Source organism: Pelecanus crispus, chromosome 3 (genome assembly GCF_030463565.1).
Source record: "Pelecanus crispus isolate bPelCri1 chromosome 3, bPelCri1.pri, whole genome shotgun sequence".
In the NCBI taxonomy this organism is placed as follows: Eukaryota; Metazoa; Chordata; class Aves; order Pelecaniformes; family Pelecanidae; genus Pelecanus; species Pelecanus crispus.
Genome location: NC_134645.1, coordinates 94,783,458 through 94,838,928, shown reverse-complemented (window position 1 = coordinate 94,838,928; position 55,471 = coordinate 94,783,458). Strand labels below are relative to the sequence as shown.

The window sequence follows — 55,471 nt, the reverse complement described above, 5'->3', positions numbered from 1 at the left end:
CAGAGCTAGATCACATTAAGATTATCAGTTTATCTGATCTGGCTTACCAAAAGAAAGACAGAGCAAACAACCAATTTAACACAATACAAGGAAGATACAGATTTACAAGTTAGCTGCCCACATTCCGTGGCAAATACAAAGAAGCTACACTTTAATCAAAGTGGGATAAGTGACCTTGAATTTACAGCAGGGTAAGCGTATTCACACCAGCCATTACCTTGGAGTAGCAGGTGTGCTGTAAATCTGCTAGCTTGCTTTGTAGTTATTTGCTCCTTTAGCCATCCCAAAGTTACCCAGTCAGCCAGCATTTTGGCTTGGTTAAGGGTAGTGGCATTTGTCCAAGAAGGAAGGGTAGACCACCATCCCTCTTCCCCATGCCACACTACATAAATACATAGAGTTACGCAAATGCAAAAAGCATCAGTAGAAAGGCTGGAAGAATCACAAGACACAGCAGACAGGAAACTTAATGGTCACATGCATTACAGTTCAGCAGAGATACTCTTTCACAATCCTATATTCTGCCATGAAATCCACGGTGGTGGTGATTACGGATGAACTACCTTCCAGCTGAATCAATTCCAGCATCAGGAACTATTTCTGAATACAACAGGCTATATCCAACCATTTTTTTCCTAGGACTAGCTTTTTGGATTTAGACAGTTTTTAGTATAGAGACAAGAGACAAACTTGAGACATGGAAGATGTGACCTGTTTACATAATATAAACAGACAAATGGATAAATCAAGATGCAAAAACTATTAAGCATGTCACACACTTTACACCTACAGCTCCATGTACTTTTTTCCTGCAACAATGGTGTCCCTTGCCAGATGCAAGTTTGTCACTAACTATGAATATGTTTTTGAACAGAGCTGGGAGGAATGCATTTAGCTCTTGCAGTGATGAGCAAAGAACGTGGGAGTTCAGGATATGGTTTCTAGTTCCACCCCTGTCTTATACTCGTTGCATGCTGAGCAGCTCAAAACATCTCTCTTAGTAATCACATTATTTGGAAGGAGAATAACTCTCTTCGTATTTTCTTCACAAAAGGAGCAATAAGAAGTCCATTAATGTATCACGTAGGATGAAAAGCTGTCTAAAAGACTTCTACTTATTTTAGCAGTTTTGACTAAAAAATCAGCAGACTCACTTTGTCAATTAGGTTGAAGAGACAAGAATATTTTCAGAATAGAGTTTCAGAAGCCCATCTCTGACATTCACATTAAAATGGTGGCCTGACTACTAGCCATACTTTGTCTGCAAGTGTCTAAACAAATAGAGTACTGATGGGTATCAAGCAGTAGCAGCATTTTCAATATTTTATGTTTGTTGTATTTAGTACTTTTAAACCGAATTCTCTCTCCCAATAAAGTGACTTTCCTGTAGTTAGCATGACTACCCATACACACAGCATTTCTAAATGGAACTACACATTGTTGTTTTCTCTCTACCATAATATTATCTTACCGTTTTTGGTATCAGTCAGCACCACAGCTTTAATGCAGGTCACGGACAACAAGCAGCAGGCCTACTTTTACTGCTTGCTTGAAACAATGTATTGTTTCATATTTACACATTCTTAAAATGTTTTCTTCACTTAGCCATACTAAAAGTACCACTCCAAAATTTAAGTTTACATTGAAAAAGGTTATTGATGACTTAACCAAAAAATACCGCCCCCCCAATCCCTTTCATTCCCACAGGAAATCATATTTTCTCCTGAATTAGTGTTAACAGATATTTATATTAGAGGACTCCATATTTCAGAAACCAGTTATTTAATGCTCAATATTCTTTTCAGCAGATGAAGAGGTAGGTATATTTCCACACAAGAAAAAAAAAAACTGTAACAGATGCTCAGTTAAATCAAGTAATGTCTGAAAAGTCAAACACTGTTCTGACAGCACATAAACATAATGTGTCTGAAGATACTCTCCAAGGAGGACAAGAAAAGTTGCGCATTCTGATTAGATAATATGTCATAATTTGAAATTTAATAATTTTCTAGAAAGAAAACACAAGTATCCAAACGCTACTTCCTTCCCCTCCCTCCCCCAAAGAAATGTGGGTGCCAACAAAACTGCCTGTATCAATGGTATTATTAACTTTTGGACTGCTAAACATGGAATCAGCTGCAATTCTTCCTTACATTCACCAACACCAGCAGTCTACAAGTTTACACAGAGACCATATGCATGGTAATTACATAATTACAACAGAAATTCAACTTTAGTGTTGTTGTTAAAACAATCTTCATAAATAATGAAAATATCTGTGTTCTAGCTCTTCAGTAACCTAAGGTTAATTGGTACAGATAGTGGTTTTTTCTTCCTTTTATAAACCAAACTGGAGGTTCCTCACTGCCAACAATGGTTAAGGCCTGGATCAAGTTACTCTCCTTTTGCTTTTCCCTTTTTCTGCTTGTTTCCGTTTTCCACCACTGCATTATTTTCTGGTTTGCTTACTCCATTTGCAACAGCACCATTTGCTATTTTGCCATTCTTTACAGGTTCCTTGGGCAGCTTATATGTCCGATAGTAGAAGTTACCAAAGAGGAAAATGAAGGTGACAGCATAGAAAATTACACCCCAGTGCATCCATTTAGGGAAAGGACAATCAATATAAATAGACAAGGCTGTGTGGCCAATAGTCACATGGAACTGCACCTGAAAGACAGAAAATACAGAATCAAAAAGGTTTGGATATATTCTGTAGGTCTGACTGCACCAGTGTATAATCAATGCATTAAGTTATGAAAACTGCTAAATTGGGAGGCAGTAGGGAAGCTGTATTTGGCTGTCACACCACGCACACGCACATATGCTTGACCTGGGACATAAAATTTATTGCAGTACCTGGCACCAGTTTTCAGAAATAGGAAAATAAGAAGACATTAAGAGATCTGGATTTTCTCTACCTTTTGAACAGGTTTTTGCAATTCAGTTGAAACAACAGGAAAGTAGTATTAGACTTTACTCACACAACTCTTATCTATGCTGTGTATTTTTTGAGAAATGAAATAAATACTTCCGTCTCCAGGAAGTATTCTAACTTGAGCTATGAGTATCAGACAGCTAAGAACTTTTGGAAGGAGCAGCATCTGTTCCAAAGCTCTGCAAATGCAAATCCACTCAGAGGCAATACCTTCTGAGATAAAGGGAGATTTTTTACTTACCAATTGCAATATGGTCAAGTATCGTTTCCACCACAGGTATTTCTGAAATTTAGGGCCACACGCAGCTAATCCATAATACATGTACATAATGACATGAATAAACGCATTCATCTGAGCTCCAAAAAAAGCTGTTCAGGAACAGAAGGGAAGATCGTCATGTAATTTTGAAAAAAGAAAGAAGTCTTTTCTAGTATTTTTCATGTGATAGTACAAATTATAAAGCACAGGACATGTCAGGCTTCCATCTTTGAAATATTCAATAGTATAGTATAGATCTGACTGCCGACATGTGCTGACAAAAATAGCAGTTCATGCAAGTAGTATGTCTCATTTTTCATGGAACTACTTATGGAAAGGCTTTTCATAAGACTTTTGTTGAACAGACATAAATCATGTGGATTCCACATTAGTTATTGTAGTTAAGTGCAATTGTTTTGCAAAAAGAATTATTAAAAGTGGTATTTGACAATGTAAAGGAATTTAAAGGTTCGGAATTTAAATCTTTTGAACTATATTTAAATACACAAGGTTCACTTGCAAGAAACTCATGTGGAAGTCTGATTAAAGAGGCCAAAAAAAACATACAAAGCAAAACTTCACTTGTGGTTGTAAGACATTTAAGGGCATTGCCACATGAGTTTGTCTAAATGGCTCATCTTTAGCTTCCTTATTTATGAAGTAAAATATCCAGCATTCTTAAATAGATAAGTGTATAGTATAACTTTTTCCAGAATGATCCACGCTGAAAGCGAAGACTACAGTTCGTATTTGCATTAAGATCTCTTTGCTCTGTCAAGATTAGCAGCCATTTAACAGAAACAAATTATATCTTAAGGTATTCTTACACTGCCAGAGGGACTCAAAAGGCTCTAATGTAGAAGATTAGGGCAGTATACACAATAGCTGCTGACATGAAACAGCTCAGATGACCATGTGGTCTAGACCCAGCTGGTTATAATAGGGTCTAGTTTATAATAGATCTGTCTATGTAAGCGATGTGCTATCAATTAGAAAACAGAAAACATATGTCTATCCACTCTTATGCAGTAGCACTACATAAATGCAGAAGAGCAACTGTTGCTTTTCCTTTTGCAGGGGCTAGAAACTAAGAGGCAGTGCAAGAACACCAAAACTTGAAATAAATTTGGAAACAGTTGCAACTGTTGTATTGAAAACTGCAGATATTTAGCAATAAAAGTCTAAAAAGGCAACAAGGGAGAGGGCATTTTGAGATATCCAGGGGATTTCTAAGTAAGACTACAAGTACGCATCCAGTCTCCAATAAACTTATTTTATGGGTGCAGTAGCCAATAAAGATCATGAAATGTCTGGTTGAGTACCTGCATCCTGCAGATTATTTGGGAGAAATTAAAGGATAGTCACAAATACTAATTTTAAATATTTCTTCTTTTCAATATAAGTAACCACTCAGTACAAGATATCTATAGTAAATGAGAGCATAAAACCCCCGTGCATTAAGTATGGGTGTGGTTTGACAAAAAACCCCAAAATCTCAGTTTGGTCTGGTGTTTACTGTAAGTTATTCTCACTGTCTTAAGCCTACAAAGCATATTACAAACAAAACAGGGTATTTTCCCTGAAGCTTCAGCTCTGTAGAGCTTATAATTCGAGGGAGACAAGGCAAAACAACAGGAACAAGGGTACAATGCAGGCAAGGGAAGATGTGGCATGTACAATGGAATAAAATTCTTTGATGGGGGCTTTAGAAAGAAAGCAAGGGAAAAAAAAGGCTGATAATGAATTATAGACTTGTGTCATTATGAATAAGTTTTAAAAGTTAATTGACAGATTTATTGGCTCACCTTCAAGGGAATGTTTCAGAATTTTATACATGCCTCTTTATAAAAAAGAAAGCAAACCCCAAACTCAGATATAATGCCAAATTAACATCTCCATTAACTTCATTACATTTGCACACAGATTGTGGCCCACAATTAGATTTTGCAGTTCTCTGTATCTGCAAAAATTAAAGTTAGGCAAGACATATTCATCTTTCTATTTCATACAGAACAAGAATAATTTTGAAGACAGAACTTCAGGCTTGCAATTGATGCCCACGAGGAAAAAAAAAGTTTTGCAATTCATTAGATTATTGCCCTGTTATCTTTTCCTCCCCCACGTTTCCCATGCACAAAAACTGTACACATTAAAGCTACTGCACTGCTTCAGTGCTATTTAAAGTCTTCTATATTATAATGTTAAGTCTATGAAAACTTTTTTTCATTGATTCCAAACAATAATAATTCTCCCTTGTGTCCAGTCAAAAGGGTATGGGAGGAAGGGAACTCACCTTGTCCACCTGCAACCCACTTAATACCAATCCACCACAAGGTGAACATGGTGAAATGGTGATAGACATGAAGGAAACTAATTTGGTTAAATTTCTTCCTCAGGATGAAGAATACTGTATCCAAATATTCAATTCCTTTAGAGACATAATACCACCATAAAGCAGCAGCTATCTGCAATGAAAAAAAGACAACACAGAAATTTTAGTGATTCCAAGTTGAATGGAATAAAGTTCTCTCTACTGATCCGCTGCAAGAGGAGGATACCTCTTCCTTCCCCAAATCCTGGTAAATGTTGAGGTGGAGTCATCAAATATCTAACGGTATGAGAACAACAACAAAAACAATACTCCATTCATCTATTCTGGACATGGAAGTATTGTTCTGAGTCTACTGCTCACAAATCACAACCATAAAAAAGAGCTAACATAATTAAAAGCTTTGCCATCTCTAAACAGTTTCCCAGTTAAACATAGGACAGTTTGTGTCCTCATTCTCTATCCTAAGCTTTGCGGGAGAGGACTACCACAGGGCTTCCTGCACTAATGAGGCAACACTTTGATGCAGTCAGAACAACGAGGCAGAAACATTATGATAAAATGAAGCTGCGAAGGTTGAAGCCTTATATAAAATTCTTTTGGTACCACAGGCAGATGGGTGGGAAGATACCAAATCATTCTTACAAGCTAGGTGCAGTACAGATTTCACATCCCTTAGGGTAATATTCTCCTTAGCTTCTTCTGGCCTGCTCAGTACCCCTGCCTCTGGAAACCAGCATTCCTCCAGTGGCTCTGTGCCATTCAGGGAACAGAAGAAACAAGACCACAGGAGCAACACCAGCTGCAGAGATATAACCCAGCTACCCAACAGGGCAGTGCTACACACGCAAAATTCTTTTTCTAATCCACCCGTTACAGTGGATCTTGCCCAAGATGCAACATGAATATGGCTTCCTGCTGAAACTAGGATATTGTTGTACCAGGTAAAGCCCAGAAGCTCTGCATAGCAATTTGCTAATACTATGATACAGGGGTATGGTGGAGGGGGATGACTGCTTTCCAGATCCCAAAGCATAGCAACAAGTCTAGTTCCTGACATCGTAAGTCATCTAGCTCATTATGCAAGGGTGGGACCAGAACATATCCCAGATGGTGACTCACACAGAGAATGGGGAAAAAAAAAAGTTGGAAATGGCACCACCAGCAAGGAGAGCAGGCAATGACACAACACACCTATTTGTAAGAAGTTCACCTGGTCTTTCAGGACTCTTCTGACAGCAATCAGGCTTTCTTACCTTAACATGGTGTGAAATAACCCCACCACCCCCTCAGTCCCCAGGGGAGACAGAAGAGAAAAAGTTAAGACAGCAGTAACTTCTCTTCCCAAATACATACATACTGTTACGTAAGTGAGAGAAAGGGGAATCAGGAGAATGAGCAGTACAGAACAATGCTACAGACCTGCACCTCTCCAAACTAGTGGGAAAGGAACACATCTCGCCTCAGAACAAGCTTGTCACAGCCATAATTGGTCTGGTGAACGTTTTAGGAGAGATTACAGCAGAAGCAAAAAAGCAGCACAGGAGCAGAAGAGTGCTGCAGATCTGCATTGCAGACTCTGCAGTTTCCCAAAGGGACTGCACAACTTACTGTTGCCAAACGGCAGGCTTCTACGTATCCATTAATGAATACACTTCTCACTCTCTGGATGTGATTTAGCCTACTTCAGGTCTCAGGAAGAGGAGCCAGATTTTGTCAATTTTGTATAAAAAGATTCTAATATCTGTCAAAGTTGGAGAGAGGTTTAATGAGAGAAAAGTGACTCCTACAGATCTTGGAGTTCCCAGGCACACAGGCAAGCTGCAAGAACCATCAATATATGTATCATATATATATATATAAAATGTATGTTGCTCGATATTCAGTACGGTTCTGCCTCTGGGACAGGTGGTCAGGTGTTTAGTAACATCCACATCAAGGCGTTGTCTCACACCCATAGATTAGCATAACAGTCCAGCACCTTTTACAGATGTTTGCTAAAGCTGCATCTCTTAAATAAATTAAGATTAGCATCTTTTAATCTCATGAGTTAACAACAAACACTTTGGACTGTATCCATAAAACAACAAGCCAGCACTACAATAGTGAAGCTCTTTAGAGGTCCTTCCTCCCAAGAAACTTTTAAAGAATCAATAGATCAGTTACAAGCAAACTGCTGTAAAATCTCTTATAAAGCCAATGTGCATTTTCTTAAAGAAACAGTGGAACACTAAGCCAAATAGCCAATAAGCAAATAGCCAATTTACTGTATGACACAGAGCGAAATGTAAGTGGAGAAAAATCCAACAAACCCCCTTATGTTTTATGCCCAAGATGCCACAGGTTCACTATACGCTCCTGGACAAGTCATTTAACACGCCTCATTCCTCTTCTTTTGAATTCCACCTGCCTTGCACAGAAAGCAATTACAGCCCATGGATCAAAATCAGCTGAACTTTTGATCAAAATGCTTCCCATCACTTAAGAACAAAAATAGCCTCCATTTCTTTGCAGGATTATACCTGCTGGTTTTTGTGTTCCTATAGATTTTTTTGCCTGACAGCTCTCTTCCTATCACCAAATTTTACTAGCATTTATTCTCAAAGCTGATAGGTTTTGCATAATGATGATCTATTTCAGTGCTCTCAATGACTTACGCAGATGTTTTTATCATTAGCTTATAGATGCAGGAAAAAAATGAAACAGATGTTAAGTCATTTGCCCAAGGCCATGCATGCAATCAGTGACAGAGGGCAGAAATAAAGTAAAACAATACACCAATATGTAAGCTGTGTCAGGAGCAGATGGATACTATTAAACTTCTGCAAAGCATCAGGAGTTAGGACCTAACCTGTAGCCTTTCTTTGGACACAACATGAAAGAAATATTTAGCTTAAAAGGAAATATGCATTAAAAAGGCATATTCCTGAAATGAATAATACTAGTCACAACCATACCTTTTCTGGCAATTTTCATATGCTCCAGTCTAAGTCTGTTAAAACAACAGATGGCACAGAAAGATTACATTACAGCCAAGGATTAAGGGGGTCAACAAGAGGTCCAATCCCATGACCTCTGCCTGCTGCAGGGTTTTGGAATGGAGGGTTGTTTTAACATGGGACGCTGTTCCTGCACCCTCCTTCCTCATTTCAGGTTGGAGACAGTTACCCATTAAGGGTTTTGAAGGGACAAGTACTTCTTATAAGGTAACAGTAATGTAAAAAATCAAAGTGGCTTTTAAAGAGAACTCTTTTCCCTGCTTCAGTTATAGAATTCTGTTTACAGGACCATTAAGTCTATTTTGTTAAGTCAAGTTCCCTTTTCACAGAAGTTTAAAGTAAATTATTATATTTATTTCATAAGAGGAAACCACTCAAGCTCTAGACATAAATACAAACAATGCAGATTACAGTTACAATACAAAAGACAACCATAGCTTAGCTTTATGATTATGATCAGCACACTTTAAACTAGGAGCTAACTAATTCACACAGCCCCAGATTCCTAATTCTCAGCTCTCCAGAAAGGCTAATAAAATCACATGGACCTGTTTGGAGCAGGTCCAGAGGAGGGCCACAAAAATGATCTGAGGGCTGGAGCACCTCTCCTACAAGGACAGGCTGAGAGAGTTGGGGTTGCTCAGCCTGGGGAAGAGAAGGCTGCGGGGAGACCTTATTGCAGCCTTTCAGTACTTAAAGGGGGCCTACAGGAAGGATGGGGACAATCTTTTTAGCAAGGCCTGTTGTGACAGGACAAGGAGTAATGGTTTTAAACTAAAGGAGGACAGATTTAGACTAGGCATAAGGAAGAAATTTTTTACAGTGAGGGTGGTCAAGCACTGGAACAGGTTGCCCAGAGAGGTAGCGGAGGCCCCATCCTTGGAAACATTCAAGGTCAGGTTGGATGGGGCTCTGAGCAACCTGATCTAAGTAAAGCTGTCCCTGCTCGCTGCAGGGGGGTTGGGCTAGATGATCTTCCAACAGGTCCCTTCCAACCCAAAGCACTCTATGATTCTATGAAAACAGATGAACCTTGACCTGGGAAACAAGGACACACAAATGTAAGCAGAAGGGGAAAGTGACTACTCACTGACACTAACATGCCTTAAGTTATACAGTATTAGGAAATTGTTCACTCCAAATACTGGAGCTTCAAAGGAGTACTACAAAGCATGAATTTAACACCTCGGCCCTTTGCATTTATTATTTTGACTCCTAAGCTATAACTAAAAAAAGTTCTTCCAAGATGCAGCTGCATCATTCAAAATCCCTTCTTGGGGATTTCTTCCCCATCTTCTTTCTTCTCTACTATGAATATTTTTTTTTATATATAACCAATTACAAAATACACCCAACTTCCTGCCAGCAGTCAGTAAGATGGCTATCTACTACACCCAGAAGATAAGTCCTTTAGAAAGGAGTTTATTTCTGCAACTGTGAAATCTAATTTCCTTCCCCTGCAACTGTGGAATCTAATTTCCTTCCCCTGCAACTGTGGAATCTAATTTCCATCCCTGCTTGCTCCAGTCATCCATTGCCTCTTGCAGAACAACAGCCAAGGGAACCTGGATGAGATTAACAGGTGTAGGTAGGTTCAAAACACTAAGTAGGAGGACCAACTTCTTCATACTATGTGTAAACTAACTACCAAATTAATTGTCAGTGAAAGCCAGAAGCTTGATAAAGTTGAAGCAAGCGTACAGACAAATTCATGGAAGGCTACCCCCTTAAAAACTGGCAAAACAAAGAGGCTATGTCTGACTTAAGAGGGCTGTGAGCTGCAGATCACTGGTGTTGCTAGACTATACAGAGGAAGTGACACCACATGCCCTTACACTGTTGCCTTGAAATCACCATTGGCTTACTGTCTTGATGTGGGTTGGAGAGGAGAAGACAGACATTCTCTGGCACCCAGGATAGCCAAACTTTTTTTTTTTTTTTTTTTTTGGAACCGTTTACCAGCTCTCTGTACTCCCTTGAGGAACAAAGGATAGTTTCTTGACCCCTCATTTTGAGCATGAGCTTTGGTCAAAAGGGGCCACTACATGGCAACATCATAGTGGCACATTCCCCAAAAGACAGAAACAGAGGTCATACCAGGGCTTCTAAGTTTCTACTTAGACCACCGCATGCAATTAGTTTCACATTTCTCAGTATTTGTTCCAGCTTTCTAAGCCCCACAATAAAGTCATATAAGAAGCTGTTGCTTTCCAGAGCATGTTCCAATAATGCTTTCCGTGCTCAGTGCTGTTTCCATTTGAGTCACTCACAGTCTCCTTTATCTGACTAATACAGGACTCATTTACTCATTCTTTTATGAATACAGTTATTGCATGTGTAATTAATTCTACTGTTGCAGCGCAGCATTCCTCTTCAGAGAAAACCTGGTGCCAAGAGATACTAGACATTTAGTATCGAGATCTATTAAAGGGGTGTGAGAGATGTAATACAAGGTTTATCAATTCTAAACTCAAAACTGCAAAAAGAAGCCGACATTTACTTACATTTTAAAATTGCTTTTGCAGGTTTATATTAAAGAAAAATGATGGTGAAAGGAATCTCGAAGAGGTTTTGGTTTTTTTGTCCTACAGCATCAAAAACCAACAACGTACCTTCTAAATGCAGAGCATGATACACTGTAAAGCAGGCCAGAAATATATCCTAGACTCTTTAGTTAGACAAAGTATACTTTTGGAAAGTGTAGTTTTCTACTTGTGGCTTATTTACCTAAATTGAGAATTCATTCAGAAGACCTACTGGATAATGATCAAGATAAGGGTCTTGACTGATAACACACTATACAGTTGCTGCAACAACTTGGGAGAACTCAATTTTCCCTGCTTCCTCAACTGTCTCAGTTGCAAACTGAACATGTTACAACTTAAAACTTTAGAAATAAAGTTTATGCAAATCCGTAAGTTTGCAAAAAAACCTTAAAAAGTCAGGAAATCCAAAGAGTAGATATTGCTAAAGCAAGCTTTCTTTTCTGGACACATCATATGCAATAAATACATTGTGCAGGTCATTTTGCCTTTATTTCATTGTATAATAATGCTTGCTTTGTCATAATGACCAAAACAGAAGATAATTCTTTTCAGCAGGTCTGACCCCTGCACAGCCTCCCACAAACAAATGCGCCTAAAAGTGAGGCTATGAAACAGAATTTTGCATACTAAAAGTAATTATCTCTTGTACTTAGCTATTGTAAAAATTCCTTCAATATATGCCATACCAGTCCTCAATGTCATCCAGCTGAGTACAAGGGCATTCTATTTTGCTTATCTATTGAAAAAACTGTCAAGCATTTGTTATACTTGGCTAGATTTTGTTTTTAAACAAAATTATTAACAGAAGTATTCTAGTGACTGAAATCGTGAGTGCAGAGTATTGGCAAAGATGAAAGACAGGCGACTACCATAAGGCCAACAAAAACACACAGAGTTGTTCTGCAGTATCACCCATTATACATAAGGTGTAAGACTCAAACCTATCCTTCTCACTACCACCTCTGCCATGTGTGTGAGCTTTTGAGTAATACTACCCATGAACAGTCACCTTGTAGACAGACATTTTTCAAAATGTGTTATAGTCTAAATACATTTAATATTTATAACACACTTTCATTACATTTTCAGGAACATGTTCTAATCTGTAGATGAAACTTGCAAGAACAGCTGAGAGATTCTCAAGTGTCAGCTCTGCCAGAAGAAAAGTACATGAGCTAATCAACAGTGTTACAGAAATTAACAAGCATCTTCACTTTGATTTTAATTTGAATGCCTTCCAAAAAATACACATTTGAAATCTAAGCTTCCGCAATGAAATGTACTGATAATACATTTGCCAGAAGCCAGCAAGACTTCATGAAGCCAAACATGGGTAAAGGAGACAAAAAGTTGCCTCACCAGTATGAGTGAAGTGCAACCACAGTACATGCTGACAAATCTTACTTCCTTTGATCTAGCTAGAACACTACACCTTTCCTGTGGTTACCCTGGTATCATAAACTTCAGCAAGGTCCAGGAACCAAAGTATGTCTACAAAGTTTATCCTGGATTGTACAACTGCAGATGAAGCCAAGGATGGTATCTTTAAGACTACCCTTATTTGTAGCAGTCAGATGAAAGTTAATGCAAATACTCTGATGCACTTTGATTAAACCTGCTATGTGCAATGCAGTCAAATCTGAAGCAATCTGTGTGAATATGACAGGACACAGTCATGGCTGACAGCAGATCATTGGAAACACTATTTTCAGACAAGACTTAAACCATCATGTAGTGCTGTATATTACACACATTCATATACAAATACAAAAAAGAAATACTCACCCTAACTTCATAAACATTATCTGAATAATCCACAGTCTGGCAGACATAGCTGTACCCTCGAGCTCTTGATGACAAAAACAGCTGAAAATATTAAAGTCATACATGAGGGGAAAGATGCTACATAAAACATGTTCGTAACAATTATCAGCAAATTTCTTGCTACTTCAAACTTACCTGAACAGAAATATTTAAAATATCCTTATCAGTCCTGAGAATACTATTGAAGAAAGCCAATATTTAGTTCTAACAATCTGTTGTTACACAGTACCTATTTTTTCTTGTAAATTAAAAAGAAAGTACTCATTTTTCCCTGCAGGTATCTGCCCAGACAATTAGAGCCCTGTACAGATTAGTAAGAATTCCAGTATGACCTTAAATTATTCAAACATGAGCATTCCCTCTGACAGCTCTAGCTTCAGAAACAGAAAATACCTAATTGCTTTCACTATGAATGACAGAAACGCTAGTCCCGTGATGGATTAGAGAGCACTCTCTCCAATAGACAGGGATTAGATAATTTGGATCTACTATTCCTAAACCAGTATACCAATCAAAATCCAGGAAAAACCTGAAGAGCCAATGCTGAGCACCCATAAAGCACAGTGAGAGAAACTGGATGAAGCAAAGTTCCCCATTTCGTGTCAACAGAAATGGCCTAAAGCACATGAAGTGCTCCTGTAGGTCTGCTCCAAATAAAGCATGTTGCAATAACCTGAACAGGAGAAGATAAACTTGAACTTTGAGCAAGTTCCCATTGGAAAGAACACTTGCCTAGAGCTGTACAAGGTTCAAGCAATACTTCTAATCTTGACATTCTTAAATGTTATGATCCAAGATTGTTTAAAGCCAGGTAATCCTACCCTGTTAAGGATCAAAAAAGACAGCAGTGGAGCAGATACAACCTGTAAATTGTGAGCTGTAAAAGTAAAGAAGGGTGACACAAAAAGCTCTCCAAAATAAACATGGGTAGGCTCTGACTGTTCTTACCACTAACCTGACTTCCATCTTATTTAGACTGAACTCAAGTTTACTTCAGTATCTCAACTTGCGCACAGCACTAGGGGTGCAGACAGATGCAGACACAAGTGTTATTCAGATAAAACCATACAAACATACAAAACCTTGTGAAACTCTGGACTTACTTGCTGCACATGTCTGTTAAGGAAGGAAGTGAAAGAACTGCCCACAGAAATGATCCTAAGAAAGACGTTGAACTCCTTCTGCATCATATCCAAGTCCATTTACAAACTGCTGTAACACCACTATTCTGCAGTGTGGTCCCACACAGGCATGAGCACATTTGATAATATCGGAGAAGAGCAGTGAACAATGTAGTTCACTGTTACAGAAACTAACCAATCTCTACTGTGACCTACTGGGTAATTTGACCAAGGTTCACTTGGCAAAAGGCAGTAAATTGACTTCACCAGACTGCCTCAAAGTAGAAGAAGAAATTCAAGATTTTGTGGCAAAATAGGGGCTACGCGTCTGCAACTTCTGCATGTTCTAAGCAAAATTTGCTCCTGATTTGAATCTGAACTTGAGTCCAACGTATAGGAGTCTTGGACTAGACAGCCTAGCAGTACTTTATGGACTGACAAGTTTAATATAAGTTACCACAGATGAACAATACAGCTTGTCATCAGGATGATTATTTAAATAACATTTAAGGGCATTTCACATTCAAATTCTGTTCTGAGCAATACTTAGAAACTTTACAGTCATTCACAAATACAAACTATGTATCATTAACCCATCACTATTACATTACTCATGCAAATTACAACAGTGGCACACTGGTATTGTAAACCTCACGTGGATTGAAGCAGAAGTTCCCTGGTTAAATGGAACAACTGAAACTTAAACACTTTCCTGCTGTCAGTCTCTAAGATCAAGAAAAGACACTTCCTTTTGAATGTTGTATCCATAGCCTTAACTTCCATTGAAAAACAACCTACCATTTGAAATAGCAGGAAACTAGAACCTCCGTCTGTGTCTAAAATTATGAGCCTTCAGCCTATCAGCAGCAAACATGTATTTGCAGTCCCATACATTTTTATGTTAATTTGGTGATTTGGAAATGCTGTGCAAACACATGTGTTACCCTATAAGCAACATAGGTTTAAAAATTAATTGACTACAAGTCTGGTATAATTCAAACGAATTTAAGAGAGTAAGTGAAAAAGACAGACATGGCAAAAACACTGCAGAATTCATTTCAGAGGAGTTTCAGTTTTAACCTGCCAAGATGATTGGATTTCATTCATTCCCACAACCATCCTTGGGTGTCAGCATTAAATTCTGTTGTACCTGTACTATTTTATTACTTAGTTGAATAGTGCAAGGAAACAATTTAGACAAAATGACAACTGAGGTGTGATGGCTAAAATTTTACTGAGCCATGTCTTAAAAAAAGACTGAAATCAGTTAGTGATTTTGTTATAGAAGCTCTGGGGAAGGGTCAATATGCAGATCATCATTAAGATGTGCCATGCTTTCCTGGCAAAAGTACAGAACAGACCAGCCAGAAAGAGAGTTCTGCAATGCTGTAATTTTAACTGCTCTGTTCATTTCCTTACTTCTGGAAACAGATTTTGTAAATCTATGATCCGAGGTCTTCCAGGAAGAAGACTCTCAATCCATATGAGCAAAGTCACAGCAGCAAAACTACTCCTTAGCTATATTCTGGACAGCTATCCTTGAATAATGATTATCAAACTGTTAAAGTAAACCCACTTAGCTGCTGCTAAAGAGCATTGTACAGAAAACCTAACAAAGAAGAAATGCGGCAACACTGAAATTTATTAAAATTAACACACTGAGAACATTGCAAACCTAATATTAGAAGGCTGTATTCTCTTATTTAAAGATACAGTTCACTTCATTTTTATTCTTATTCTAAAAGATAACTTACAGACAAGATACTTTTCCTTGCTACAGACAATGGACATCTGAATTTCTAAAAGTGATAAACACACTGAAGGCACGAACAAACAGCTCAATTTCTAACAAGATACATTCCGACACCCCTTCAGATTCTTAAAAAGAAAAAAAAAAAAAGTGTTAAATCTCTACGGATTTTAGTTAATCTGTCCAGTATTTGCACTAACATAAATCTAAGAAGAGCTTGGAATAGCTAGTACACAAATTCTCTCTATAAACTCATTTAGTGCATTTATTCTCAAACAGAACGTACCTAGCTACAGAAATACTCACATCAAAGGCAAACTCAGCTTAAAGAGTCTGTGCAAAACATTCACCCTCAATAGACATCATGAATATGTAAGATTATTTTCATTTTGCAATCTGTAGACACCCTCAGACTTAAATAGGAATTCCCTCCTGCAAGAGGGCATACACACCTCTTTGAAAATGAAGAAGTTGAGTAGAACCATTCCAAAGTTGTAAACAACCAACAGGAAACGTAACTGGAAGGGCTCTCTTGTCTTCATCCATTTGGGGCCCAGCCAGACAGTGAGGAGATAAATAGTGCTTATAGTCAGTGTTGGAAATGGAGACTGCATCAAGGGCCAATCATCAACACGTTTGTCTGGGGGGGTTGAAGCAAACAGAAGGAGTCAACAAGGTCTGAACAAAATACATGTCATCATCATTTTAAGCATCGCATTTCTTAAGTATTATTCTCTCCTGGAATAGCTGCATCAGACAGTAGAAACACAATACACTCATTCTTTCTAGGAAGGTTAAAGAAAACAGTTTTTAAAAAAACCCACTATATCACATTACCTCACACAGAGATTCATTATGTCATGCAAGTTCTATTGTCTAGTTCTACAATCCAAAACAATAAAGCAAACAGAATCACATGAGCCCAAACCCAACCCACTAATGCCCCAAAACCCAATTTTGCTTATGATGAACAGTGACTGCAGCAGCAACATAACCAAATACTCAACACCACTGCAAATGAAAGAGACACAAATTTGGCAAAATACTGATAAAAATAATAGTTTTTATTAGTTTAAAATTAGGCACTAAGAAGCCTCCAATTAATTTTATACAGGTTATACAATGCTAATCAAGTACCTTTGCTATTTAATGTAGGTCAGTCTCATATGTTTCAGACAATACTAAGAATGTTACTGGAAAACAACTAAATAAAAGAGTTTAAAGGGATGGTTCCAGTTAGAGTAATCTGTGCTACCATATAGGAGACAAAAGTTTTATTTACAGTCTCCTTCGGTCACTCATGGGATCCAGAGTTACACATACTCTAGGGCCCAGAATATGCTATATTAAGTTCTGGATCTTTATCAAAAAAAGCACTCTTAGCCCAATGAACCAGTGACATCTAGGATTAGAAGATGGCTCTGCTACAGTGGAGAGAAGGGAGAAACTACAGTGACACCTCCTCCTTACTCAGTGTGTCCCTCCGCACCCCATATGAAGGCTAATCTCTAGTTATAGCAAGAGATAAAAAACGGTCCATAACTATCCATATTATATATCCATATATATATCCGTAACATATCCATATCTACAACTATTCCATAACTATCAATACTTCAGATACTGCACAGCTCTACAATACTAATTGGATTATTTTCCAGATGCTTAGGCTGGATGGAGTTCTGATGGAAATCACACCACAGGGGTCCTTGGGAAGCTCAGCCACCTAAAACACCTGCCTTCAGTCATTTGTGGGTAAACTCCCAAACAGCAACACGGCTGCCCACAGGCTTACCTAGAGGACAAGTTTCTTTTGGAGAAGTGCTTTTCTTCATGGTAACCCAAAGACAGTGAAAGAAACCTATACCATAAATTAATTCCTGATCCCAGGCATACTAACAGGTAAGTTAGGACACCTTCTTATCTACAAAATGAGGACCTCTGATGCAATGAGGAAAGTACAGAACAGCATTGCCATTATTCCTCCTCCACTTCCTTCTCGTTTCCTTGGTTGCCCTTAAGATCATAAATTAGAATCTCGTTTTAAGAACAGATTTCATAAGACTCCCTGTTTCTAATAAACAACACATATTGTGATCTACAGAACAACAGTGTGCACGTCACTGACTCTTCTTGCTTCCAGTTGATTTAACAATACTTGATCTGCACATTGCAAGATGCTAGGAGACCTAAAAAGAAGTGGAAAAGAAGAAAGAGAAACCAGCCTAGCTGCTTCCATTATGGCTGTTAATACCAGAACAGAGAAGTCATCCTAATGCATGGAAACCTCCAGCAAGGCTGATGCTTCCAGAATGATGGGAGTCAGCCTTGTGAGCCTGGGAGCAGCCAGCAACAGACGCCAAGGGCAAGATAAGGCAAGGAGTACAGGGAGGAATGGCAAAAAAATCAGACGGATTGGCTGTAGAAACACAGGCAGTGAAACAGAACTGAAGAAAAGTGAGAGAAAACAGTTAGTTACCTCTTACTTTTCAGCAAGTCCCTGGAACAGACACTTCTATTACAATATAATGTACTCTCTGCAAAATGTGAGAGTGATTGCTTTATGGTACTGTATAGTGTCTTGGGATGTAAAGGAACAACCCCATTTCCCAGACCTCACAGAATGCTACCTGTTGAAGCTGAAATCACACTGCTGTGTTGCAATTATTACACTGCTATCTCCCTTACACTTTACTTCCTGCTTGCTTTCAGCAATTGCTCTACCAATCTGAATTTAAAAATAAAAGATAACACCATTTAAAAGACAAGAGGAATGGAGAACCTCATCATCCACCTGATATGAAGTAATGGGCAAAGACTCACCTCCACCAAGCAAGAACAAAGGCGTCACTTCTTAATTAAGAGACAAATCTGGGAATAGCCAATGTGTGACATGCTTTAATCAAATCAGCATCTCACTTCAGACACCGTAGTGTGCACAAAGTTAAGAGCAGGTGCGGCAAGAGACCTGGTTGCTTTCCCAGCCTTCCTGCACTAAGCAATATAAAGAAGGAAGGACATATTAGAGAATCTGTCTTCTATTTTCTAACCCAGTGTTTCATGGCATGCTGAACGCTAAAGTGACAATACAAAAAATGTGAAAAAGGAAGATTTGAATTTTACCCAGGAGCTGAACGTTACCACCCACTGCTGAAAATAGGAAACCATCTATTCCAGATTTCTTTTTGTGGCAGGAGACAAAGGTTTCTAGAGGGAAGAATGAGGGTTCAATAGAAGGTGAAAGGAAAGACAAAGGGACAACTTTTATGAAAGCCCAGCTGCAAGTGAGCTTTGCCTCAGGCTTCATCAGCACTGTAAACAATTCTTTCACCTACTTTCCACAAATACTACAAATTGAAGAACTTAACTGGAGAAAACCAAGAGACATATTTAATTAACTCTGACAACAACATAAGAGCACCTGGGCAGCTGCCATTACACTTCCATACCTGTATCGTGGTTTCAGCCTGTTACTTTCCGCCTGCACAGGGATTCTGTGAGCCACCACATCTCAGAGATAAATCTTAAAGTATTTGCAAGAAAGCATTGATACAGACAGCTAACACGCTGCCCAGGGAACCTATCTGATTGGAATTTTGGGGGCCTGAGCTCTCCTAGTACAAGTAATTACACTTTAAAGGCAAAATGCCTGTATGAGAGGGAATACAGTAGGCAATTCAATTCTGGAGTACAACCTGGCCAAAACAGAAGCATATCAATAGTCAAAAAGTTTATTCTAATTCCTACTGTGCTAACTAAGAACACCACCTTGCATTTATTTTGAGGGCATTTAGGAGACTCTGCATATGATTATTTTTTACTAATACTGTGGCATCAGAAAACATGCTACTATTCATCCCAGACCTTGCTAGATTTAGAAACTTGTTCATCACAAGATCTCACGTGGATAATGCAAAGTAACTTGTTCAGTTTTAAATCAGCTCCATGCACCATTCTTGTCGCACAGAAGGTATTACAAAACCAAATTCATTTCAGTTTACCAGGCAAGCCTGCTTGTACACGTTCTACAGAGAAAACAGTTACATGCAGACCCTTGTTTCAAACTTCTTTTCAGATACCCTCTTTCAAAGCAAGATAAATTCACTTTAAGTCATCTGCTTAAGTGACAAATCTCCCAAGCTACTCCAACACCATCCTCCCTCCCACCCTCCACCCTGTTTTAGCAAAACCAGCATAATTTAGTGTCCTACTTACTAGCTGGTGCTGATGACCACAATGATTTCTGCAAATTATGGAAAACTGTGATAGGTTAAGGGGACATATGACTGTATTAAATCCTGCAGTACTTCACACACAATAGGTACATTATTACCTGAAAGATGAAATAAGCTTGAAATAAAAAAGCCAGCTCCCCGAATTAAAAAATCCCTCCAACTGCTTTGAAGCAAAATGACCAATGCCTTTACCTGATTAGAATTGACAGAGACTGACTGAATCTTTCAGGGGATTAATGCGTTTGTCTTTCAAATCCTAAGACCCAGATTCTAATTTGACCACAAATAAAATGTCTGTTGTGATGGCACAGCCTGTAGGACAGTGCTTTTTTTGTAAGGTGGGAGAAGTTTTAGAACAAACATTTAAAGTTGCACTTAATTGTAAAAATTAATTCAGAGTAGAATAAGGCATCTGCTAGCATGTTCCTGACACAAAATTACTGTTATGTAAGGAAAGAGCATGAAATGTTTATATATACAAGGTTTTCCTGTGGTTTTGTGTATATACATTTTCAAGTTTCACATTGCAAAGACAAGACAAGAAATAGAAGAACATATATATTTTTTATGTGTGTGTATGTATATAGATATAAAAAAAATAATTGAAATTGCCCTGAGGCACCTACCCTTGCAGGATTTAATTCTTTATATGGGGCAATTAACAGGAAATACAAACATAAACCCCTCTGATTTCTTCCTCCAAAGCAAGAACAAGAGCAGGACCAGCGAAAAGGACTGAATATCCTAGCCGGTAATGTTCAAAGACAACATAATTAACCTATATTGAAATATGGAAGGCAAATGAAGATGAATTTCAGTAAGTAAGGCTGCACTGATGGTGATCTAGAGTTAAAAATCACAAGAAACTTCTGTGAAACTTACTGTAGATGTTTTAATACGCAAATGCTTCTGCTAAATGTGGTTCAGCATTTCCTTTCCAATAGAGAGGATTTTAGATGGTTAAATTTCCTGCATATTACTGAGCCTATGCTCGCGTTTTTTGCTTATTTTTAAAATTTGTACTTCTTGAGGAAAGAAAACAAATGCATAGCACAGTCATTCCTACATTCATCAGGAGAAATCCTGAAACAGTACAACGGTGACTATCTCTGCCTTTAATATTAGTTTTAGAGAAAATATTACATAAGTAAAATACATGACTTTTGAAATTCCCTGCATTCATATTAGATTCAAAATCAATACTTAGTAAGTCTTTATTTTTACTTTAACAACATATGCATTCCTTAGCTGTAAGATTGCTACTCACTAATTTATCTGGAGAGCCTTTCAAAGTTATTAATAGCTATTGATACTATTCTGGGCGCAAAGACACTTACAGTGCCAATCCAGCACATCCATCTGTCCAATCACATTTCTAAAGACACCGCAGAAATGATGGTGACTGTTTGAAAGTGGTTCTTAACAGTGAGAGCTCTATACAGATCACGCCGTTTATTTTAACAAGAAGTCCTCTCAAAGCCCAATCTCAAGTTTAAGAAAGATTTCCTTAAACAAGTGAAACTTTAATTCTGCAATATAAGGAAAGCAAACCAGTATTATCTAATTGGAGTATTGGTCTATGAACTACACTGTTTTAGTTATCTAAGAATTTCACACATCTTGTTAGCTCCACTAGCACTATAATTTAAGGATATTACAAAATCAAAAACATGTCATATAAAAAAACATGTGAGAAACATAACTTCAGACACCTTAAAATGTTTACAAAGCTTTTACATTAAAATCCTTTGCAGTATTTTAGCGCCTCCCTCTCCCCTGTTTCTTTCTGGTTACAGGTTAATATTCTATACAACATACTTCTCTTTCTGCATTTGTATTAGAAATACTGTCTCAGTCCTGTAAATATTTACAAATGAATATAAGTTTCACCGTGGCTATACAACCACTGCAGACTGGCTCAGTTGAAAGTAAACTTGAATAAGCATCTACATGATTAGACCCTAGGCTGTTGAACTAAATTCAGCAATGCATCAGAATCACTTCAAAGTACATTTACTGTTACGAGTTTGTAGAGATTCCAAGAAAAAAGCTCAGTCTGACTGTACTCAGAATGTACAAATGTACAAATGGAACAACAACAGCTGAAGTTATAAACTTAACCTTTAAAATGTACACAACTAACTACATGGGCTGCACAACTTGAGACTGAAGACTGTTAGAGAAGTACCATTGCAGAGTCAAAACTGAGAGGCCATATATCTTTGGATTGGATACCTACAGAAGTTAAAATTTTCTATTCACTTACTTATTACAATTTGAATAGAGCAGTTTATATGGCCCCAAATGAATGATTCTTTTAAAGGTCTCCAGTGCTTGAATTAACTTGTCTTTTATATTGATTGCACATATTGCACTCTAATCCTCTATTATCTCAGTTTATCGAGTTTCTTTATGATAAATCCTATGATAAAGGATTGAAGCTAGTGCACGAACTAAAATAACATGCCTATTGCCTCACTTGGGTTTCAATCAGAAAAAAGTCTATGTTCTCCTAGGAGGGACTGTGCAGACAGATTGCTGCAGGAAAGCAAAAGGACTGGGACACAAGGAACATCCAGTTTATGCTTCTTTCTCACCTTTATCTCACCTATCATACTTGGCAATCTTCTGCAGACTTCTGCAGTCTTCTGGCACTAGTATTTCTAAGGAGTCTGACAGGGTCGCAGATAACTGTACCTAACTCGGGGACATTGCAGTCTAGTATAATCTACAAAAACAGAGGCCATGAAACCTCCCTTAATGCACATTTTAGCTAAGAGATCTTCCTTAGACGAATTTCCTCCTGTTTGACAGAGAACATTAACTATACCAATCAAGTAGATATATGCTGCTTTTCCTCACAGAAGAATTCTGTATTATCACAATAACGTCATGCCATCAGTGGTGGTTATGACTGGCAAGAAAACAAAGAGGTGAGTATGTTACTGCTAAAACTAAGGATGAGATGCCCATGATGCTATGTGGATAAAGGTTCCCAAAACCTGGCACAAAAAAGCACAACAGCTGGCCTGATTTAAGTAATTATTTTAAATACAGAACAGTACAGAGAAAACATGTTTACTTTGATCTTCAAGAATGAACAGAAATATCTGAGTTTTTTGTCTATCCTCAAGCTTTAACCAGCCAAGAACAAACTAATTTGTTTGGGCCAAGAACAAGACATCAAAATTTTATGGCAAAGCATTGTTGTTTTAACAAGCTATGAAACATGAAGCTAAGATGCAAGAACAAAAATATTCAGTCTCAAGCACAATGAATAATGAAAGCATATACTCTGAAAAACGAAACAACAAAACCCACAGATTCTAAGAGTTTGCAGACAACAAAACCCAACAAATCCTGTTGCACAGAAATGAAAGATGCCTGCCCCAAAACCAAAAGGACTACAGACAAGGCTAACACCTCCTGCCTATAACCAGCTGTGGCTTTGTTTTAAATTTCAGGGCTTTGTAATTGACTGTTTAGAATTCTTTAAAGCTATATACAGCAACATAAAATCAAAATACCACACAGCTAAGAACATCTCCTGCAGCTAACTGAGCACCTGGGTAATATGCATGTGTTTCACGAACTCCCATTAAAAGTAACAGGAATGCCTAATCCCAATTTGTTGTTAAAAGGTCAGATGTATTTTAACTAATATTCCCGTTATTCTAAGTAGCATTCTAGTCTTCTTGGGACGCCCATCATTCAGTCGCTAATACCATATTGTCACTGTGCCTGTACACAGCAATTACAGGATACACTTCTTTCAAGACAAGGATAATAATAAAATTATTGTGAAATTCAGGAGCCATATCAATTCACCATCAAGTCTCAGGATTTTCAAGTCTAAGAGATTGCCTTGTTCAAATTATTTTTGATGTACCTCCTCCATTGATTATGATTATTTGTGAGGACAGTGCAAACACTCTGCTTCAAGGAATAAAAATATAATCCTCATTGAAGCTTACACAAGATTTGCAAGAGAGTAAGCCCTTGAGGCACGCAGCATTCTTCCATTTGTCAAATCTTACTTTTCCAAACATCACAAAAGCAAGATGCGTTTCCAGTGCAGTGATACCTGCATGCCTTTTCTTAAATGTTATAAGTTACGGAGTAAACAGATGAAAAAAAAAACCCAAACAAAACAACCCACCCACGGGATGCAATTTTATGAACTACTTGCAGAACCCTATGATCCAGCCCATGTCTCTGTATCTCTAAAGGAATAGAAGTGCTGCATAAAACACACTTTAACAAGCCTTCCTTCTACAGTGCTTTCTTTATTGAAACTTATTCAAACTTCTCTGGTCTTAGCCAAAACTGTATTTCTGACAGCTGAGACTGGAGATGTCATTACTTCACACAGAAGTGGTGGGTTTTGGTACTATGAAAGTAATTGTAGGGGTATCAGTAAGCAGTAACACAAACACAGGATTTATGCACGTTCAATGTTGCAATAATAGATTAGACTATTGGCCCATCTAGCATGATTCAGGGTTTTATAATGCTGAAGGGGATGATCATAGAATAAATCTTCTCCATAGACAGATTTTTTTATTGGTTTCCCTCAGTTAGAAGCTAACATCCTTGAAAACTCTGAAGGATTATTGATAACAGTTTAATAATAACTCTGCAGGGCTTTATCCACTGTAGAGAGACATGTGTTACATACTCAGCATACACGGGACAGTAAGTTCAGCACTGATACCATGTCTTGCTAATGTGCTAACACAGTGGAAGGATACTGATACTTCACTACACAGCAAATGTAAACAACTTATGTTTCTGCTCTTGTAACACAGAATGATTTGGGGTTGCAGATGAACATTTAGAGACTGCTAGATGCAGTGTCTGAGCATGTAAGAAAACCAGCAATGGCAAGTGAAATATACCTAAAAATAATACCAGAAAGCTACGGGAGAACATTTGCAAGGAGCTGCACAGAAATTTCTCTGACAAACTACCTATTTTTTCTGTTTGCATCAGCATGTGGATGCTGGTCGTCAATTTGGTTCTACAGAAGGATGAATGAGGTGGGAATTCTGTTTTGAGTAAAAACTACAAAAGGACTTATTGAAGTATATTAGCTCTTATCTTCAAAGTTCAGGGCAGAAGTAAAATTCAGAGTTGTGAGGTACATTAGGTCTTCTGTTAGCCTAACACAAGTACATCTGTCAAAGCCTCCAAAGAAAAGTAACACTGCAAAACATTTAGAACTTATTTCCTCAACATGCCTTCAACATCAGCAAAAAAATCTAGGGGGATGAGGGGATGAACCAAAAAAAGAGACTAATTTTGAAATGTTGCTTTTCAAGACATGAACTTAATGAGAAACTGTTCTTATACCCAAAGATGTCCAGAAGAATGATCAGTGTCTGAATCTTTCACTCACTAAGTCTACAATAGCAAAATCATCAGTTTGGCAGCTAGATAATGCCATACTGCTGCAATGATTGCTGCAACTAAGTCTCTCTGCTTCTACAGTCGTGTTACCTTTCATGGTAACATATGGCCCCCAAATCGAAGCTTATCTAATGGCTTCTGCAATATAGTTTCTCACTCCTGATCAAAAATTCATGGATCACTGAAACTGAGATTAGACACAGTAGAAATCTGACCTAAATACAAAACCATTTTGGGGCAATCTATGTGTAAGTATTTCTACTGGGCACATCTGTTCCTGGTAAACCACTAAATATTAGATGCAAACTCAGAAAATATCATTATGAAGTCTCCTATTTACAGCCCAGATATTCATTTTAGCACGTGTATTTCCTATTTTTTTCCTTTAGAGTATCTTAAACCATTTAAAAACAAGATGTTACAATGATGCTCTAGGAAGAGAGGGACATAAAATCTCATCTAGACAGACAAGATTTACTGGCTCAACAGAAAAAGTGGGAGACATGGGTTATAAATTCCCTTCTTCCAGCAATATTCTGTAACCATTTGGAAAGCAATAAAACAATCTCTCACATTTGCTATAACTGGGAGAGGGAAACAAGGGATGATATCTATAAGCAGATAAAAAAGAAAAAAAAAATAGAAAACCACCATAGTCAAGCATGCAAACTGAAGCATAACGTATACAAGAGCTGGAAGAAGATACTTTTGAGATACTGCAAAAAGAGGTAAGAGGAATAGGAAAATACGATGGAAACAAACCAAATAGTCAAGAGTCCACGATTATGCTGAAACAGAGGAGTGAGTACATGTGGAGGCGGATGGATGGAGTGAAACAAGGGAAGAATCTCATGGTACAAGCAGACACAATGCCACGGAGAGAGGGAACACTCCAGGGCAGGAGTTAAGGATCAAACCACTGAAATTATTCAAGTACATAAAGAAAGGAGTTGCGTTGCAGGCACATAAGCGAATTAACCTGACACAACCAAGAGCAGTTAATGCCCACAGGCGTGTTATTATCTTGCATCAAATGCAAGCCAAATTGAGGTAGCTTATTCCCCCTAACCTTCCATGAGAGAAAGGTGAACTAGTTTATCTTGAGATCCAAGCACACATAATGGGAGTTAATACAAAACACATTGCACTCAATTCATCTCTAGGCTCGCCTTGGAGCTACTTATTGCTTTACCTACAGTCTGGAGTGAAGTCCTGAAAATGCCCACAGAGCTGACACCTAAGTCTCGGCAGGCCTGAATTTCAGAGCTGCCTTCATTTATGTCCTTAAAACGCCACAGGACCTTGAAGTCCATACACTCAGCAGCACTTGAGTCTTGACAAAATTGATCACGGTTGTACCCACTTGCCACCTAAACAAGATCCAGAAACTATGTAACCCCCATCTACATCTTCCTAAAGGAGATGTCAGTCACTCCCACACACAAGAGTTCCTTATGAAATGCAATGGTAGCTTCAACTTTGTTTTCAAATACAGCCTGAGAAAGCAAAGCCCTGCCATGTAACAGTTTACTAGTCAGAGAAGTCCAACCTCATGAATCAGATCTGCCCTTAAAAGCACGCTGTCCCAACTTCTGTGCTCCAGGCACGCTTCACCCATACCAACGCTCTCTAAAAGCCAAAGCTCCCATTCTTTTTATGGCCAATTCTTTTTAGCTAAATGAACTCGCAGTTTTTCAGGCCATTTATGTTTAGCCCCATTTACCTTACCTCAAAAAAAAAAAAAAAAAAAACTCTTTACACACCACACACTTTTCCCCTCCTGGTCTTGCATCCTAGCAAATTCTTCCTCCCAAAGTTCTCTCCATGCCCGCTTGGAGCCTTTTCATTCATTCACCTTTCATCTAAGTGCTCCCTTAATCCTTTCCATATGAATCGAGTAACTCCAAAAACTTGTCTGGACTGGCAGAGGAAAAAGCCTCACCCACTCCTCATGGCTCCTGATCTACAAGACCTTAAAAGGAACTACAGCCTATGTTTCCTAGACCTTCCTTTACTAATTGTCCTTATGCAGCCTTTGACAATCCTTCCTGGTCGCACAGGATAGTGTAGCATAGCTGCCTTGAACACAAACTCTTCTGTTCTTCCGTAGCTATAGCCATAGCCTTGCTACACGCCTCTTCACCCGGAGCACAGCATAAATACAGAATGACTACCATGATCAACTTCCAGTCAAGTTTCTCCAACTAGAAACAGCTATCTACGAACAACAGTTCAACCACTACGCTCAATCAATTTAAGTAACCAGCGCCGTCCCCAGGATGAATGCATCTGCTTCATGCCACAGATATTTCAGCTGCTCAAGAATTCTTCACCTCTCATTGCAGCATGTGGCTCCAGGACCACGTGCCAATTTGCACCTCACTAATGGCACGCACCCTTAGCTGAGAAACATGATCTGTTGAGAACTCCACAACAGTAATTTACAGTGTGCTGCAATTTTAAACATCCAGTCATTTGGCCTTCTGCAGTAGGTACTAAGGTCATGCAATCAGCTTGGTTAAATTTTGTATAAAGCAGTTTCCCAACCTTTTTCTGTGGAATCTGCTTTAAGAGTATTCATAATATCTTATTTCCTCTAGAGATTTCAAGACATGCTATCTACACAGCCTTAAAAGGAATTTTCAGAAGTTCAGTTATGTTCTTGCCATTTTGTCCAAACATTTCCTTTTGCTTCTGGAATATGCTGATGAATGCTCACACAGAAGTTCATATCACACTCTTGCTGGTGCTCTTTGAAGCCTTTTTTCTGTTTCACCTCTTTGCTGGATCTGAGAGTTGCAGGTGATCACCTGCAACTCCTCCTCCTTCATTTCAGGAAAGAGAAGTCTTCCACTCACAACTTAGCTCCTCATCTACAGTGTCAGCTTTGCTTCAGGCTCAGACTCGAGTTCTTGAAGCTTGGTGATCCAAAATCTCTAAGCAGACATTTCCACTTCAGTAATGTACTTTTCTGAATGATGTTTCCATTTCCAAAGGTGCTTGGTATCTGGTGTGTTCTGATTATCTGTCTTTTGAGTTCTGCAATCTGATAAAATCTCCTGGTGATGAAACATGGGTGGCATTTCCCTCAAACAGCCAGCAAATTTTCTTCAATACTGACAGATGTTTCTTTCTTCACTAATAAAGTCCTTCCCTCCACTGACAGGCAGTTAAATGTGATGCTTAATGAAACAAAACAAGTAAACCGGGATGCTCCTATTGCTCAGTTTGGTTGACAGTAGATTCACATAACCTAGCCTTTAACATTCTTTACTTCTGTAATCAATTTCTCCAAGTGCTGCTTCTGCCACAGGTTTTTCTTTGTGTTTCTGCCACAAGACAGCCAAACCCAATTACACTAGCTTCTCCAATTTCTGGTGTGTTTCTTCCTGTCTAATCCTTGTGTTTTACACAGTCATGGTCACAGATCGAAAAAACTGTTCCCTTGAGAAGAAAATTGTATCTGCAAGACAACTATCATGCCAAATCACTGAGTCTGATGCTCAGTCAGCCCTTCAAAAGCTTAGGAACACATTCTGCTTTGTTTCTGTGAAACAGGCTTCATGAACCTTCATCTCACCCTTTGCTCTCTCTCGCCATTGCCACCCCCTGAAGAACTTGCATCGGGATTCTACTTGCCTCCAGCTTTGGCACAAGTGCTCAAGCACAGCAAGGTACTACCTGTACTCAGACTGTTCTGCTAACCACCCCAATGAACTTTCCTCAAGCATAAACATTCAGGATCCTTTGGCCACACTCGGTTTCTGCATGGGGGAAAGAACAAGAGAATAGTAAGAAGAAACACATTTTCTTCCAGTTCTGTTCCCTGGACTGAAAAAGAAACTGAACCGGAACTTCCTGAGCATTCTTAACTTAGTCCCAAGATCTTCCTGGCAAAAGTTTTTATGGCAATTTGAGTTCCCACAGAAGCTGCTCCTCCACCACTTTTAAGGCAAGCAACTGTTAAGTTTCTTGTGTTTCCCATCCTCATTGCCTTACACTTTTGACCCAACTGATAAAAGCTACGATTGGTATTGCTCCTGAACAAGAAGCTACTTAGAAGACTACCACTAAAGTGAAAGTTTGCATCTTTCTCCTCTCTCTTTTCCTCTGGATGGAAAACGTCTGTAATCTTATTAACTGCAACAGCTGTAAATAGTTGCTGTTCCAAAGCAGTCCCATGTGGCCTGGGATGGCCCTGCCTTCTTTTAACTTTGAGCTCCAAGAACAATCATTCTCACCCAAAGTCAGTAAATCCTTCTGTTCTTTAGCTCAATACATTCAAATTAACTAGTTCCTCTAAAATAAATCTTTTGGATACAGGGTTTCAGAAATCTTCTTTTTGAGCCACAGTCTCCTACTCCCCCTTCCCAACTCCCAATGGTCTCTTCACCCATGTCTTGAGATTTCCACATTCTTCCTTCCTGGATTGTGTCCTGGGTTATTAATCTTAATAGTTCCCCTGGACTCAGCCTGGAACCTCCCTTTAAGTCACTTGCTCAGTCATCTAATCATACCCTTAATTCTTCCTGGCAGATCTAACGCCAACCAGCTACCCAAGCTGAGAGAAAGAAGGAAGCCCTACCCTACCTATTACATGTTACTGGTCCCATGCCCTTACAGAAATAATGGCATGGAATTCCTAGATCATCTTTCCTGATAGTAACTGTTCCATTGACCACCTTTTTCTCTCCTGATGACCACTAAGACCATGTTTTTGTCCTTTCTACCTCTCCTTGAAGTTTACGGCTTCCTAAATGATCTCCTTCAGCATTTTCAGGTGAATATTTGGTTACAATGGATTTTAGGCTTTCATGAAAGGGGTCTACAAAGATAGTCAACAAAGGAGAGGAAAGAAAAGAAGGATTTCAACAGATTTACCAGGAAAAACATACTAAGCTAAGGCTGAAAATGTATTTGATAATATATTGGGGAAAAAGTCACAGAATACTGTAATTATTCCCAAACACATGATTTAAAAAAAAAAGCAAACCAAACCTGCAAACAAACTAGCTTAATGCTAAAAACAAATTATGACATCATTAAAAAAAAAAATCCAGCTAGGCTCATCATATACACAGTCTTCTGGGGTTCTTTTTGGCTTTAGAAAAGGTCAGTTCCTTTTTAAACAGCACAAAGCAGGGGAGGAAAAAGACCAAATCTTTACATCACAAAAATAAAGCAGCACAAGACTCAGTGGGACATTCTGGCACAGTTCTACACAACTTTCATCACAGGAGTCTGGGGCAAGCACTAGAAAACACCTGCTGGCAGGACAATACCGCTGAGTACTGAGAACAGGGCTAAAGACAGACTTGGGTGTCCAATAAAAAATGGAAGCAAAAACTGCAAGAGAATAAGCAAATTTGGGTTTATATGAATGAGAAGTTTTTGTGTAGGAGTAGTAGTGGGAATAAAATTTCTTCACATTTTATTGTGTAATTTTGCTGTGTAGTAGTGTTTCAGTATGATTTATTGTGTAATGCTATTGCATAGCATCATTTGTTGAGCAACTTTGCTGCGTGGTATAGTTTTTTATTTAATGATATTGAACATTAGGCAATGGTCTTGCATGCCATAATTTGTGTTTTCTGTTGAGCAACATCACTGCCATAGTTCTTGACACAAAGGTGAATTGCATGAATTCACACAACAGTGCTGAATTCATGATTTTAACATATATTCACTCAGAGGCAGCAAATGGAGACTATTATTTTTTTCTGAATGAAGACACATGCAGAAAAGCAGCAAACTGAGCCGGTATTTAAGCAGAACTTAGGGCATTAAGATACGATTTCAGTAAATAGCAATGCAGCGTTGCCTCATAAATGACACTTTCTTATCCGGAGCTACCTTGTAACTACATTGTGTGGTATTATGTGTTTCACATATCCATACCTGACTGTCAAAACTACAGAAGAACCTTGGTTTATATACTACTGGGTATAAATAAGAACAGTAACATGCTTTTGATGTGACTTAGGCTCTGTCCAAAACTATCGTTGCAGGGAGCTGATGAAATCCAGAATCTGGGTGGAGAGTTTCTTGTTCACACTACTGAACTTAGAGCAATAATTTCAAATTTGCATTAGGAAATTAGTAAGACTTAAGCATATTTTAGATGCCATCATAATGTCATCCTATTACTGCTTAAGATTCTCCAAAGCAGCAGGAGAAGGAAAGAAAAGTTTGCCCTATATGTAGTATGAATGTAAGTTACTTCTATTTACATTCATTGCATAAACTTTCCTTTTTTTCCCTCTTTTTTTTCCCCAATCACTTTTGCTTACAACAAATGTGGTCCATATATAGACTTACATTTCCTGAACTTAAAAAACATGTTATTTATCAGAACTTTAAATCTTTTTCCAAAAAAATCAAGTAATCCATAAGTGTATTAACTTTGTACCCACGCCCATTTTTATATCCATCTGAAAATGCTATTGATTGGCTAGAACAGCATCTCTTTTGTGCATTACCTGCCAGTGTACAAACAACTGTATGTTGGAAGAGGCAGAGAAAGAGAGCAAACACTGGTACATTACAATGCAGTGCTGCTGCAAGTAGTTTTATTTGATATCATATTCTGGGAGGTTTTAAATACAGGAAAAGAAATATGCATGGAGGCCTAATTTTTAAAATATGGCAAAACCCAGAAGACAGGCTGGGAAGGCAAATTGTGGGGGGAAAAAGAAAGTGAGCTCCCTCCATCTATAACATAAGATTAATTTATTATCTGACAGATGGCAGAAGGGAGGGAGGCGGAAAAGAAAAGACTGCTGATGCAGTAGCGAGCTTCCCATCTGTAACGAAGGCTCCACATTCTCACTTATCATACTGCCACAAAATACGTCCATTGGTTGCATTCACTCCAGAGTTTTGCTCTGTGTATTTCTAAGTTTAAATCAAAATAGCCTTGACCTCATTGCAGTGTGGACAATTAAAAAAAAAAAATGAAGAAAACATCCAGAGAAGCGATTCTTCTGCCAACCGCCCAAGGCTACTCACAATAGCAACTATGAAAGCTGCGACTGTACCCTGCTCATTTCATTTGACCAACGAGAGCGCGCCATTCACGCTGCCCAATACTTCCAGAGCTACGGGTCATTGGAGCAAGTTACCATCTCGTTTGCTGTCATTTGCACTGAAAGCTGCTTTTTCACATTTCTCCACATTCCAAGACATTTTCTCTTCCTTCAGCATCTTCTACATTGCAGTCATGGGGTGCCAATACAAAAATGGAGCACATTGCAAACGGCAAACAGCAGAACCAACCCAAACGCGCTCAATGTAACGCGAAAAGCTTCCGCGCTGACGGTAACAATGATTTCCTCGTTTAGTTTGCCGAACTCCACGCGACGCCGTGGCAGGACTCCCACCTGCCGCAGAAGCCGAAGGCCGCCTGAGCTCCGGCGCGCGTTACCAGAGGGCCTCGCTTACCTCCGACACGGGATTCCCGCACGGCCACCCCAAGGCAGGCTGCGGTGTGAGGGAACCAGAGGAACGACGGCTCTGGGCAGCGGATTTTGCCACCTGCAGCCCGCAGGCGCCCGGGCTGACACCCTCCCCCTGCCAGGAAGGGATGCCCCGCGCACCACGGGCCGTTACACGGGATTAAGGCAGATAAACAAACGAAGCACCCAAGCACACCCAGAAGGACGAGGCGGAGGAGCGGGTGCGGAGGGGCCTGGACCGGGGGACCCGGACCCGGACCCAGGCCCGGGCCCGCCCGCCGCCTCAGCCCCCTGGGCGCGCGCCGCGTCTCCCGGGAGACGGAGCCATTTTGAACCGCTGCGCCTCAGTGACAGCCGGCGGCGGGGCACCGGGCACGGCGATGGCGGCGCCGGGCTTGGCCGGCAAGGCCGGGGGTGGGGGTGGGGGGGGGGCACCCTGGCGCGTTACCTCGGATGCTCCAGGTCCAGCGGTAGAACTCGAGGGTGTCGTTCACCACGCTGGACACCAGGCCCATGGCGCGGGGGGGGTCGTCAGCGGCGGCAGCCATGGTGAGCAGCAGCAGCAGCGGCGGAGCCGGCAGACCTGTCTCGGCGCGTGCGTCCGTGCCTCTGCGCCGGGGCTGCTGCTGCTGCTGCCCTTCTACAGCCGGGGATGTGATTTAAATCTCTATCTCTCGGTATCTCCCCTCCAGACTCCGCCTCGCTCCCGTCACCGGCTCCCGTGCCCCGCGGGCAGGGAGGAGGGCGAGGAGGCGGAGGCGGGGGGGGGGGAAGGAAAGCCGGGGTGGGGGGGGGGGGGTGCAGCGCGGCGGCCGCGGCTCCGCAGCACCGTCCGCAGCGCGCGGCGCGGCGCGGGGCGCTGGCGTCACGTGACGGGCGGCTCGCTGCCCGCCGGCGGCTCGCGGGGTGCGCGGCGTCCCGGCTCGGCTCGGCTCGGCTCGGCCCGGCCCGGCTCGGCCGCGCAGGCGCGCTGCGGGCGCCCGGCGCGGGGGGCAGCGGCGGGAGCAGGTGCGGGGCGGAGGGGCCGCCCCTGGCGCTGCCCTGGGGATCCCCCTCCTCCCTCAGTGGGCGTCCGGGGTGAGAGAGAGGTGCTTACTACCTCCGTTTGCCTTTTTTTTTTTTAAAATAGGTGTGTTTTTACCAGACGGGGGAGTAAATATTTCAGCCAACTTTTATTCTGCCTTTTCCCTTTGTAGCAATTTGGATTTTTCTTCCTCTCTCCCTCCCCGCTTGCGGTCCCTTGACAGACAGGCCGGGCACCCGCCGGAGCGGCGCTCGCCCTACCGCAAGCTGTGGCTGCAGAGGTGTCGGCTTTTCAGCCCAGCGCACCAAGCAGCCTCCGCTGAAATCCCTTCCCCTCCCAGCACCGATAAAACCGGCCGTCGCGGCGGGATCTCGCTATCTCCCCGCTCCACCGGCGGCGATCAGTGGCGTTCCGCTGGCCAGCAGCTTGCCCAGCCTCCTCCGGCAGCCCCCGAGGTGAGGTGCCTTCGGCGCTCTCCCCTCCATCTCCCGGACCCCGGCCTTATGGTCACTCCAGGCCGCAGAGGGCTTTGCTGAGCGCTGCAGGAGAAGGAGCCTCCGTGGCCAAGGCCGGCAGCGCTGCAGGTGCAGTCCCGCTGCACCCATCCTGCACCCTACCTTTCAACCCCGGCAAACCCTCTGCCTGGTGTGGGCGCACCAGCTGCTCCTCGCACCTTTTGCCTCTTATCTCCTCCTGCCAGCTTGTCTCCCTCCCTCTCCCATGATCCATGTAGTGCGGATGGCTCGACACCCTCAGGATGGGCTTCCCCGCTCAGGATGGGCTTCCCCACTCAGGGACAGGAGAGGAGCTGCTCCACCCGCATTATGATCTCTCCTCCTGGCAGGCTGCACATCAGATGGTATCTACCTCTCCCTCCCCCGGTGGACCACCACCTGTGTCACTCGTTGTCACTTGACCTTGTGTCCTGGTTTCAGCTGGGATAGAGTTAGTTTTCTTCCTAGCAGCAGGCATAGTGCTGAGTTTTGGATTTAGGATGAGAAGAATGTTGATAACACACTGATGTTTTTAGTTGTTGCTGAGTACTGCTTATGCTAGTCAAGGACTTTTCAGCTTCCCATGCTCTGCCAGGGGCACAAGAAACTGGGAGGGGGCACAGCCAGAATAGCTGATCCAAACTGACCAAAGGGCTATTCCATACCATATGGCATCATGCTCAGTATATAAGCTGGGGGGGGGTGGCCGGGGGGCAGCAATCACTGCTCGGGAACTGTCTGGGTATCGGTTGGCGGGTGGTGAGCAATTGCATTGTGCATCACTTGCTTTGTATATCATTATTATTATTATCATTATTATACTGTTACTATCAGCATTACTATTTTACTTTATTTCAATTATTAAACTGTTTTTATCTCACCCCAGGAGTGTTTCTCACTCTTACTCCTCCGATTCTCTCCCCCATCCCATCGGGGTAGGGGGAGTGAGCGAGCAGCTGTGTGGTGCTGAGTTGCTGGCTGGGGCTAAACCACAACACCTTGGTGAGCACAGCTCGCCCTCCTCCTCCGGGGTGAGTCACCTTCTCTGTGGCTCTCAGACCGCCCTGGCTGCTGCGATCCCAGCCCCATGGACGGGAGAGGCACGCTGGCCATCCCTAGTTACTCCATCGCGAGCAGAGCTGCTGTGCCTGGAGCTTGGAAACCAGCGGGTGTTTGGGAGTAGGGATCACCTGCACCAGGAAAAGGAAGAGGAGCTGTGTCGGCCGCTGGAGGCCTGGATGGACAGGGCAGTCCAACTTATCCCAATGCTGCCTGAAAATCGGAGCCGAAGCAAGGTTACTGCATGCTGTACAGACATCTGCTACTTCTCTCACGTGAAGGGTCAATCAAAAATCTGCATGAATTGCACTGACTTGAATTACGTTTTATTTAGATGGCACTGATCATGGCAGGAGGTCTGTTGAGAGCTCTGAAATGGATCTGTCACTGGGTAGGGCACGGTGAACACCAACCTGCTTCCCAACTTGCAGGCAGACAGCGTAGTGTTAGCCATGGTTCCTGTGCCTCCTTCAGGTGAAACCGCTGCAGCGGATTGTTGGGCAGTTAGAAACTTGAGGTGTGTTTGGCATCGTCTAAAGCACAGCTTCAGAACTTTTTTTAACATTAGCATTTAAATCAAAAGGAAACCAGAAGAATGAGTCATAATCCTCAGATTGGTATGTGGCCATTTGCCTTGGCCACAATTTTGAAACAGAATGGGCTACTGAGTAAATCAACATGACAAAGGGTTGCACTCCCCTGCTGTCCTTGATGTCAGGCAAGGTGTGGACTAAGCAGAGTGCCACCAACACAAGGAGTAAAGATCCACAGCCTACCCAAGAACAAAAAGGAATAGGACATATTAGCAATACTAATGCATACACATAATAATTATTATTTATATTATACCCTAGACATACTTACTTCTTTATTAAAATGATTATTTATTTATCCCATGGAAGCCTTTTTTGCACAATTGACACTGATAATTATTGTTTATAAAATATTTATACAATCCAGTTTCATCTATTTCAGATTAGATGACTTTTCTTTGATTGCAATTAATTCCTTTATATTGGCAATATGATTTTATATAGATCATTTTACAGAGCAATTAAGTCTCGAGAAGAGCCACAATGGAGTTGGAGAGCATGGAGAACATAGAGAAGATGAACAATCTAACCAGAGTAACAACTTCTGTGCTTCAAGAATTGACATTGGCTTTAGGAAATGTGATTAAGTTTATGACAAACCATTCTCACCCCTTTAACTTTCAGCCTGCAAGCATGCGGAGATGGTTTTAAAATAAGGTCTGTGTCTGAGGGCTTCCAAACACATCCCAGCTAGTTTCCTACGTTTGTGCACCCAGCAGGATGTGCTGGTTCTAAGAAAGCCGAGACCCATGTCTTCTACTTAAAGACAGCGGAAGGAGGAAGGTATCCAAGGCTGCATTGAAGCAGTCTCCAGGGAAATCTGCAGCATGGTAGCCAGAAAAAGAGGAATTTTTAATATCATTAATTAGCCAGTGTTGTCATCTTCTACTTGGTAATCTACATGTTCCTAAAACCTGGACATCTCAGATGGGCAAATTTAATCTTGGAAAAGGCAGGCCTGTGGCATCTGTCCCCAGAGGAGCACACAAATTCCCAGCTGTGCTCTGGCCATTTGTCCAGTGCGCCAGGGTGCTTGTGCTGGCAGCAGGCAAGCCTGCGCGCTTCAGGAAAGGTGCAGAAGGTAACAGGAAGTTGTGGGACAGCCTGCCCCAAGGAAGGTCTCCTCCCAGATCCCATTCAAAGTTTGCTTATACTCTGAGATAAAAACCGCTTGTATTCCTTACAGACCTTTTTGTAAAAAACAATTAGATATCTCATTTCAGAACTATTGCAAGAACCATTTTCTGCTTCTTCATGACACAAATAAATAGCAGTAGAAATGTTACAAAGTCCAGATGATCAATGCATTTGGTAATGCATGTGAAAGAGCATTTATTCATTAATTTCAGTGAAGCATATTCTACTGTAATGTTTGATGAATGAGCAGATGCTTCTGCACTAATTGAAAGTACTCCCACTTGGGTTTTGCTTCAGGTTAGCGAAGAGATTGTTGTAAGGGGAAAGCGAAATACAGGTATGCTGGATTATATTTGTGAAATGTAGTAGGAAGAAAGCAGTCGGAGCTTCATACCTTGCTGCAAGTGATCCCTCCAGGCAGCTCACCACAAGATAAAACCAGCAGTAAAAGAACTGTACTTAGCTACAAAGAGAATCACAACAACCAGGAACTTTCCTGGTGGGAAACCACAAAAGTGCTGGAATCAATGCATTTGACAGAAGATGTAAATGTTACACTAAATAGGTAAGGGACAACCTATTCACTTACCAGTAAAGAAGGCACACAGAGTATTATATGCGCTAAGCATGACCAAATTAAAATTGTTAAAGGACCTTAACTTCAGAAATGTATGTGTTTTGATTACTTTAACTATTGAACTATCATATTTTTTCATTTGATTCCATCAATGTTTTAAGAGGGAAAATGATAAATCAGCACATCAGTTTGCAGTGTATGGGATTTTCTTGCACAGCCTGTCAAATTTATATGCTCCTTGCATTGAAGTTTTCTAGCTGATATGCCTTATAAAGACTGCTAGCTGTGCAAAAAAAGCTTGTCTGATCTTTGAATCAACAAGTACAGGCTTAAGTGTATGCGTATGCAATAGTACAACTTCTATCTGCTTCAGTACAGAGGTTGGTTTAAGGCAGCTTTATAGCATACATGCTTAAAAGAGGCTGTTTTCAAACAACCATATTTTTTTAAAAATAATAACATTAAAACCAACAATGTGTCTTTCAGCACTAATTAATTTTTTTTTGTTTATTACGTAACATGTTGTTAACTCCATAATTTGAGGTGGGGTAACTCAGGCACACAGGGATTACACAGCTTTTGCACAGCGAGTCTTCCGGAGAATCTGAAACAGATCCATCTCTTTTGTCTTCCAAACCGTCTGCTAGATGCCATCTGTCCTTTCATACATCTAACTGCATCAAAACATTTTTTTTCCAAACCAAAGGTATTGGAATGATGCATCAGAAATGTTTTAACATCAGAGATGCTAATACTCCGTGCAGGCTTTGGCCAAAACTTACCTTTGATGTAAGTTCCCACTAGGTTCCACCTCACTTGCATGTGCCAGCACCAGCACTGAATTTGATTTCTGGTCTGTACCAACGTCATGTTTTGAACATCAGCCATTTTTGCTGTGGCTTTATCTGAAATACCAGAATTAAAATGTGTTTCATATTCTGGCTTAAATGCTAAAGGGCCAGATCCAGCCAAGAAAATTCCTGTGAAGTAAATATAACTTTTGTTTCCACAGGACTCTATATACATACTGACATTTCGTCTCCATCTTTCTACCCAAAAATTTGGTCCCAAGAAGACGACCAGGGAAGTGGTGGACAGCTTTCTCCCAAGCTACATCAGGTTTTATTCCCAAGTAAATATAACTATGGTTTGACTCCAGATCATTATGTTTACAGGTTTCAAATTGCAGAACTAACCCCATTTACTGCAAATCTGGAGGGTCACTGGAAGCGTTAGCCTGCAGTGCTGGGCTGCATCCAACTTAAACTGCTGCTGTTCTGTACTGGTCCAGAAGAGGAGACTTTAATCCAGTGCTTCCCAGCCCCATTCTGAGAGATTAATTTATAATTAATTCCTCCGTGGGAGATTTCACCCTAACCAAGAACCTAATGTGTGATAAACAGTATATGAGATGCGTTTTATGCTCAGCAGGTACATGTTCATAGCTCTACCTGTGTTTCAGCTTCCTTTTTAAACATGCATGTTTCACAGACGCAAGGGTGATAGAAAACTGTATGCATACTATCTCACTCTGCCTTACTGAGACTTTTCTTACATGGTTTCTCATACTTTTACACAGCTAAGGTTTTTATCTGCAGTGATATCTGTCACAGCATCTATCATTTGTGAGGTGTGGCAAGCACGCTTTTGCAATGAGAGCTTCATATGTGTACATGCTGGAGAACGGCTGTGCCAAACTATCAGCTGATGTTTTCAGGGCACTATGTTGAAATGACAGCAACATGTATAGTCAGATCTGCAGCACCTTGCTAACTACCAAATCCAGCCTTTTCCATAGGTGTGTGTCACTGCTACTGCACCCACTTCACTGGGTGTGTCAGCCTCCTGAAGGCGTGTAGCTGTTTGTAGGGATGATTTTGCACCTTTGCTTCTGCGCTAGTAATGGCCTGAAATGTAGGGCATAGTCCCCTGCAGAAGCCACTTATAGCAATATAGTTAGGTGGAAGGGTGCTGGTTACGCAAGCTGTGTGCTATTACGCTGTCTCTGGCTGCTGCTCCTGTAACTGTGTATGGGTGGTAACGATGGTGCTGGGCATACCCTTTATCTGTGTGGTGTGTGGAGGACAAAATTGTGGTAAAGGAGTTACATAAAGGCTGTGTCAGCCTCTGGGCCTCTGAACTGGTGTGACCCGGCACACACTCTGCCTTTCACTCTGCCAGGGCAATATTCTGTAGATCCGTACACTCTTGATGGACAGCCTGAATGGCAGTCCTCATTAGAGGCTTGTGTTGTCCAGAGGAGGGCCACCAAGATGCTCAGAGGGCTGGAGCACCTCTCCTATGAAGACAGGCTGAGAGAGTTGGCGTTGTTCAGCCTGGGGAAGAGAAGGCTCTGGGGACACCTTATAGCAGCCTTTCAGTACTTAAAGGGGGCCTACAGGAAGGATGGGGACAATCTTTTTAGCAAGGCCTGTTGTGACAGGACAAGGAGTAATGGTTTTAAACTAAAGGAGGACAGATTTAGACTAGGCATAAGGAAGAAATTTTTTACAGTGAGGGTGGTCAAGCACTGGAACAGGTTGCCCAGAGAGGTAGCGGAGGCCCCATCCTTGGAAACATTCAAGGTCAGGTTGGATGGGGCTCTGAGCAACCTGGTCTAGTGGAAGATGTCCCTGCCCATGGCAGGGGCGTTGGAACTAGATCATCTTTAAGGTCCCTTCCAACCCAAACCATTCTATGATTCCGTGATTCTATGATCCACAGAAGATCATGTGGAAGTATTTGCCACAGGGTTATACATTTTATAAACAGCAGATTAGCCATATAACACCCTACTGAGATAAGCAGGTATTATTAACTTTGTTTTATGTATGGTGAAATCAAGCCTAGAGAAAAGCAATGACAGTTCCAGCTCTTTGGAATGGAATAGAGCAAAAACGTTGGTATCTCCCTTAAGTTAGGTAAGTCTTGTCCACTCACTAGTAGAAACCCATGGTTCTACTGGTCTTTCCAGCACCATATTCAGGCATGATCAGTTAGGGCATGAGCCCCAGGACCCTGCTTTGAAAGAACATAAAGACCAACTAGGTAGTTTTGGGCAAGCCAGAAACATACAAGACAGACCTCCTGGCCTCCCTCACCTTCCCAGCTGCCCCTACACAACAGATACGGGGCTCTGGAAGTTGAGGGCCAGGCAAGCTGGGAGGGAGGTGAAGGCGAAGGTCCAGCCAGGGGGTTGCCGAGGGTCAGTCAGTCAACCCCACGGATTACGACTGCCCCTGTTAAGAAAAAAAGGAGGGTAATTGTGGTGGGCGATTCCCTCCTGCGGGGAACTGAGGGCCTGATCTGCCGCCCGGACCCATCCCACAGGGAAGTCTGCTGCCTCCCTGGGGCCCGGGTTAGGGACATTACGAGGAAACTCCCTGACCTCGTGAGGCCCTCCGATTATTACCCGTTGCTGGTTATACAGGTGGGTAGTGATGAGATTACAGACAGAAGTCCTAAGGCAATGAAGAGGGACTTCAGGGCACTGGGGCGATTGGTCGCAGGATCGGGAACGCAGGTAGTGTTTTCCTCAATCCCGTCAGTGGCAGTTAAGAGTGCTGAAAGGAATGGGAAAACTCACCTGATTAACAGGTAGCTCAGAGGCTGGTGCCATCGGTGGAACTTTGGGTTTTCGATCACGGGGAGGTTTACACAGCACCGGGCCTGCTGGCGGCTGATGGAGATTGGCTGTCTCCAAGGGGGAAAAGGATTCTCGCCCATGAGTTGGCGGGACTCATTGAGAAGGTTTTAAACTAGGTTTGAAGGGGGAAGGGGATATACACGGGCCTGCTAATGAGGGGCCCAGGGGCAGCACGACAACGTTGGGGGCGAAATCGATAGCCCAGCTTAAGTGCATGTACAGCAATGCACGTAGCATGGGCAACAAACAGGAGGAGCTGGAGGCCCTTGTGCAGCAGGATGGCTATGACATAGTCGCCATCACGGAAACGTGGTGGGACGACTCTCATGACTGGAGTGCTGCACTGGAGGGCTATAAGCTCTTCAGAAGGGATAGGCAGGGTAGGAAAGGCGGTGGGGTGGCTCTGTATGTTAGGGAGTGTTTCGACTGCATAGAGCTTGACAGTGGTGATGACAAGGTGGAATGCTTATGGGTAAGGATGAGGGGGAAGGCTGGAAAGGCGGATGTCCTGTTGGGAGTCTGCTATAGACCACCCAACCAGGATGTAGAGGTAGATGAGGCATTCTATAAACGGCTGGCAGAAGTCCCACAATCGCTAGCCCTTGTTCTTGTGGGGGACTTCAACTTGCTGGACATCTGCTGGAAATGCCACACAGCAGAGAGGCAGCAGTCTTGGAAGTTCCTAGAGTATGTGGGGGATAACTTTCTAATGCAGCTGGTAAGCGAGCCTACCAGGGGAGGTGCCTCGCTTGACCTGCTGTTTACCAACAGAGAAGGGCTTGTGGGAAATGTCGAGGTCGGAGGCCGTCTCGGGCTTAGTGACCACGACATGATAAAGTTCTCAATTTTGGGTGATCCTAAGCGGAGGGGCAGCAAAACTATTACCATGGACTTCCGGAGGGCAGACTTTGCCCTCTTCAGGACCCTGGTTGGGAAAGTCCCTTGGGAGGCGGTCCTGAAGGGCAAAGGGGTCCAGGAAGGCTGGGCCCTCTTCAAGAAGGAAGTCTTAAGGGAGCAGGAGCGGGCTGTCCCCATGTGTCGTAAGACCAACCGGCGGGGAAATCGACTGGCCTGGCTGAATAGGGAGCTTTTGTGGGGACTCAGGGAAAAAAGGAGAGTCTACCGCCTTTGGAAGAAGGGGCGGGCAACTCAGGAGGTGTACAGGGATCTTGTTAGGTCCTGCAGGGAGGAAATTAGAAAAGCAAAAGCCCAGCTAGAACTCAATCTGGCCAGTGCTGTAAAAGACAATAAAAAATGCTTTTATAAGTACATCAGCAATAAAAGGAGAGCCAAGGAGGATCTCCATTCTTTGCTGGATGTGGGGGGCAACATTGTCACCAAGGACAAGGAAAAGGCTGAAATACTTAACGCCTTCTTTGCCTCTGTGTTCAACAGCCAGACCGGTCATCCCCAGGGTACTCAGGCCCCTGACTAGAGGATAGGGATGGGGACCAGAATGGAGCCCACATAGTCCAGGAGGAAGCAGTTAATGACCTGCTACGCCACCTGGACGCTCACAAGTCTATGGGGCCGGATGGGATCCACCCGAGAGTAGTGAGGGAGCTGGCGGAGGAGCTCGCCAAGCCACTCTCCATCATCTATCAGCAGTCCTGGTTAACAGGGGAGGTCCCTGATGACTGGAGGCTTGCCAATGTGACGCCCATCTACAAGAAGGGCCGGAAGGAGGACCCGGGCAACTACAGGCCTGTCAGCCTGACCTCAGTGCTGGGGAAGATTATGGAGAGGTTCATATTGAGCGAACTCCACAGGCAAGTACAGGTCAACCAGGGGATCAGACCCAGCCAGCATGGGTTCATGAAAGGCAGGTCCTGCTTGACCAACCTGATCTCCTTCTATGACCTGGTGACCCGCCTGGTAGATGATGGAAAGGCTGTGGATGTCATCTACCTCGACTTTAGCAAAGCTTTTGACACCGTCTCGCATAATATCCTCCTCGGGAAGCTGGCAGCTCATGGCTTGGACAGGCATACTCTTCACTGGGTTAAGAACTGGTTGGGTGGCCGAGCCCAGAGAGTTGTGGTAAATGGTGTTAAGTCCAGTTGGCAGCCGGTCACGAGCGGTGTTCCCCAGGGCTCTGTTTTAGGGCCAGTCTTGTTCAATATCAATGATCTGGATGAGGGGATCGAGTGTGCCCTCAGTAAGTTTGCAGACGACACCAAATTGGGTGGGAGTGTCGATCTGCTCGAGGGTAGGATGGCCCTGCAGAGGGACCTGGACAGGCTGGATCGATGGGCCGTGGCCAACTGTATGAGGTTCAACAAGGCCAAGTGCCGGGTCCCGCACTTTGGTCACAACAACCCCATGCAATGCTATAAGGTTGGGGAGGAGTGGCTGGAAAGCTGCCTGGCCGAAAAGGATCTGGGGGTGTTGGTAGATAGCCGGCTGAACATGAGCCAGCAGTGTGCCCAGGTGGCCAAGAAGGCCAACAGCATCCTGGCTTGTATCAGGAATAGTGTGGCCAGCAGGAGCAGGGAGGTGATTGTCCCCCTGTACTCGGCGCTGGTGAGGCCACACCTGGAATACTGTGTCCAGTTTTGGGCCCCTCACTACAAGAAAGACATTGAGGTGCTGGAGCGTGTTCAGAGACGGGCAACGAAGCTGGTGAAGGGTCTGGAGAACAAGTCTTATGAGGAGCGGCTGAGGGAACTGGGGTTGTTTAGCCTGGAGAAGAGGAGGCTGAGGGGAGACCTTATCGCTCTCTACAACTACCTGAAAGGAGGTTGTAGTGAGGTGGGTGTTGGTCTCTTCTCCCAAGTAGCTAGCGATAGGACGAGAGGAAATGGGCTCAAGCTGCGCCAGGGGAGGTTTAGGCTGGAAATTAGGAAAAATTTCTTTACGGAAAGGGTGGTCAAGCATTGGAACAGGCTGCCCAGAGAGGTGGTGGAGTTACCATCCCTGGAAGTGTTCAAAAAACGGGTAGATGTGGCACTTCGGGATATGGTTTAGTCTAGTCTACCCTTGATTGGTTTAGGTGGGCTTGGTAGTGTAGGTTAATGGTTGGACTGGATGATCTTAAAGGTCTTTTCCAACCTAGACGATTCTATGATTCTATGATTCTATTTCCTATGCTGATTACTGAAATTCCAAATTTCTCACAAAATGTATAAGAGTTTTCTTGTACGTTTTCATGCAGTGGCTGCTCTAAAGCTTTTTAGTTGGCAGGGCTCTTAACAGAAATTTTTGTAGTTGTGTGTGTGTGTATAACACAATGGTGCTTTAAGAGAACAAAACAAGAGCAGAAAAAGATAATACAAGATAAGAATATTTGGTTGCTGAAATCAGAAAAACAGCCATTACCTCATAAGGGACCTTGAAACTGTCTTCTACAAGCTCCTGTCCACACTCAGCCCAAGTTGCCATACATCCATCTCTCCAGCCTGGAGATAGGCAGGGAAATCCCTAGGGAGGGCTGCTGTGCAGGCACGCTGTGCTTCCTGCTGGGGTTTGCACTGCCCATTGCAGGGCGGTGCAGCGCTGGGCTTGGTGTTAGCCTGTGAGCCATCCATACTTAGTGCAAGAGGCAATTAACACTCAGGAAGATTTTAGCAGGATTACAAAGCTCTGGTGGGAATGAAGTCACCTGAACCCAAGGTAAGAGTCACAACTCTACATGGCAGCTAAATGGACTCCCAGAAGGAAAGGTGACACCCTAAACTGTTGTGGTTTTTTAAAAGGCAGCTATTGCATATGAGTAGGTGCACAAAATATGCACATTTGATCTGCTGTGCACATTTTGTCAACCTTGCATCTAGCCACAATCCTTTATTTTGCCTCAGGTCTTGTCTCAAAATTTTAAGTCTTATCTATGTAATGGAGTAGGATGCTTAAAACCAAAACCTGGGAAGCCTGACACTGGAAGAGGATCTATCTGTTAGAGGCAATGTTAAAAAGTTTGCCCAAATTACAAAGACCAACCAGATACTGTCATACCTGCCCAAAAATCATAGGAACAGAGGCACTTATGGACACAGAGTCATAGCTCTGTATCTGAATTACGAAGCAATAGTTGGAACAGATCCTTAGCTTGTATAAATGAACAGGACTCAGTGGACTTCAGTAGAGTCTTTATGGACACCTTTTTTATGTTGTTTACAGGCAGAAGCACCAACAGAAATATAATACTTGCCTTTTAATTGAGAAAGTGGCAACTGAAAATGTGAGGGAGGACAAACATGTACTAAAAGAGCACAGTAAAATGTTTATAATTATATTAACATACTCTAAGGACCGATTTATTAATACATCACTACATGAAAAAAATCTTTTTTTTTTTAAATAAAGTTGTTGAATAATAAAATTTGGTTTTATTTCTTCCTAGCTGATTCTAATAACAAAAGAACTGGGCTTGTTTGGTCTATTCCTAGTAAGCCATAGGATTTAAAGATGGGAAGCAAAAGAGGCAAGTAGCAATAACCACTCTGAACTTCAATAGAGAGGACTTCAGGGAGATTCCTGGTGCGCTAATTCCTAGGGGCTGCTGCTTTGAAAGACAAAGGAGCCCAGGAGAGTGGGTTGATATTCAGGAACAACCTCCTCAAAGCTCAAGAAGCATCCACTTCTGTCTGCAGGACATGATGCGCGTGTGAGGAGGGGCCAGACTAGCTGAATGGGGAAGTCCTGACTGAGCTTAGATGGAAAAAGGAAGCCGACAGGAGACAGAGGCAGGGATGGGCATCTCAGGAGGAATAAAGAAGGAATGTCCAAGTGTGCAGAGATTGACTTAGGAAAGCCAAAGCTTAGCCAGAGTAAAAACTGGTGAAGGGCATGAAGGGTTACAAGAAGGTCTTCTATAGCAACAAAAGCAGCAAGAGGAAGACTAAGGCCAAGTGGACAGGTGACCTAGTGATGAAGGAGATGGAAGGCTGAGGTTTCTATGCCCCAGTCTTTGCTGGCAAGGTCTGTTCTCGGGCTTACCATGTGTTTGTTGGAATACAACCAATGTTAGAGGAAGACTGAGTTAGGGATTACTTAAGCAACCTGAACACAGAGCCAAGCAGGATACATGGCTGATGTCACTGCAAGGCTGTTCTCTATCTCTTCAAAAGGCTGCAGTGATCAGAAGTTCCCAGTGACTGCAGAAGCAAATCATAGAATCATAGAATCATAGAATCATCTAGGTTGGAAAAGACCTTTAAGATCATCCAGTCCAACCATTAACCTACACTACCAAGCCCACTCTAGACTAATCAAGGGTAGACCAGACTAAACCATATCCCGAAGTGCCACATCTACCCATTTTTTAAACACCTCCAGGGATGGTGACTCCACCACCTCTCTGGGCAGCCTGTTCCAATGCCTGACCACCCTTTCCATAAAGAAATTTTTCCTAATTTCCAGTCTAAACCTCCCCTGGCGCAGCTTAAGCCCATTTCCTCTTGTCCTATCGCTAGCTACTTGGGAGAAGAGACCAACACCCACCTCACTACAACCTCCTTTCAGGTAGTTGTAGAGAGCGATAAGGTCTCCCCTCAGCCTCCTCTTCTCCAGGCTAAACAACCCCAGTTCCCTCAGCCGCTCCTCATAAGACTTGTTCTCCAGACCCTTCACCAGCTTCGTTGCCCGCCTCTGAACACGCTCCAGCACCTCAATGTCTTTCTTGTAGTGAGGGGCCCAAAACTGGACACAGTATTCCAGGTGCGGCCTCACCAGCGCCGAGTACAGGGGGACAATCACCTCCCTGCTCCTGCTGGCCACAGCATTCCTGATACAAGCCAGGATGCTGTTGGCCTTCTTGGCCACCTGGGCACACTGCTGGCTCATGTTCAGCCGGCTATCTACTAACACCCCCAGGTCCTTTTCGGCCAGGCAGCTTTCCAGCCACTCCTCCCCAAGCCTGTAGCGTTGCATGGGGTTGTTGTGACCAAAGTGCAGGACCCGGCACTTGGCCTTGTTGAACCTCATACAGTTGGCCACGGCCCATCGATCCAGTCTGTCCAGGTCCCTCTGCAGGGCCATCCTACCCTCGAGCAGATCGACACTCCCACCCAATTTGGTGTCGTCTGCAAACTTACTGAGGGTGCACTCGATCCCCTCATCCAGATCATTGATAAAGATATTGAACAGGACTGGCCCTAAAACAGAGCCCTGGGGAACACCGGTCGTGACCGGCCGCCAACTGGACTTAACACCATTTATCACTACTCTCTGGGCTCGGCCACCCAACCAGTTCTTTACCCAGCGAAGAGTATGCCTGTCTAAGCCGTGAGCTGCCAGCTTCCCAAGGAGGATATTATGCGAGACGGTGTCAAAAGCTTTGCTAAAGTCGAGGTAGATGACATCCACAGCCTTTCCATCATCTACCAGGCGGGTCACCAGGTCATAGAAGGAGATCAGGTTGGTCAAGCAGGACCTGCCTTTCATGAACCCATGCTGGCTGGGCCTGATCCCCTGGTTGACCTGTACTTGCCTGTGGAGTTCGCTCAAGATGAACCTCTCCATAATCTTCCCCGGCACCGAGGTCAGGCTGACAGGCCTGTAGTTGCCCGGGTCCTCCTTCCAGCCCTTCTTGTAGATGGGCGTCACATTGGCAAGCCTCCAGTCATCAGGGACCTCCCCTGTTAACCAGGACTGTTGATAGATGATGGAAAGTGGCTTGGCAAGCTCCTCTGCCAGCTCCCTCAGTACTCTTGGGTGGATCCCATCCGGCCCCATAGACTTGTGAGCGTCCAGGTGGCATAGCAGGTCATTAACTGCTTCCTCCTGGACTATGAGGGCTCCATTCTGGTCCCTATCCCTATCCTCTTGCTCAAGGGCCTGAGTACCCTGGGGATGACCGGTCTGGCTGTTGAACACAGAGGCAAAGAAGGCGTTAAGTACTTCAGCCTTTTCCTTGTCCTCGGTGACAATGTTCCCCCCCACATCCAGCAAAGAATGGAGATCCTCCTTGGCTCTCCTTTTATTGCTGATGTACTTATAAAAGCATTTTTTATTGTCTTTTACAGCACTGGCCAGATTGAGTTCTAGCTGGGCTTTTGCCTTTCTAATTTCCTCCCTGCAGGACCTAACAAGATCCCTGTACTCCTCCTGAGTTGCCCGCCCCTTCTGCCAAAGGCGGTAGACTCTCCTTTTTTCCCTGAGTCCCCACAAAAGCTCCCTATTCAGCCAGGCCGGTCGATTTCCCCTCCGGTTGGTCTTACGACACATGGGGACAGCCCGCTCCTGCGCCCTTAAGACTTCCTTCTTGAAGAGGGCCCAGCCTTCCTGGACCCCTTTGCCCTTCAGGACTGCCTCCCAAGGGACTTTCCCAACCAGGGTCCTGAAGAGGGCAAAGTCTGCCCTCCGGAAGTCCATGGTAATAGTTTTGCTGCCCCTCCGCTTAGGATCACCCAAAATTGAGAACTTTATCATGTCGTGGTCACTAAGCCCGAGACGGCCTCCGACCTCGACATTTCCCACAAGCCCTTCTCTGTTGGTAAACAGCAGGTCAAGCGGGGCACCTCCCCTGGTAGGCTCGCTTACCAGCTGCATTAGAAAGTTATCCCCCACATGCTCTAGGAACTTCCAAGACTGCTGCCTCTCTGCTGTGTGGCATTTCCAGCAGATGTCTGGCAAGTTGAAGTCCCCCATGAGAACAAGGGCTAGCGATTGCGACACTTCTGCCAGCCGCTTATAGAATGCCTCATCTACCTCTACATCCTGGTTGGGTGGTCTATAGCAGACTCCCAACAGGACATCCGCCTTTCCAGCCTTCCCCCTCATCCTTACCCATAAGCATTCCACCTTGTCATCACCACTGTCAAGCTCTATGCAATCGAAACACTCCCTAACATACAGAGCCACCCCACCGCCTTTCCTACCCTGCCTATCCCTTCTGAAGAGCTTATAGCCCTCCAGTGCAGCACTCCAGTCATGAGAGTCGTCCCACCACGTTTCCGTGATGGCGACTATGTCATAGCCATCCTGCTGCACAAGGGCCTCCAGCTCCTCCTGTTTGTTGCCCATGCTACGTGCATTGCTGTACATGCACTTAAGCTGGGCTGTCGATTTTGCCCCCAACGTTGCCATGCCGCCCCTGGGCTCCTTACTAGCGGGCCTGTTTATATCCCCTTCCCCCTTCAAACCTAGTTTAAAGCCCTCTCAATGAGTCCCGCCAACTCTTGGGCGAGAATCCTTTTCCCCCTTGGAGACAGCCGATCTCCATCAGCCGCCAGCAGGCCCGGTGCCGTGTAGACCTCCCTGTGATCGAAGAACCCAAAATTCCAGCGATGGCACCAGCCTCTGAGCCACGTGGCACACCCATCTTGCAGAAGGCCAAGGAGGAAGAGCTGGGGAAATACAGGCCAGTTGGCTTTACTTCAGTCCTTGCAAAGGTTATGGAGCAAATCCTTCCGTAAGCCATGTCCAGGCACATAATGGAGAAGAAAGTGATTGGGGAAAAAACAGCATGGATTTACCAAGTGCAAATTGTGCTTGACCAACCTAATTGCCTTCTACAATGTAATGACTAGATTTGAAGATGAGGGCAGAGCAGTGGATGTCATTTACCTTCATTTTGGCAAGCTTTTGACTTAGTCTCTTGCAGCATCTTTGGAGCTACACTAGAGAGATATAGACTAGCTGGGTGAATCACAAAGCGAGTAAAAAACAGGCTGGAGCAGCAGGCTGAAAGTATCGTGGTGGCTATTTATAAGTGGTATTCCTTGGGCATTCATACTGGGACCAATATTGTTCAACATCTCCATTCATGGCTTTGACAGTGGAACAGCGTGTGCCCTCCACAAGTGCACAGATGACATCCAACTGAGGGGAGCAGTCATTGTGCTGGATGATATGGCTGCCATTGGAGGTACCTTGACAAGCTGGAGAAATGGGCTGACAAACATTTTATGAAATTCATCAAGGGAAAATGCAGTTCTGCATCTGGGATGGAATAACACCATGCAACAGTATAAGGTGGGGACTGAGCCAGAAAGCAACTTTGCAAAAAAAGACCTAGGGGTCCTTCTGGACAACAAGCTGAACATGAGTCAGCAGTGTGCCTTTGCAGCAAAGGTGGTCAAACACATACTGGGCTGCAATAGCAAAAGTGTAGCCAGCAGGAGGACAAGGGAGGTGCTTCTTCCCTCTGCTTGACACTTGTGAGACAGCATCTGCAATGATGTGTGCAGTTTTGGGCTCCTCATTACAAGAAGGACTTGTCCATTGGAGGACCACCAAGATGGTCAGGGACTGGAGCATGTGATGTAGAAGGAAAGACTGAGGGAGTTGAGTTTGCTCAGCCCAGAGGAGAGCGAGCTTCAGGAAGAACTTATTGCTGTCTACAGCTACCTCCTGGGAAGGTGCTGAGAAGACAGAGCCAGACACTCCTCAGAGGTGCACAGAGGAAGGATTAGAGGCAATGGGCAGAAGATGCAGCTGGGAAAAAGATATTCAGAACCTAACCAAAGGGTCTGAGCAATCTGCTCTGACTTCAAAGTTGTCCAAGGTTTGAGCAAAGGACTGGACTAAATGATCTGGAGATCTCTTCCAACCTAAATTCTTCTGTGATTCACCTTCAACTTCAGAAGTTAAATCTTCCTTCCCTTAACTCCAGATGTTAATTTTCATCACTTTCAGTAAACTTCAGCACTCCAATCTGAGTAGACTGATGGTGAACTGAGGTTGGTACTATTTCTCACATCATCCCTTGCATAGACTTGTACAACTTTCTGTATATATTGTTAATACTTTTAAACTTGTTCTTAAGAACGTAGCCTAAGGAAATGCTAGGTAATGCATGGTGATATTACTACGAAGTAAATGTAAGTACACCCTTGCCAGTATGTGGCAGTTTCATTTTATTCTTTTTGACTATGCCTCATTGATTTAACTTTAAATTTCTGAGTTTCCCCACTCCATGTGGCAGCAGCTGAAACGATCACAACCATGGGGCTGTTCATGGTGGACAGGAATCTGGCAGTTGGACTAGCTGATTGTTGTAGGTTCCTTCCAACTGAAATTTCTGTTCTATTCTATTCTGTTCTGTTCTATTCTATTCTATTCTATTCAGAATAAGCTGTCTGTACATTCCATTTAAGTTGACAATTAATGAAAGGGGCTGGAATCTGTAGCTCCTGGAACAAGAGTAAACGTTGTACTCATTATAAGAATGTAAAAATGTCCAAGCAAAGGTAGATTGTGTCTGGTTGAAACCAACAGCACAATAGAAAGTAACAACAGGAGAAGCCAATGAATGATAATTCTCCAATAGACTTCCCTAGCTGCTAGCAATCTGTGACTATTTGATCTATCTTTGAAATGAGTTTTATGGGCATCCTTAAACAACAGAACAATCAGCCTTATGTCAAGCACCAAAGAACGCTGTCTGAAACATTAAAAAGGGAATTTAAAAAAGCATGGAATATGTTAAGATGGTAGCTACTTGGTAGCATAACCTTCTGGGGAAGCAAAATAATTTCTTTGCTATTCTAAGAAATTCTTAGCATGTCCAAGAAACTATGGATGACTCAATTTATCTGTATTTTCCAAAATCCTTTAAAGAGATCAGTTAAAGTATGTTAAAGAAAAAAAAAAGTTGCTGTAATGCAATATAACAATTACATCAGACACTGGGTAAGGAAAAAAAAAGTAATAATGAACAATTAACTCTGAACATGAAAATGGCTATATACTATATACACATGGTATATAGTGGCATTCATTATACCGGCAGGCTCTAGAAAGGGTATCTGTAGGTACAGGGCTAGCCCCAGGGATGCATTCAAAGTCCACAGAGGCTATTCAGCTACAGAAAGGAAATCATACTTCTAGATTTTTTTACAATTTTGCACAGTACAATATTGGTACCTAATAAACAGTGCCCCGTAGGATACTACCTTATTATAAGAGGACCTGTCTCCTCTCTTTTACTGATGCAGGGGTAAGGGAGCACACCAGATAATTCTGCCAAGGTGCAGGTCCATGCATAACTCAGTGCCAGCCCAGAACTGGTCTGTGCTGCAGCACAGAGGACATGGCCCTCAGACCTGCTGGCTGTTGCGTCAAGAAGCAGCTGAAACATCCATCTTGGTTGCGGTCACCATCTCCACTCTCTTTTCAGCCCAGATTGGCTGCCTATCAAATAACCTCCATTTAACTTTCTGCAGCAAAGCAAAAGGAAAGTCATATTTTTTTATCTCTATGGCGTACATGGAAAGTACAATGAACAATGGAAGTTTCCATTTCTCTTCTATTTTGAATTAAGTACTTATTAGTTGTTACTTGTCTTTTTTTTTTCTTGTCTAAATGTCCCATTGCAGCTTTTAACCACCTGTTATATTTTCTGTGCCTTATTGTATAGATCAGTCTGCTGCCAGTAATCTCTTCTCTATGTAGGTATTCATATGTTTTCATTTAGTAAGCTCTTGATTTTTTTATTGGATTGCAAACCAGATTAGTCTTATTTTGACTGTTCTTGTTAGGCATATATTCCAGATGCTATATCATTCACCAAAGTTTTTGCAGCTCTTCAGTATTTTTTTAGAAGTGTGAATGCCAGATCTGTCCATGGTATCTCAGAAATGGTCTTACTACTTACAGCTGAATGGCTTTCCATTTGCAGTTACCCTTTTTGTTCTGTCACTTAATTACTTGTTAAGCTATATAATTTAAATTAAGTAATTTTTGCATCTCTATTTTTTTTTCATAAACTCATGCAATTCAGGTGCCTACAGAAGCTTTATATTATATACTAGTACCATTACCTTTATCAGTCAGACTTTTGATCTTCCAATAGCAAAACCTATCTGACAAAATCTGTATTTCATAATACCAGGCTGATGGACATGAATTGCTTACATATTTTATTTTCTTTCTCATGGCATCCTACTTCTACCTTTTTAATTGAGTCCTGAATCCATGTCATGTTAATGAGCTACAAGTTTCTGAAATCAATCAGTTTAACATTTGGACATGTTTTCCCTAATGCACTTGAAATTAATGAGTGGTTCAAGATTAGAGAAAAATCAACTTTAATCTTTCAGAGAGTTCTTTGACCAACTATTTTAATAATTTAATACTCTTCGAGAGTGAGTTCTCCACTCCTATGTTTTTTTTTAAATATTATCAATATAATTAAAGATCTGTGTCCAGTTAATTATATTACTTCCAGTGTTTCAAGTGTGATAGCTTTACTTAGTGACTTGTGAAGTGTATCTAGGTGGGATGCAAGTTGTATTCTGTGCTATGTGTATTTGTCGTGGTTTAGCCCCAGCCAGCAACTAAGCACCACGCAGCCGCTCGCTCACTCCCCCTACCCCGGTGGGATGGGGGAGAGAATCAGAGGAGTAAGAGTGAGAAACACTCCTGGGTTGAGACAAGAACAGTTTAATAATTGAAATAAAGTAAAATAGTAATGCTAATAATAACAATATAATAATGATAATAATAATAACAATATACAAAGCAAGTGATGCACAATGCAATTGCTCACCACCTGCCGACCAATACCCAGACAGTTCCCGAGCACCGATCGCTGCTCCCCGGCCAACCCGCCCCAGTTTATGTACTGAGCATGACGTCATATGGTATGGAATAGCCCTTTGGCCAGTTTGGATCAACTCTTCTGGCTGTGCCCCCTCCCAGTTTCTTGTGCCCCTGGCAGAGCCTGGGAAGCTGAAAAGTCCTTGACTAGCATAAGCAGTACTTAGCAACAACTAAAACATCAGTGTGTTATCAACATTCTTCTCCTACTAAATCCAAAACACAGCACTATGCCTGCTACTAGGAAGAAAACTAACTCTATCCCAGCTGCAACCAGGACAGTGTTGCACTTAATGTGTCAGAAATGACAGAAAAGTTTTTGTATGGCAACTAAAAATGAAATCTGTTCATAGCTGTATTTTGTCTTTTTTTCTGATATGTGCAAAAGTATCCTAGTATCCACATAGTATCCACAGGTTACAGTGTGACGTGTCCTGAGCTATACTTCCAGTATTTGCTATCTCACGGTATGTCATACAGGATTTATGATCTGTTAATGTTAATAATCCCAAATTTGCTCACATTCATGAATGATACAGATAAGACATACTGTAAAGGAATATTTGTGAATGTACAGGTGTGATAATAATCACAAATATGCTGCTGTATAGGAATTGCAATACTGTGATTAATAATAATAACAGTAGAACAGCCAGAATATCCCTCATGGTCATCACAGGAGTGTTTGCAAGACTGCTTTCTTTAGAGAATCAAACACTAAACCATAGATAGCATACATAGCAACTTTTATTGCCACTTGGGTTCAGATTCCCTGTGAATGTACAGGGTTTTTTCTTGCATGACAATATTAAACATGTCAGAATAGCTTTCAGTATATCCTAAAATCTGAATATTCTGTATGTCTATATCGTGGTTTAATCAAATCAGGACAGTCTAGCACATGTGTGAATGGAATTTTATTGATGAGTGGAATACATCCAGTTTATAACAACTATGGATTATAGGAGGTTTAAAAAATATTATATTAATTGCAAATGATAATGGTTTATCTGTAATGCCATAGCAACGAGAAACTCCGGAACTTGTATGCTAGAAATCACTTACACCTACAGCAAGGACACAGCCCTTACCATAAAGACCTTGCAACATAGGCTTGGATAAAAATATTTTATAGGCAAGTCGGATATTGGCAGTTTCAAAACACTCTGACGTGTTTGCATGAAAAATACTTTGGCCATGGGAGGGGAGGCCAGGGAAAATGGCATCTGGTCCATGTTATGGGTAGAGACTGCCAAGAAAATATTCCTATATAGGTATAGTGACCTATAATAATCATTCACTGATCTTACAGCTGTTTAAATAGGTACCTGAGGTGATTCTGCCTTCTTCACCTGTTCCTACTCTTCCTTTCCTTTTTCCAAACATGAGCTCAATTTTGATGTTAAGTTTAAATAGATTCTTGCCATGTATTCAATTTCTGTGGTTAGGGCTTGCTACGCATTCAATGAAGAAACCTGAGCTCATGCCTGCAGGACTTGGAGTTTCCAGGTGATTCTCCTGTGCCGTGTCTGTACACTAACAGCACAGTGCAACCCACATATGCAGTAACAGAGCTGGGTACACGCTTGTACAATTT

The 55,471-nt window shown here is 42.3% G+C and overlaps 1 protein-coding gene across 1 annotated transcript; it reads right to left on the bottom strand.

The window, feature by feature from the left end:
* Nucleotides 1-2,394: 2,394 nt before the first annotated feature.
* ELOVL4 (ELOVL fatty acid elongase 4) lies at nt 2,395-33,412 on the bottom strand. Its single transcript, XM_075708135.1, has 6 exons — nt 33,313-33,412; nt 16,219-16,406; nt 12,857-12,937; nt 5,491-5,662; nt 3,180-3,307; nt 2,395-2,670 (listed from the first exon to the last, which is right to left on the bottom strand). Exons 1-6 carry the CDS (start codon nt 33,410-33,412, stop codon nt 2,395-2,397), a joined length of 945 nt encoding a protein of 314 aa, XP_075564250.1.
* Nucleotides 33,413-55,471: the final 22,059 nt, after the last annotated feature.

Coding starts and splice junctions, on each gene's coding strand:
- ELOVL4 (XM_075708135.1), bottom strand. CDS start 33,412: ATGGCTGCCGCCGCTGACGACCCCCCCCGCGCCATGGGCCTGGTGTCC. Junction 16,407..33,312: donor CTGGACCTGGAGCATCCGAG/GTAACGCGCCAG, acceptor CAACCCCCCCAG/ACAAACGTGTTGATGATTGG. Junction 12,938..16,218: donor ACTTCTTCATTTTCAAAGAG/GTGTGTATGCCC, acceptor TAATATTTTCAG/CTGTTTTTGTCATCAAGAGC.